The sequence below is a fragment of the Urocitellus parryii genome, chromosome 11 (assembly GCF_045843805.1).
Source record: "Urocitellus parryii isolate mUroPar1 chromosome 11, mUroPar1.hap1, whole genome shotgun sequence".
NCBI lineage: Eukaryota > Metazoa > Chordata > Mammalia > Rodentia > Sciuridae > Urocitellus > Urocitellus parryii.
In genome coordinates, this window is record NC_135541.1 from 117333910 (window position 1) to 117405998 (window position 72089).

General features: G+C 36.0%; 4 protein-coding genes across 4 annotated transcripts; 2 read left to right on the forward strand and 2 right to left on the reverse strand.

Moving 5' to 3' along the window:
- Positions 1-14117: 14117 nt before the first annotated feature.
- On the reverse strand, positions 14118-15059 carry LOC113176362 (olfactory receptor 10K1). The gene has a single exon (XM_026380828.2). The coding sequence runs from the start codon at positions 15057-15059 to the stop codon at positions 14118-14120; it is 942 nt and encodes a 313-aa protein (XP_026236613.2).
- A 16485-nt stretch (positions 15060-31544) lies between these two features.
- On the reverse strand, positions 31545-32486 carry LOC144249230 (olfactory receptor 10K1). Its single transcript, XM_077791497.1, has one exon. The coding sequence runs from the start codon at positions 32484-32486 to the stop codon at positions 31545-31547; it is 942 nt and encodes a 313-aa protein (XP_077647623.1).
- Positions 32487-45774: 13288 nt separating this feature from the next.
- Positions 45775-46719, forward strand: LOC113176351 (olfactory receptor 10T2-like). The gene has a single exon (XM_026380819.2). The coding sequence runs from the start codon at positions 45775-45777 to the stop codon at positions 46717-46719; it is 945 nt and encodes a 314-aa protein (XP_026236604.2).
- A 16387-nt stretch (positions 46720-63106) lies between these two features.
- LOC113176364 (olfactory receptor 10K2-like) lies at positions 63107-64481 on the forward strand. The gene is made up of 2 exons (XM_026380831.2): positions 63107-63803; positions 64420-64481. The coding sequence occupies exons 1-2, from the start codon at positions 63107-63109 to the stop codon at positions 64479-64481; spliced, it is 759 nt and encodes a 252-aa protein (XP_026236616.2).
- The last annotated feature ends 7608 nt before the right edge of the window (positions 64482-72089 follow it).

The following is a 72089-nucleotide window of genomic DNA, read 5'->3' on the forward strand; positions in this document are numbered from 1 at the left end:
CTACATGAATCTAGGAATGCATCAGAAAGAATAATACTTCTTTTTTCTAATTATGATGCACAAATTTAAATAACTAAATATACAAACAAACAAACAAACAATGAATCAAACAGTAGGGTAAGCCGTGGATTAGAACAGGAAGGATTCAAAGAAAGGTAATGGGAAGTACTTGTGACTGAAAGGGAACAAATTATATAGGATTTTTGAATATGTTGATATGTTCATTACAATTACCTTAACATAGTCTATAAAACAATAAGAAAAAAGAAATTAGCTTTACTTACAACAGACTGACTAATAAGAAGCCAATTGGAAACACTGCTTGAGGTTCCAGAAACTAGTACATCAAATCAAAGGTGGTGCAGAAGATAGCATTAAAGACAATATATTCAGGAAAGATAAGTCACCAGGCAGTAGAGAGACTAACTTGGTGACTTTTTTTTGCACATGTCAGATGTTCCATTCTGTGTTTCCACAGAGAAACTTATAGAAGTAGAGCTTTTCAGAAATGGCTCACATATTGCCACAGAATACGAAAGAGAGTAGGAAAATTGCCAATTTTCACATTCTTCATTCCTGCTTGAAACCATCAGTTCTTATGTACTGGCAGGCCTGTAAGAATGCTTTGGAATGTTTTGCCACTAAAATTAGTTTGCAAAGTTCCAAGAAGAATTATTTCTAAAATAATTTTCAGGCTTTAAATGAGATAATTTTTCCATGTGTACATTTTCCAACTGTTTGACCTAATAATAAGAAATTTTTCTTTGATAGAAAAATCATCCACTATATATTAGCTAGATACAGTCTTCATTTATTTTCATAGGAAGCTTTTAAATAATTTCATGCTGAGAAATTTTTCTCATTTTCTATCAGAATTTTTTTGCATCTTTTAAACCAAATACTTCGATTTCTAGATCCTAAGTTAAATCATGAAGATTTCTGAAACTCATTGCATCTATACCTAGAATTTAGAGTCAATATATTTTTTTCCTTACTAAAAACTGGCCCTAAACATGATCTCTGACCTCTAGAAGATATAACTAAAACTTATTAGTTACTGTCATCATTTACCATACCTTTCCACTATTAACACCTATCACTATTATTCCACTATTATCCACTATTTATAAGTAATACATATAAATATAAAAAGGTCTATGGCATTTATAACTTCAATATATGTATAAGAGAGACAGTGAATGAGTATGTGTTTGTAAGTGCGTAGTAGTCACGTCTTTTCTATACCAAGAAAATCAAAAGACCCCCCACATAACACCCACCTCTTAGAACAATGAATTTCTGTCCATTTCAAATCACTGAGGAAAACTTATGATCCTTGCTTATTTTGACTCACTGCTGTCCCAGAAGACTTTCATCTGGTCTGCTAAGCACTCATACACTTCTCATGCCCACTATAGCCTGTGATGAATATGATGGAAATAAGTAGAGCACAGAAGCTGACATTCTCTGATTCTGAAAGAGTACCTGTATCTACCAAAGAAAATCAAGTTTGATTATTTGTCACTGAGGCTCAAACAGTCAGCCGATCTCAGTGATGAGGATTTTTACATAGTTATTCATACAGCCCCCAAGCTTGAATGAATTGTGTAAATGATTTATTGCCACTTTTCCTGATATATAGAGACCTAGCATCACAGTTCATCTGAGAAGTCAGCCCCATCTGCTCAAGAGGACATCAGGGACCACGCATAATATTTTATCATCAATACTATGAAAGAATGAAAATTAGAATCGTCTTTCAGCCAAAGAGCTATAGGTTATAACATAAATATGAAAAAAATCCTTCAATATAGAGTAAGAATGTCTAGATTTTTAGATTTGCTTTAGTGTGACTCAGGAAGAAGGACTTAACATAGATATTCAATCTTCTTATGTTAAAGTTAAAGTGAACAAAAAAAGCAAGAACTGAAATAAAATGTTAGATTCATGGAAGGTCCAAAGCAGAGGGTCCATGAATACTAGTTTGCAGAAATGTTTTGACATAGGGTAGTAGGTAAGTATATGAAGTCCTTGAGATTTTTTGATTCAGATAGTCTAAAGTTCTCTGTTTAGATGCTTAAAATTTCCCTTATTATGATATTCTAGAGTGCATGTATAGAATTCAGGTTGTGATCCTTGCAGATGATAGTTCCCTATTTTTGTTCCCAAATCTCAGATGTTCCACGGGGTTATATGTAATCTGAATTTAAATAAAAGCTCAATACATAAGTGAGCTGGATGTACTCAAAAAAGGAGCAATCTACTGAGCTTTCATATGTGAAAATTTTGAGAAATTCTAATATTTATCTTAACAAAACTATCAACTAATTAGTAGAAGAAATTATGACATAGCCTCAGAGTGAATGAGGTGGAATTTTTGTCTTTTAAAATACACATGAAAAAAAATTAATTTCTCCAAATTGCCTAATTAAAATTGAATTTAAGTATCATATTTCAATTATAGTGAAAAATATACATTCTTGAGAAGACAACAGAGAGCAGTAAAAAGGAGAGAGGTGGGGCACCTGTTCCATTTAATCTATGAGTCAACCCTTGATAGGGGGCGGGGGAAGGAAAGGAAAGAAGAGGGAAAGCAAGGAAAAAAATCTAGTTGGGAGCCAAAATGATCCAGTGTAATCGTCTAGAAAAAAAAAAAAAAAAAACTCTGAGAAATGCACAGCCCATTCCCAAACATTCTTGGTACCTAGGATGAAAAGTGGGCACTGATTTTCCTTTTCATCCCTGTCACTTACCAGAAATTTCTTTAAGGGTCAGAGGACCAGTGTTCTCATGTCCAACCCATCACTTGTGTCCGTCTAATGTCCCCACTGCTCGCAAAGTCCCTCTAATGTCCCCACTGCTCAGCAGGGACCTATAACGCTATCCTTTGTCCAATTCAAAGACAAGCAGCTTTTCAATATCAGGGATTCTTTGGAAAATAAAACTTAAGCCACAGATCAGGGCCTGAGAGAAGAGCAGAACAAAGAGAATCTGCCCTAGGACAGAGGCTCTCAAATGCCTCAAAGGAGTGAGGCTCCTCCATCCATCGGGACTCTCCTCCGGATGAGTCTCTATCTTCAGAGCTGTTGACCAGCATACTTCGTGGTTATTAGAGGTGTGTACTGTGATCATTGGACTCCCGAGGCTAGTTCCACTGCCCTGGAGACATTGTCTTGGGGTTAATTAGAAATCAGGCTTATTTGGGGAAAATAATGTCACCAGTTTCTCAAAAGTGGCCTTAGTTGAAGAGCCTGGGGACAAGGAGCCATGAGTATAATTAAGAAAGTTGAGTCCATCTGTCGGGGATTCTAAACCACAGTTAAGACTCTAGAGCTGCTGACCAAGTAGAAAATGCTCATTGAATTTTAAGCCAGAGACTGGTACATTGGTACATGGCTCTGAACTTTAGGTTTTGCAAAAATTCAAAATATGTTCTATCACAATTTTATCATTTTACTCCCAGAAATTCTCATTGGATTGGATTTATTCTTCAAAAAACCTAAATCTTTATCAAATATCTAAAATCTGGTGGTGATATATCATTAAATGCTTGTTTTTGTATGAATACATTTGCTCAGATAACAATATACAGTATAGTTGTGGCTACCATCCAAACTAATCTGTAAAGTCAGTATAATTCTATTAAAATACCAAAATAAATTGTGAAGTCAAACAACAATTGTTTTTCTAAATTTACATTTAAGGAAAATACCATTTAGATAAAAGGACAAGTGATAAATACAAGGTACTCCTTTTCCTGGTAGTGATATGTCTCAATAATGCAAAGAGCAGGAAACTAGTGCAGGAAAGTGTCAATAGTATAATTGTCAATAGTATAATTGGCCCTTTAATCTACTTTTTCTACAGACAGAGTTGATTTCACCAGCCAGAGTCATGGCTATAGTGCGAGGGCAGAGAAGAGTCTACCTGAAATGTCGATATTTTAGAGAATTTCTTGTTACTTTTTCTGCAAAAGCAAAACTTAATGCAAAATGAACATAGCCTAATATGGACAAAATCACTAATGTCTCAGACCTTTGAGAATGTGGAGCCCTGGCTGAGTTCAAGGAATACTGAAAAGGTGGAAGACAAAAATCCACAAATATCAATTATATTCATATAATTACTTACAGAAATGAGATTGGCAGCAACTGTATTTTATTTTCTTGCCTTTGTTATCCTTTATATATTTGTATGTGTTAACCATATCCCTGTTTTGTCTTAATCACTAGTATGAATAAAGTGTGCTTTTGATTGATAATAAGCATTATAATTCCCTCTTTAAAGAAAAACCTTGTGAAGAATAACCAGTTCACTGGTGGAACTCTGTGACATCCTTGGTTTGGAGATGGATGGGGGCACTTCATTGTAAGAGGCATATTTATATTTTATTCATTATTATTATTTAGGAATTAAACATGAACAAAGGTGTATGTGAGTGCTGAGTATCCAAAAAGGAAAACTCTGATCTCTCTCTCTATATATATATATATATATTTATTTTTCACGTCATATTGATATTTTTAAATTCTTTTTGGCACTCCTCTGGCGGGATAAAGATCCTAGTCATCCATGGATCTTTCCTTGTTTGTTTACTTCTCCAGACTCCCTTGCCAGGAGAGTTTCACAACTGAGGGCATACATGAGCCATTTGTATGATCGAAGAATAAGAAAACCAGAGTTTTCTGGCTGACACTTGTCCCATGGCAGATGCAACTTTTGCCCTCGATGTGAAAATCCCCTGAGAATCTCCCATCAGTGCTGCAATATCCAAGACCATCTTTGGGAGCTTCCTATGATTCCGAAAATTCTGAATGTCTAGCACATCCTTCTTGACATTGATGATGCTAGCATTCCAACACATAGGCAAGTCTAATTCTTCCCTGAAACCTCCTATGACTATACATACCTAGAGAGGTTTCCGATTTACTCCCAGAAAGCAATTCTATTTAATCCTACCTCAAACTTTGCAATAGATCAGAAACTTTCTATTGTATTGTCCATATGTGCAACAATGTTATAAATCCCATTTTATTAGATACCCCAGAGTTTTAGTATTGTAAACAACAAAATACAATTGTTCTTTGATCAAAAATTCATCACTCACAAAACATTTCAAATTATTACATGCATTATATTGGCAAACAGTTTCCTCAAAGGCAAGACAAATTTGAACTCTCAGTAATTTTATGTGAAGATGCTGATTTTTTTTGTGTGGCATATAAATGCTATTTTTAATTGTCTATGTTCTAGTCCAAGAAAAATGATAAAAATTGACTTCTTTTCCATTTCTTTGTTAGTGAGAGAATATTTTACATAAATTTAACAGACACCTATCCTTTGGTAATGTTCTATTTATATCATTTTTTTCCCTTTTCTTCATTGTGTATTCATATACAAACAAAGGAAAGTCGTGTCTAATTCATTCTGCAGTCTTTCCCATTCTCTTTCCTCCCCCCTTTCCTTCATTCCTCTTTGTCTAATTCAATGAATTTCTATTATTCCCTACCCAACTCCCATGTGTGTTAGCATCCACATGCCACAAAGAACGTCAGGACTTTGGTTTTTTGGGGGACTGGCTTATTTCACTTAGCATAATAGTCTCCAGTTCTGTCCATTTATCAGCAAATGCCATAATTTCATTTTTATGGCTGATATTTCATTGTGTATGTATGCCACATTTTCTTTATCCATTTATCTGTTGAAAGGCACCTAGGTTGGTTCCATAGCATAGCTATTGTTAACCGAGCTGCTATAATCATTAATTTGGCTATGTCAATGTAGTAGGCTGATTTTAAGTTCTTTGGGTATAAACCAAGAGTCTTATTGAAGAAGCTGGCTCCTGATCTGACATGATGAAGACTTTGGTCTACTTTTTCTTCTAGTAGGCATAGGGTCTCTGGTTTAATGCTTAGATCCTTGATCCACTTTGAGTTGAGTTTTGTGCAGGGTGAGAGATAGGGGTTCAATTTAGACCTACTACATATGGATTTCCAGTTTTCCCAGCATCCTTTGTTGAAGGGGCTATCTTCATCAATTCATGTTCATGTCACCTTTTTCTAGCATTTGAAAACTGTATTTATGTGGGTTTGTCTCTGTGTCTTCTATTCTGTTCCATTGGTCATCATGTCTCTTTGGTGCCAATACCATGTTTTGTTTGTTACTATAGCTCTGTAGTATACTTTAGACCTGGAATTGTGATGCCTCCTGCTTTATTTTTCTTGCTAAGGATTGCTTTGTCTATTCTGGGACTCTTAGTTTTCCAAATTAATTTCATGACTCCTTTTTATATTTTTATGAAGAATGTCATTGGAATTTTAATAGGAATTGCATTGAATCTGTATAGTGCTTTTGGCAGAATGAACATTTTGACAATATTAATTCTTCCTATCCAAGAACATGGGAGGTCTTTTCACCTTCTAAGGTCTTCCTCAATTTCTTCTTTTAATGTTCTGTAGTTTTCATTGTAGAGGTCCTTTACTTGCTTGATTAACTTGATTCCCAAGTATTTTACTTTTATTGAGGCTATTGTGAATGGGATACTTTTTCTAATTTTTCTTTCTGTGGATTCATCATTCCTGTCTAGAAACACAATTGATTTATGGGTGTTAATTGTATATCCTTCTACTTTGCTGAATTTGTTTAAGATTTCAACAAGCTTTTTGGTGGAATTTTAGGGTCTTATAAATATAGAATCATGTTGTCAGTAAATAGGGATAGTTTGAGTTTTTCCTTTTCCTACCTGTATTTCTTTAATTTCTTTCCTTTGTCTAATTGTTCTGACTAGGTTTTCAATGACTATGTTGAATAGAAGTGGTGAAAGAGGTCATTCCTATCTTGTTCCAGTTTTTAGAGGAAATGTTTTTAATTTTTCTTCATTTAGAATGCTGTTGGCCTTGGGTTTAGTATAAACAGCTTTTATAAATTTGAGAGATGTTCCTACTCTCTCTTTAGTTTTCTAGTATTTTGAACATGAATGGATGCAGAGTTTTGTCAAATTCTACTCTGCATCTATTGATAGAATCAAGTGATTCTTGTGTTTAAGTCTATTGATGTGGTGAGTTACATTTATTGATTTCCATATGTTGAACCAGTTTGCATTACCAGGTGGAACCCCACTTGATCATGTATGCTATCTTTTTAACCTGTTTTTGTATGTGATTTGCCAGAATTTTATTGAGAATTTTTGTATCTATGTTTATAAGGGATATTGGCTTGAATTTTTATTTCCTTGATGTTTCTTTTTCTGGTTTTAGAATTATGGTAATGCTAGCATCACAGAATGAATTTGGAAAGGTTTCCTTCTTTTTTAATGTATTTTTCATATGCACATCTGATATTAAATGTTGAAAGCAAAGTATTTTTATCTCTAAAATACCTTGGCTGTGTTTTGAGACTCAATTGACCACACCTACATAGACACACACACATACACACACACACACACACACATTTTTGATTAGCTAAATTTTTGTACATATGTTCACTTTAAACTATAGATGGAGACGATTGGTGCATTACTATTCATTTAAAAGTTGCCCCAGTTGTCTTTGTCTAGGAACATTTCTGGAAAAAAAAAATCACAGATCTTCAGAAATTATTTTTAAAATAACTAAGTTTTTAATTATTTGATTTTCAGTCTGATAACATTTATCATAATAGTGATGCCTACTAATATACCTAATCCCTATTAAAGTAGCCATAAATACTTTCAAAGAAAAGGTCACATCCCTGAACAGAGAATGATGGAAAAGAGTCACTTTGGGAAATCTGATAGGTCCTATTAAATTCCATGCAAATGGATTTAATTATACTGTGAATCATAACTTGTTCAATTTCCACCCCCCTTGAACAGTGAAATTCATAAACATTCAAGAAAAATCAGCAAAATAATTTTTGACTGATTTTCGATATTTATGTGCAGAATAACTATTTTCTGAAGTGTTTGAAATGGTCCTGTCTCTTTCTCCTTCACTTGCTTCACCCATCCATCATCTCACACCTCTAACTACAGATGCACTGGGACTTCACCACAGCTAGAGCAAAACAGGATCTATCCGTTCTAGAGTCACTGATTTTTGTTTAACAAATTGAATCTAGAAGAAAAAAAAAATGGTAAATGGGTCATTAGGGTATGAAAAGAAATTGAAACTGAGTTTGGGGACTTGACACAATATTTTCTGTAGAAAAAGGGCAGGGAAATACAAATTAGTTTTCATTTTCTAGCATAAGGAAATAAAGATGATAATTAGCACAGAATAATTTTAGCCACTTAGAATTCCAATGAGTAAAATCACCTTATAACAATTTTGGTAAGAATAAAGGATGAAGGAAAAAAATAAAACAAAGGATTCAGAAAACTTGAACAACAGAATCAGTAATGCATATCTTCTAGTTATGTGTGGAAACTTAACTTTTTTTTTTTACAGAAAGAGTATGTACTCTGTTCACAAGCAACATGAAATATCTGTGACTGTTGACTCTTGCAACAGAAACTTCAACCATGTCACAAATCGGAAAAGGTAGATACGATTTTCTAATTGAATAGGATAGACATGATAATACTGGACAATAATATAAGAAGGTCTTGCTACCAGAGACCTGTAAAATGCTTATTGAGACAAACGGAAAATAATATGTAAAATGAAATGAGTTGTAGAAAATAATGTCAATTATACTCCACAATTTATAATATACAGTAAATTTAAAGAAGTGATTAAAGAATATTTATACCTTAATTTTTACATGAGCAAAACATTTAGTGACAGTTTTCAAAATATATCATCTCAGTGCCATCTAAACTATTTCAGACATTCTTTAGTAACTCATTTTTAATAAATATTTAAAAATCAAATGTTCAAATCCAGAATGTTAAAAACTATTTTATGTTATTAAAATATAAAAAATTCAAAGGATTTGAAAAAGTATCACTGATAGAAAATTTAAAAAATGAAACTTAAATGTGATGAAATATTTGACTATATAAAATAGGACATGTATTTACAACAAAAGTACAATCTGCACGCTTAGAAAGAAAACAACCAATGGAAAATCACCAAAAAATATTGTTATAATGTTAATAACGAATATATTACAAAATGATGGAGAAGATCACTAAGGATCTAAAACTAAAACTAGTTGTAAGCACATAGCTGATAAAATATAACCAACATAAAAATTCATTTCACTTCCTTTAAAATCAAATTGAGATCATGTGCAGTCATCAAACTAGAAGCAGTGATTTGGGTTAAATGACCACCAAAAAATATTCACGAACAAGATTTAAATTAGTTGTAAATTTGCACAAAGAAATTCAGCAAACTGGATTAGAAACGCACACCTGTAATCTCAGCTGCTTGGGAGGCTGAGGCAGAAGGATCACAAGTTTGAGGCTATCTGGACAACTTAGCAAAAATCTTTCTCAAAAAAAAATATCTATATCTATCTATCTATCTATCTATATATATATATATATATATATATATATATATCCCCCATACCAAAAAATGGGGAAAATCTTTTGAAAATATATTGTGCTCCTTGAGTATATTCATCCACCTTATCCCAGTAATTTCACTGTATGAAATTACCTCACTATAACCGATTTACACACAAACATGTACTTATAAAAAGATAATTTGTAAGTCATAACACAAGATGAAAATATGGGGCTTAAGAGAGGTGGTAGTACTTGTACTATGAAGACTATGAACCAGTGGCAGGTGACTTTCATTTCGGTACTTATTCTTCTATTGGGTGACTGTGTGACCTGGGAGCAGTATTAACCTCTCTGATACAATTTTCCCATCTAGAAGGTGGGCTTTCATGAGCATAAATGTAAAAGCACAGGTAAAGTGCAGAGAACAGCACCAGTTATACTCGAACCACTATGTTAGTAATAAATTATACTAGTATTTACTTCAAGAGCATCTTTCTGTGTTTGTGTATGTAGATGTGCACATAAACGCTAGATTGCAATTAGTATTTATTTATTACTTTGACTTGCAAATGGAGCTATGGATCTGGAATATACAAATCAATGGGCTGAACAACTGAGTCAGCCTCATCTTAATGGATGATGAACTTTCTTTACCTCTTCTGGCTCCCTGATTCCCATATCTAGTGTTTTTGTCATAAATGATTCTTCTCTAGAGGCAGAACTATAGAATCTGAAGAAGATCAGTGTTTCTGAAAAGAAAAATAAATGTTTCATGACACTCTTTATTTACAGTTTTATTTTCTTGTTAATCATCAAGACTGAAGGGAGAAATTAGAAGAGAAAAATTAAGGCAGGAAATTACAGATATATTTAAAATTTCCTCTGCTGTTCCTGGGAAGAGCAATTGGAGATTATTATCCAGAGTAAATTGGGCAGCATGGATACAAGAAGGTATGGTGTTGAGGACAAGGAACAGCTGAGAATTGGTTTATAAACAATTTAGCTGATAGGTGGCAGTCCTGGGGACATTAAAATGTACATTTAACCAAGTAACTTCTTACTCGAATCCTATAATGATCCCTGGAAAATTGTAAGTTTCACATTTCATAGCAAAAAAAGAAAAGAAATTTAGCGTGGCAATCCACAGTCTTCTTTCCTTCTGCCAGATTGGATCCGCATGTTTTAATCAATGGAATTTCATGTAGTTCACTGAGCCCTCAGTGAGCCATGTCATGACAGCCATGTCTTGCCTAGGCAGTTCCTCTGATGGTTCAAGTCATTTTCTCCCAAATCAGGTTCCCAAGAATTCTTTAGAGTTAACAGATTCAATGGGCACACATTAAGTTTTATCTACTCCGTGAGGTGTTCAGAACACATCAAGAAATAAAACAGAAACTCTACTCCTATGAAGCACATATTCTACAAACTCACACCTTTTACATTATTCTAGACACTGACTTTCTTGCTCAATGCTATTTGAGCTTTTATGAAGCAAAACCAGGTTGCTATTCATTTGACAATAGTTTATGTGCAAGTACCACATATGAATCTCACTCAGTATCTATAAGGAGGCCCTTTGTCTCCCTCATTAGATTAATTCCAAAGTACTTTTTTGATATTATTATGAATGGGATGTTTTCATATTATTATTTTTTTACAGATTAATTATTGGAGTATAGGAAGGTGATTGATTTATTTATGTTGATCTTGGATCCTGCTACTTTACTAAATTTGTTTATAAGCTCTAGAAGTCTGGTAGAGTTTTGGGGGTCTTCTAAATATAAGATCATGTCATCACCAAACAGAGATAATTTGACCTCTTCTTTTCCTATTTTTATCCCTTTAATTTTCTTCTCTTCCTAATTACTCTGGCTAGAGTTTCAAGGACTATGTTGAATAGGAGTGGTGGAAATGACATCTTTGTCTTCTTCCTGTTTTTACAGGAAATGCTTTCAGTTTTTTTCTGTTCAATATGATGTTGGTTTGGTTTTACTATATATATTCATACTATTGAGTATATATCCAATGTATATGAAATCAGTATGTTGAAGAGATATCTGTACTGCTATGTTTATCATAGAACTCTTCACAATAGCTAAACTATGTATTTAATCTATTTGTCCATCAGTAGATTCATAGGTAAAGAAATGGGGTGCATATACAGACAATACAAAACTATTCACCTGAAAAAAAGATGGAAATTTTGTCATTTCTGACAACACGAATCAACCCAGGAAGAACTATTGTAAGTGAAATAAGCCAAGTACAGAAAGACAAATTCCACATGATCTAACATCTATATTGAATTTTAAAAGTCAAACAATAGATGAGAAAAAAAATGATGATTACCAGAGTGCTGTGGGTACAGAGAGGAGGAGGAGGGATATTGGTCAAAGGGTACAAAATATTTACTAATGGGAGAAAAATGCTAAAGAGATCTTTTATACATCACAGTGGCTACAACTAATAACAGCATATCACATACTTGAAAACTGCTAAGAGACGATTTGAGATTTGTTCATCACGAGCAAAAAATAAGTATGAGGTAATGCATATGCTAATTGTATTCATTGAGCAATCATATAATGTATACTTAGATTAAAACATCATGTTACATACAACAAAAATATTTTTATCAATTTGTTAGTTAAAGATATTTACTTGTTGAGCTGGGGATGTGGCTCAAGCGGTAGTGCGCTCTCCTGGCATGCATGTGGCCCAGGTTCGATCCTCAGCACCACATACAAACAAAGATGTTGTGTCCGCTGAAAACTAAAAAATAAATAATAAAAAATTCTCTCTCTCTCTCTCTTTAAAAAAAAAATATTTACTTGCCTCTAAATAACTCAGATATTTCTTATTTCAGGGCATATGATTATGTTTCTCCTGTCTAAAGGGATTTCCCCCAATAATCCCTTTTATTGGACATTCTTATTTATACTTCAGGGTATAGGTGAAATGCCCTTCTACTGGGACAGAGTAGAGCCAAGCAAGGGCATCAGGGGGGAGTGAGAGGGAAGGGTAAGGGGGTCACTAGAGATTGAAATTGACCAAATGATGTTATGTGTATGCACAAATATGTCACAATGAATCCCACTATTACAAATAAATGTGATGCACCAAAAATTCTCTAAATGTCAATTGCTCTGGTATAACAGCCCTATATTATTTAATCTAAATTAGATTTCTTTAGTCTTCCCTCTGTTGAATCATGTATGCATTCTCTTTTATTAACCAAACTTACAATGATTCTCAAGTGTTTTCCTGACTTTATCTGATTAGTGGGATTGTTTTGAAAAAGAACATAATATTTATGATGTCAAAGATACCATATATTTTCTCTCCTCATACCAGGCAGGAGCTAAGGTAGTATCAGGTGTATATTAAGAACATAATGTAAATTGTTGAAATGATAAGAAATACAAAAAAGTACATCCTTCATGCCATGAAAACATAAAGAAGGGGGATCCTAATCCTATCACTGGGTTGCCACAGGTAAAAGGGAAAGTTTGGAAAGAGAGGGATGGCTGAGATTGCCTTGAAACATAAGATGGCATGTCCAAGTTATACAAAGAGGAGCTTCTGCAAAGTGAAGCAGCAGTACTTGAGAATACGTAGTCATGACAATATGGGGCCCAGCAAAGTTTTGTTGAGTTTCAGAAGGCAAAATTAGGCACTTAAAGGAAATGAATAGTGATAAATACAAAAATAATAATGTTGGAGAGCAGGCAAGACTACAGGATAAATTCATGCTCACAAAGGATCCCATTTGACCAGAGATGTTATTGGAGGTGTTTTCCGTGGATTTTCTGGCCATTCTAGGACTTCCGATCTTTTCTGCATTAATAGTAACTCAAAGCCTTTGCTTAGAATTATTTGAGACATTTTAGAAATTGATACAAAAGTTGATACAAAGGTACTAGTGTCTTTATATAGAATAAATTAGTATATGATTCAGGAAATTATGGGGGAGCTGACAAGGTAACAACAGAAAGGATATACATATGAACAGAAGGTGAATCCTATCAGGATGCTCCAGTCTCAAGGGAAGGACATAACAGTTTAATGTGTAATTTAAAGTGGTGAACGAGGGCACAAAAAGAGTCACTAAGGTTTGTTGCAGAATTGAAGGAGCCAAGGTTGTGCATTTTCTTCGGGAAAGGGAGGGGTCAGCTAGATAACCTGCTGTTCTATGGAGTTGACAGTTTAGATACCATCTTTGCTCTGATCAATTGCTCTTATCAGCTTGTACCTTTTGTCTCAAATTAGTCTTTGAATGACCAGTATGTAGTACGTTCACATGCAATTAAATTTTTCCTGGAACTGTAAAATACCTTTCCATATCCTCTTAAACTTGTTCAAGAAGCACTAATAGGAGAATGTTTCGCTTCATTGAGAAAAGTGTAAATTGTTCTTATGTTATAGAGTATTAGCATAATTAAATGAGAAATTAGGTAAAAGCACACATTTTGCCTAGCAAATAAAAGCCATGAAGAGTTTAAAATTAATTCTTTTTTTTTAAGTGAGAGAGAGGGGGAGAGAAAGAGAGAGAGAGGATTTTTTTAATATGTATTTTTTTAGTTATCGGCGGACACAACATCTTTGTTTTGTATGTGGTGCTGAGGATCGAACCCGGGCCGCGCATGCCAGGTGAGCACGCTACCCTAAAATTGATTCTTTAGTTAAGAGGAAACCAAGTCTTGCTCATTGTTCTTTGGAGGGCTGATTTGAATTCCTTGTTTCTCAGACTATAGATCATTGGATTGAACAATGGGGTGAGGATGGTATAAGACACAGATATCAGGGTGTCTTGGCTGGAAGAGTAGTTGGACTTGGGCCTCAAGTAGATGAAGGAGGCACAGCCATAGTGGACAGTCACCACAATGAGATGGGAGGCACAGGTGGAGAAGGCTTTGTATCTCCCAACAGAGGATGGGATCTTTAGAATGGAAGAGATGATGCGGACATAGGACACCAGGATGAGTAGCAGTGGGATGACCAAGACCAAGACACCCAGCATGAAGATGACCAACTGACTGAGGCGGGAGTGGTGAGATGCCAGTTTGAGGACAGGGGAGATGTCACAGAAGAAGTGATGCAGTTGGTTGGAGGAGTGGAAGGGCAGGTGAAAAACCAGGGAGGTAGCGACCAAAGAGACAGTGAAGCCACAGGCACAGGCAGCAGCCACTAATCCCAAGCACACCCCGTGGCCCATGAGCACTGTGTAGCGTAGCGGGTTGCAGATGGCCACGTAGCGATCATAGCCCATGGCTGCCAGCAGGAAGGAGTGAGAGCAGCCCAGGAAGAGGAAGGTGAACATCTGGATGGCACAGCCCAGGAACGAGATGGTCTTCTTCTGAGCCAGCAGATCCACCAGCATCTTGGGCACAATGACAAAGGTGTAGCTGGTCTCAGAGCAGGAGAGGACTGAGAGGAAGAAGTACATGGGGGTATGAAGGGCTCTGTCCAGCACAATGGTGGACATGATGATGGCATTGGTGCCCAGTGTGAAGAGGTAGACGAGCAGGAAGACCATGAACAGCAGCCTCTGGAGGCTGGCCAGAGCTGAGAAGACCAGGAAGACAAACTCTCTCACCACGGTGTCATTGGTCCACTCCATAGACAGCAGTTCTATACAGGAGTGCCAGGGACAGAGGTGGAGGCCAGGTCCCAGGAAGAAGAGCAGAAAAGTACAGGATCCTCAGTGTGAAGCTGGCATGTGACTGGTATTTCTGGATATTTTGGTAGAATTCCTTTATTTTCTCTTTAAAACATCTGCTAAAAGAAGAATTGATGCTAATATACCATAGAAAATTTAGTGGCTCCAGTTGGAGGCTATTTGTAAGTGAAAGACAGTTTGTATTTTTAGCCCAGGATTATGCTGGTGCCTAACAGATTACCCTTTTATCTTTTATCTGCCTTATTATTTTTTTTTGCTCAATGTAAACTGAAGGAAACTAACTCTCTAGAAATGAAAAATGTTAACTTCATCTATCTGAACCTGATCAGAATGTAGAATGAAGGATAAAATTCACCAAATTATGCTATGTGAGTGTATGAATAGATCTTAATGAATTCTATTTTTTAAATAAAGAACCAGTTAGAAAAGCCAATAAATAATCAGAAGGAAGATCATAGAATAAAGCAATAATAAGGAAAGGAAGGCTATATGACATGTAAGGGATTAAAATGGAGCAAATTATGTTATTGCATTTATGACTCAATGAAAATGAACCTACTACTGTGAATACTATTCAGACACAAACATGAAACTCAGTTTACCTAACCACACAATGGGAAGTGAGAGGAAGAATTACATGACCTCCAAGTGAAAGCAGGAGTGGATTTGTGTTGAGAACTTTCTTTTTTAAATTTTTTTGTGTTGAGAACTTTCATGCAGAGATATGTGGTAAGCATCTTGCATGCCTTGTCTCAATCATCAGTGAGGATGATCTTATGTTAGTACACAAATCAATAAAAAATTCAGATTCATTTCTGACAGACTGACCAAGAAGACAATTAGGAGCACTACTGGAGGATCCACAAACCAGTGCAAAACTCAGAGATGGGGCAGAAGATAACATTAAAGAAAATACATATTTTTCTTATTCAGGAAGAGAACAGTCACCAGGTGGTAGAGAGAGACTCTAACTTGGTGACATTTTTATGCACATGGCAGTTTTTCCAGTCTGAGTTTCCACATGGAATCCCAGAGTAATAGAGCTTTCCAGCAGTGGCTCACATCTTGCCTGAGAATGACAAAGAGAGTAGGACAATGGACATTGGAGAGGTTCCTCGTCCCTGCCAGAAAGCTCCACCTTTGTTGTAGTGGTAGGTCAATAAGGAAACTTTTGCAATTTTTGATGCTTGAACCAGTTTGTAAAGTGGTAGAAAGAATTATTTCTAAAGTGATTGTTAGGCCTTTGATGATATTATTTTTTCCATGCTGCGTTTTCCCACTGCCTGATCTGATAATAATAAGGTTTTCCCTGAATCGTTCACTACATATTAGCTATGTATAGTCTTCATTTATTTGTGTCTGAGGCTTTAACATCATTTCATGCTGAGGAATTATTGTCATATTCTACCATATATTAATTTTATTTTTACATATTTTTAGCCCATAGTAACACACATCTTTTTTCTAGACACTAAGTTGGATTATGAACATTTCTGGAATTGCATCTATACCTTGACTTTGGAGATAATACCTTTTTTCTTTCTTACTTTCTAAAAATGAGTCCTAAACACAGTTTATGAGCTCTATCTATATCACTACAACCTATTATTATTTACTATTGCTATTAACACCTATCATTATTAATACTTTATCACTATTACATATAAAAAAGGACATTTATAACTCCGTATTAAGCATGTGCATGTCTGTGTGTGCTTGTAAGTGTGTGTGTGTGTGGGGGGGTGTACATACTAGTTATGTCTTTTCTATACCAAGAAAGCCAAGTTTCTGAACATAAAACCTACCTCCTAGGATGCCTCTGTCCATTTCAAAACACTGAGGGAAAATTAAATTTATGATCATTGCTTATTCTTGGCTCATCATTGTCCCAGAGACTTTCATCTGGTTTCCTGAGAACTAATTCACTTCTGATGCTCACTCTATCTTGTGTTGTAAAAATGTAGAACACAGAAACTGAAATTCGCTCCTTCTGAAGGAGTCCTTCTATCTATCAATACTAAGGAAAATTAAGTTTAATTTTTGTCACTCCGTCTTACACAATCAGCTGATTCCACTGACATGGATTTTTACATGTAAATCCATGGCTTGGATGAATTGTGTAATTGATCATGGTCCTTTTATGTGATGTGTAGAAACCTAGCATCAGAGTTCATCTGAGAATTCAGCCCCATCTGCTGATGAGCACATCAAAGACCACACATAGTATGTTATCTGCAGTCCTATGACAGAAAGATATAGAAGAATGAAAATTAGAATTTTCTTGCAGCCAAATGTCTACAGTTATAAAGTGAATATGAAAGATCTCTCACTTAGGAGTGACGCTATCTAAATCTTTAGGTTTCTAGTTGTGCTTTTCAGGGAGAAGCACTTATTATAGATATATGGTCTCTCTAGTCTAAAGTGAATGGTGTGAACAAGAAGTGTAATAAGCTGTTATATACATGGAAGGTACTGAAGCAGAGGGTCTTTGAGTAACATTTTGCAGAAGAAGTTTTTACCTAAGAAAATAGTTTAATACAATGGTCCTTAGGAGTTTCTAACCCAGAGAATCAAGGATTCTCTAGCTAGTGCATGTCAAAAGTTCCCTTATGATATTCCAGAATCCATGAATAGAATTCAGGTCATGATCCTTGCAGATGATAGTTCCTTGTCTTGTATTTCTATATTCTCAAAAGTTTCATTGTGATTTCATATAATCTGGATTTAAATGAATACTCAATAGTTGAGGAAACTGAATATACTCAAAAAGAGAGAAATCTACTGAGCTCTTACATATGAAAATTTTGAGAAATTCTAACATTTATCTTTGGAAAAGAATTCAGTAATGAGCTAAGAGAAATTACACAGATAGCCTCTGAGAGTAATGAAGTAGAAAATTTATCTTTTTAGATATCCACAAAAATGTTTAATTTCTCCAAACAGCCTAATTAACATGGAGTGTAAGTACCATATTTCAATTATACCTAAAAACTTATTCCATGAGTAGACAGCAAGAGATGTAGAGCAGTGGGACACCTATTTCATCTAATCCATGAGTCAACCAGTTGGGGAAAATAAGAGGAGAGAATAGAGGAGGTGAGGGAAGGGAAAAGAAGGGAAGAAAGGAGTCTAGCTGAGTGTTACAGTACCATCATGTAGAGAAATTCAGAGAACTATGTAGAGCATTCCTAATCATTTTTAGTACCTGTGATGACAAGTAGCCCCCAATTCTCCTTTTATCCCTGTCACTTACCAGAAATGGCATCAGTAATCTCCATGAGGGGTGGAGGAAGAGTGTTCCCAACCACTACCTATCTCTCAGGTCCAGATCCTGCAAAGTCCCAGACTAGAGCACTGTTCCCACTGCCCAGCAGGGACCTACATTGCTTTCCCCTTTCCAATTAAGAGACAAGCAGCTGTTTGGTATCAGGGATTCTCTGACAAGTAGGATTTGGCCATATATCAGAACCTGAGAGAACAGCAGAACAGAAAGAATCTGCCTTAGGACGGAATCTCATATGCATCAAGGGAGTGAGTCTCCTCCATCCATCAGGACGTTCAGCTTCTCCAGATAAGTCACCTTCTTTAGAGGTAGGGACCAACACAGGTCATGGTTATTAGAGGCAAGTCCTGTGATCACCAGACTCCTGAGACTAGCTCTACTGCCCAGGAGACATTGTCTTGGGTTTTTTGGAAAACAAGTTTCTCAAAGGTGGCCTTAGATGAAGAGCCTTGGGAAAGGAGCCATTAAAATATAATCAGCCTGTGTATGCAAAGGAAGTTGAGTCCATCGGTCAGGGATTCTAAAGGACAGCCTAAAGGACAGTTCACCACAGTTCAGACTGTAAAGCAACTGACCAAGTAGAAAATCCTCATTGAACGTTAAGCCAAGATACTAGTACATTTGTACAGGGGCTCTCAACTTTAGTGTTTGTAAAAATTCAAAAGATATTTCATTATGAAATTCATTTTTCAGGCTTCTGCCCCCAGAATTTCTAATTGTAATTGATATATTTTGTAAAAACCTAAATCTTTATCAAATATCTCAAATCTGGTTGAGGCCTATCATTAAATTGTTTCTTGTTGTATGATTATATTTGTTTAAAAAAACCTATGGGGGGTGGGGATGTGGCTCCAGCGGTAACGCACTTGCCTGGCATGCGCGCCAGGGGCGCTGGGTTCGATCCTCAGCACCACATAAAAATAAAATAAAAGATGTTGTGTCCACCGAAAACTGAAAAATAAATATTTAAAAAAATTTCTCTCTCTCTCTCTCTCCCTTTAAAAAAACAAAACAAAAAACAACAACAAAAAAACCCTATGCACTATACAGTTGTCACTACCATCCAAACTAATCTGTAAAGTCAATATAATTGTACTAAAATTCCCAAATAAACTGTGAAGTCAACTTAACAATTGTTTTTCTAAATTTGCACGTAAGTACAACACCATTTAAAAAGGACAAGTGATGCAGGGACTCCTTGTCTTGGTAGTGAGATACCTCAGTAATAAAAAAGGCCATGAACCTGGTGCTGGAAAAGTTAAATAGTGTATAAGAGGCAAATAGAAGAACTCAGAAATTCTTTCATATATACATGCAAATTGATCATGCATGAAAGTGACCTCACAAGTCAGATTAATGAGAAAATCATGATTATTTCCTAAATAATGCTGGGAAACTTGATTCCCTTTATGGGCCCCTTTGCTCAGAAGGGTAGTCTGGTAGAATGATAAAACACCTTATTTAATGAACAGCACCAGTTCTGCAGCAGTGCCTGAAGGAGCCCTGTTTGCTACCCAAAGTAGTATATTCTCTGAAACATCACCCAATATACTGCTGCACAATTTTTGAACCATGTAATCTTGCAAATCAATAAATTAAAAAACGTGAAACAAAAAGAAAAAAATGATATAACATTGCCAAAGAATGTCCAATAAATTTATATAAAATGTTCTCCTACTAATAATCAAAATGTAAAAGTATTCAATATACAATTTTTGTCATTTTTCTTGGCTAGAAATTAAAATATTTAAAACAGTACATGTCATGGAGAAATCATCATTACATGTCATGGAGAAATCATCACTAATTATATGATGATTTCTCCATGACATGTGCAGCTCTTAAAATTAAAAAAAAAATTTCTAATTTGTCTGTTGTTTTTGCTAGAATACTTTTACATTTAAAAATGGATATTTGAATTACAAATCAGCCAATGCTCACAATTTAAATGTACAGTTTGGTAAATTTGACATAAGTTCAAATGACACCCTTCCCAATCAAGTTACAGATTATTGTTCTAAACCATGAAGGTTGCCTCCTCTCCCTTTGTGGTTATTCCTACCCAGCCTGGGTCCCAGAAAAAAAAACTCTTGTTGTATGATTATATTTGTTTAAAAAATTATGCACTCTTCAGTTGTCACTACCATCCAAACTAATCTGTAAAGTTAGCTGTAAAGCAGCTGTAAAGCAGCTGATCAAGTAGAAAATCCTCATTGACTTTGTCACAAACAACAACAAAAACCATCAGCTACACTGATCAACATTAATTAGATGAAATTAAACAACATATAGAAATATATTTAAAGGATTTGAAGCTGATAGATACAGATGAGACACAAAGCATATCCTACATGTGCATTATTTTTATTTTTTTATTTTTTTTGGTACTGGGAATTGAACTCAGGGGCACTGGACCTCTGAGTTGCATCCCCAGTCCTATTTCATATTTTATTTAGGGATGGAGTCTCAGTGAGTTGGGTAACACCTTGCTTTTGATGAGGCTGGCTTTGGCTCCTGCCTCAGCCTCCTGAGCTACTGGGATCACAGGCCTATGCCACAGCTCCAGGCCTACATGTACACTATTATCATCCTTAAAAAACAAAGTCAAGGCCAGGCCTGGTGGTGCACACCTGTAATCCCAGCGGCTCAGGAGGCTGAAGCAGGAGGATTGTGAGTTCAAAGCCAGCCTCAGAAAGGCAAGGCACTAAGCAAGACAGTAAAACCCTGTCTCTAAATAAAATATGGCTGGGGATGTGGTTCAGGGGTTGAGTGCCCCTGAGTTCAATCTCCGGTACAAAAGAAAAAAAAAAAGCCAATATTTAAAACTATTGAAGGAGCACTCACCCACTGAAATAAAAGCAAACCTGAGTCTCTTTTATTATTCTTTCATTTTATTCATGTTTGTGACTATTTAAATACTAATGAACTTTGACCAAAAACAGTCAAGTTAAAAGGATGTTACAGTCAAACCATTTAATACATACATGTTGGCACCATTTTATACATGTATATTGGCACCAGGAATTGAACCCAGGAGTGCTTAACAACTGAGCCACGTTCCCAGCCCTTTTAATATTTTATTTAGAAACAGGTCTTGCTGAATTTCTTAGGGCCTTGCTAAGTTGCTGAGTTTGTCTTTGAACTTGTGACCCTTTTGCCTCAGCTTCCAGAGCCACTGAGATTACAGGCATGTGCCACCAAGCCCAGCACAAAACATTATATTTTAACATAAGAAAAATTATGTATAACTGTGAGCAAAAATTCTGATCACTAGCAATAAAAAGAAAATATTATTTCTTGTCATGGGGGTGTCAAGATCTTCAAGAAATTCAAGGAAGAAAAGTTCAACAAGGAATTGACTACATGTACATACTGTTCTCAGATACCAAAGATACAGGAAAAAAACTTTTAAACATGCTAACACTCCAGGAATATTAAAAACTTCTAGCTTTTCTTTCTGAATTCCTTAGATTAAATGTTGTATTCAGAGATATGTGTGCTGAATCATTCCATGAAAAGACAAATTTGTGGTAGATTCATTTTTGAAGGAATATATATAATTGAATAAATAGACCTACCTGTAGATTCAAGACTCAAATAAGCGGGAATAAGAGTGAAATCATAGAACCTAAGTGTTATGTTTTTGACAAAGTAATACATTGAAACAAGGCAAGTAAGGAGAGAAGTGACAAAGGTAAGTAAAACTTTCTTATTGCTGCATAAATGATCAGTTGGATTCAGTGGATGTCACTTAAAACCAATGAATAAATAGCAAATGCATTAAAAAAAGAATACATGATTTGCTGTCAAAACAGAGCATGATTCTATGCATTACATAGACATTACATGCCTACAACAAAATGACTCAGAAAGGCTAAAAAATAAAGAAGGAGACAATTTACCAATTATAGACAACCTAAGAAAAGAACAAGTTGTGTTCTTAATATTTGGCAATTTATAATTCACACCAGGAGCATTGAGTGAACAACCAAACATACTTTCAATGCAGAGAGTTACAATTCACAAGTAAGTTGATATCTCTACGTCCCCACAATATAGATGCAACCCTCATAAGAAAGATATCATACAAAAGGTAAAAAAATAATGGGCAATACCAATACACCACTTTTCAAGAAGATCTGGAGGAAAAATATAACAAAGGATTAAGGAAATCTGAAGAGCAAAATCAGTAAAGCAAAACTTTTAGGTATGTATTTAACTTTGTATTTTTTTCTTAAAGAGTATATACTTTGTTTTCAAAGGACACAAAACATTTGTGATTGTGGACTATTAACTCACAACAAAACTTTCAACCACATCACAAAGGAGAAAGGATACAAACAAACTCCCTAATCTTAATATAATAGATTAATATGGGATAATAATATAAGAAGGTTCTGCCACTTAGAGAATTGTAGAATGCCTGTTGGGTCAAAGGGGTAATGATAAGTAAAATAAATTGAGTTGTAGAAAAAAATGCAATTATATTCCATTAATTTATCAGATATAGCTAAGTTTAAAGGAACGATTAGAATAAAGTTTATACCTTAATTTTTATGTAAGAAAAATATTTAGTAAATTTTTCAAAATATAAATCATCTCAATGCCATCTCAACTGTTTCTGACATATAATAACTCATTTTAATAAAAATTATAAATCAAATGTTCAACACACATAATGTCAAAATTATTTTGCTATTAAAATTCAAAGGATTTGAGAAAGTATCACTGAATAAGAAACCTGAAAGTCTAAATTTAAATATGATAAAATATCTGAGTAGTAAATAAGCAAAAATTAGACAATATTAAGTAGAACATTTATTTGCAACAAAAGCACAATCTGAAAGTTTGAAAGTAAACAACAAATTGGAAATTACTAAAAACATTGTTATAATGTTAATAAAATACATTACAAACTGATGGATAAGATAACTAAAGCTCTAAAACTAAAACTGTATGCAAGCACATAGCTTATAAAATATGACCATAGTAACCACAATGCACCCAAAATAAAATTTATTTCACTTATTTTAATATCAAACCAAGATCATATACACTCATCAGATTAGCAGTAGTGATCTGTATTAAATAAAGAGCAACAAAAATATTAACAAACAAGATTGTAAATTATTTTAAACTTTTGCACAAAGAAGTTCAGCCAGCTGTATGTAGAGACACACACCCATAATCTCAGCAGCTTGGGATGCTGAGGCAGGAGGATCACAAATTTGGGGCTGTCTGGACAATTTAGCAAGAACCTGTCTCAAAAAAATATATATATATATATAGATAGATAGATAGATAGATAGATATAGATAGATAGATAGATAGATAGATAGATAGATAGATAGATAAATAGATATGGCTGGCAGTTTAGTTCAATGATAGAGTGCTTCTGGGTTCAATCCCCAATCCCCCCAAAATGGGGAATATGTCATCAAAATATATTTTGCTCCTTGAGTATATTCATCAAACTTATCCCAATAATTTCACTCTATAAAATTACCCCACTATAACAAATTTACACACAAACATCTACTTACAACAAGATAATCTGTAAGTCATAACACAAACTTAAAGTATTGGGTTTAAGAAACACACACACACACATACACACACACACACAGACACTGAATGAGGACTATGGAACCAGAGGCAGGTAACTTGCATTTGGGTCCTGGTTCTTCTGTTGGGTGACTGTGTGATCCTGCAACACAGTCATAACCTCTCTTATACATTTTTTTTTCATCTAGAACGTGGGCTTTCATGAGCACTGAATGCATGAGCACTGGTAGGCAGTGCAGATAGCAGCGCCAGCTCTGCAGAAGCCACGCTGCTGGTGATACGACTTGCTATACTACTCTTTCTCTTGCAGGTCTCTTCTATCTAGACAAGTCTTCATTCCAAGACAGTGATGGCTAAGCTTTATGGTCATCCCATCATGGGGTCAGTGCATCAACTTAATGACCAACATTAACCGTTTAAAATCTAAATAGAGAGGTGGGAGAGGAAGCCACAGAGGAGGTCAAGGAAAGTACCTCTGACCTGACTAGTCTCTATTTAAAGAGAATCTTTCTTTCCCTCCTGTGGCTCCCTGGCTCCCATCAGTGGTATTTTTGTCATGAGTGATTCTTCTCTAGAGACAGAACTGTAGAATGTGAAAAGAATTGGTGTTTCTGAAAAGAAGAATAAATAGTTCATGACACACTTTATTTTCAATATTTTTTGCCTTTCCTCTTCAATCGTCAGGGCTGATGGGAGTAAATTAGAAGAGAAAATTAAGGCAGGAAATGAACAATATTTTAAAACCTCTTCTTAGGTTGACCTGGGAAGGGCAATTGGAGATTATTTTCCAGAGTTATTTGGGCAGCTGGTACACAGAAGGAAGGGTATTGTGGGCAAAGAACAGCTGAGAAGATGGCAGAGATAGAATAAATAGCAAAGTGGGTGTTGAAAAGTTTCAGGAGAAAAGTTGTTGAACCCCCATGCAAAGAAAAGACCACCCACTCCAATTTTAAATCAAATTAAAGCAAGCTTGTATTTGTGTACACAAAGAGAGCTAATCAGTGGCCATCTCCCCAATGCGGGCTAGAGACCAGCATCCCAGCTCTTCAAGAATGAGATTTTATAGCACAAAAGGTTGCAAAGGCGGGGGTGAATTGAGAACTTACAGATAACAGGTTTTTGACAAGCATAATACAAAGGCAGATAGTAGGTTAATGATCTAAATGGCTTAATATTTCAGGGTAGGAAGTAAATTCAGATCCAAATATCAGAATTTATGAGGTGCGTTGAGGTTTCAGAGAGGTTTGCTATCTGGTCAGGGGGAGCCAGGATTTATGAGGTGCCACTAAGGTTTTAGAGAAAAGCAAAGGCTTCCGCACCCTTCTCTTCCAGCTGCCATATTGGATCCCTGTCTTTTGATGGATGGAACTTCATGTAGTTCACTGAGCCCTCAGTGAGCCATGTCATGACAGCAATGTCTCTGTCTAGGCAGAGCCTCTGATGGGTCAAATCATTTTTCTCCAAATCAGGTTCCCAAGAATTCTTTCAAGTGAACAAAGATTCATTGGGCACACATTAAGCTCTATCTACTCCATTTAATGTTCAGAACACGTCAAGAAAGAAAACGGAAACTCTTGTCCTCATGAAGATATTGTTGAATATCTATAAACTCCCACATTTTTACATTATTCTAGATAATATTGCAAATCTAATGATTTCTCACATAGGTGGTAAAGTTACTTCCCATGATTGGTGAAAATATAAAGATGTATAATCTAAAGGAATCACTAGATTGCAGGAAAAAGACATAAATTCACATTTTTATATCAGAATTTTATTTGAGCAAATAATTTAATCTTCCTGGCTCTTAGTTTTCTGTCCTAAAATTTGAGGTATTATAAGGATTAAGGGACAACATAATTTAAAAATTTTATCCCAGAATGATACATGAGAGGCCCTAATTAAATATTGCTTTTTTTTTCCTTTTTTTTTTCTGTTTTCACTGTAATATGGATAACAGGGAAGCTCCTGCAGCATCTCCAATCTTGTTTATTTTCCCTAACCTGAACACCTCTTCCTGGGCACTGTCCTTCTATTCTTCTGGTAACCACCTGGCAGCCCTTCACTCTCATGTGGTTGTGGGCCCCGGGTGTAAGAAGACCTCAAGAATTTCCAAATTGACCATAAGTTAAAGGTGTAGCTGGCTATCACCTTTGAGACAGCATCAATGCCCTAATCCATAATTTTACTACCCAACCCCCTAGGGAGCCATTATCACATGGCTTCTGACACAAATTCCATCTCCCTGAAATTAGCCGTTGTGAACCCAGGGGAAATAGACCTGACATCAAGTTTGCCAAGTGATAAAATCTGGAGTTTATTGAGGGAATTAGTTGATTTCCTCTTTGGGACCCTCTGGAGTGGTAACTTAGTCTCTAGTGAGACTCTGGGCACGGTCAACAGAAAAGTCCTGGTAATCCTCTCCCTGGCCTTCCTCCTATGGTTACTGATTTTTATCCTTTGGCTGGAGGCATGGTGTTCTGGCTTTTGTACTTCTGAATTCCATCCTGTATTTCAAGGGGGAGAAGTGGGTTTGAGAAAAGAGAGATCAATGGCCCATAGGTGCCTGTGAGATCCACAGTGAGCGCAGCAAAGAGCAAGTCTGGGAGATGCAACATCACATTGGAACACTCAACTCTGCGACCCAGAACCACTTTATTTATCTTTCAATTTCAAAGGCAATATCGAGTGCCAGTTTCTCTTATGAATTGTATTTCCAGGATTGAGGAAATTAAGAAATTTAAACCATCTTGAGAAATTTAACCTCTGATGGACAAGGAAAGAGAAGGCACCGGACTGCAGAATAACCTGTGAGGGTTATAAGAGTGAGAAATGCATCCCGACATGATGAGAGCAAATGGAAAATAATTATGAATTAGATTATTGAGGTTAATAACTTCTTAGAGGAAGTCGTGCTTGCATGAAGCTTTGAAGTCTGAATATTGTGCAGACAAAATATAAGAAAAAAAAATTCAGGAGAATGTGTGTAAAGATTATGTGGCCGTGCTAGGGATGTGGCTCAAGCGGTAGCGCGCTCGCCTGGCATGCGTGCACCCTGGGTTTGATCCTCAGCACCACATACAAACAAAGATATTGTGTCCACCAAAAACTAAAAAATAAATATATATTAAAATTCTCTCTCTCTCTCTCTCTCTCTCTCTCTCTCTCTCTCTCTCTCATCTCTTTCTCTCTTAAAAAAAAAGATTATGTGGCATGAAACAATGTGCTATCATTTGGAATAGCAAGCACTTTGGTGGGAATTGTGATGATAAAAGTTAAAATTTACCTTCATATCTGATAGGAGCTATTGAAGAGTTTATAATCTGGGAAATTATCTGATGATATTTTTAGTTTAGAAAGATGATGATGGTAACATGAAACACTTAAATAGTGCTTGGTATATGAAGACACTGTTCTAAGTGCTCATCATGTTTTATCTAAGTCAGTCTTCATGACAACCTTAATGCCCCCTTGGTCTCAGTGAGAAGCCTAGCTTGGTGGTAAACCGGCTCATTGTTGCTGTAATGCAAAGGATACAGGATGATTCTGTAGAAAAGGGATGTGTTTAAAGAAATTTTCACCCATAGAATCATCAGTAATTAATGGCTAATTTAATCTGTGCTATAAGAATTAAAAAAAATAGTGAAGATAACTTTCACCTCTGTGGCTTGGCTGTGTGTGGATGGAGTTAACTTTCACCAAGATTGGGCATTAAGGTAGCAGAGGAAGCTCAAAGTTGGATTGGAAGGTCATTAATATGAGCAGAATCTCTCTCATAGCAGAAATTACACAAGAACCTGGATTATAACAAGGTTAATATCCAAACAGGAGTAAAATCAAATTTATTGTAGTAAAAATTAAGAAAAAACGCAAGTATTTGCCCAACACACAAGTAACAAAAGAAGATATAGATATATGCGATTATAAAAAATTAAAAACCTTTCTACATAGTAAAGTTAGTAATTATCAAATGGAGAGAAAATCTATGAAACAGAAGATATATGCTAACCATATAGCCAATAAAATTTATTATTAAAAATATATAAAGACTCACTGGGCATGGTGGTACATGCCTGTAATCCCAGTGGCTCTGAAGGCTGAGATGGGAGGATGCTGGGTACAAAGTCAACCTCAGCAAAAGTGAGGCACTAAGCAACTCAGTGAGACCCTGTCTCTAGCTAAATAAAATACAAAATAGGGCTGGGGATGTGGCTCAGTGGTTGAGTGTCCCTAGGTTTAATCCCTGGTACCAAATATATATATATATATATATATATATATATATATATATATATATAGAGAGAGAGAGAGAGAGAGAGAGAGAGAGAGAGAGAGAGGGACTCAAAGAGCTCAATAGTAAGGAAACAAGCATATTAAAAATGAGAAAATGACCTGAAAAGATACTTCTCAAAAGATGACATAAAATTGGCAAACATGTATATTTAAATAAATAAATACATACATAACAGCAATCATTGGGAAAATTCAGGTGTGAATCTCATACCTTTTAGAAAGACTATTATAAAGAATGAAAGACATGTGTTGAGGAGTGCTATAGTTGAGATATGGTTTGAGCATCCTCCAAAGGTTCATCTTGAGCTTGGTCCTCAGGATGCTGGTAATAGGAGGTGCTGTGGATCCTCTAAGAGGAGGGGCCTAGTGAGACATACTTAGGTGATTTGAGGGAGTGCTCTCAGAGGGGGTCTTGGGATCCCACTTTCCCTCTGCTTCCTGTTTGTAGATGTTATTTCTTCCTCCCAGAGGTGTAGCTATCATTGTCATTGCCATGATCCCAGGCAACCAGGAAGCTTCTCTTCAAAGCTGAGCTGATGGCAGTACCATGCCCTTGAACTTCTAAAGCAATATTTTCATTATCCAGTTAGCCTGCCTGAATTACTTTGGTGTAACAATAGAAAATAGACTAATACAGAGAGATTGTGGAGAACAGGAAATAATTACTTATTATTGATGGGAATATGAATTAATATAATTAATATGGAAAGCAGTATGGATGTTCTTAAGTAAAAAATAAAACTATCAAAGGATCCAGCAATTATTCTTTTGAGTATGTATCCAAAAGATATGACTTCAGTATGTTAAAGAGATAGCTGTAGTTTCATATTCAATGCAACACTTTTCACAATAGCTAAGTGGTGAAATCAATTTTTATGTCCATCAATGGATTAATAGATTAAATAGGATATATATACACATAATACAATACTATTCATCTGTTATAAAAGAAGGAAATCCTGCTATTTATGGCAACACGGATGGACCCAGAGAACACTATATTAAGCAAAATAAGCCAGGTTCAGAAAAAAAAAATTCACATGATCTAACATATGTATGTAGAATTTTTAAAAATTAAATTATTACAAATAATAGTAATGGTTACTGGAGGGCTGTGGGTAGGGATAGAGTTTGGGTGATTTGCAGAGAAGTTGGTCAAAATGTAGAAAATTTTTGTTAGATGGCAATAATATGTTAAAGAAAATGATTTTGCATCATGGTGACTACAGTTAATAACACCATACTGCTTACTTGTAAATTGCTATGTGTAGATTTCAGGTGTTTTTATCACATGTAAAAAAAATATATGAGTTACTACATATGCTAATTGTATGAATTTATCCATTACATACTTAGATTAAAACTTCACATCATACACAAATGAATACACATATCTTTTAAAATTTTCAATTGAAAAAAAAAATTTTAAAGTTATATTCTTTGCCTACCTCTAAATCATCCATATCATTCTTTTTTAGGGCTTATGTTTATGTGGTCCCCTCTGAAGTGATCTCCCAAAATGATCCCCTTTACTGGTGACTCCCACTTACATTTCAGGAAGTAGGTGAAATGTCAGCTCTTACAGGACAGCAATAGAGCAGAGCAAGGGTATCAGGGGAGTGAGGGGGAAGGAAAAGAGGGGCACTGGGCACTGAAATAGACCAAATTATGTTATGTGCATCTATTAACATGTCACAATGAATCCCAATATTATGTATAATATTAAAGCATCAATAAAAATTTAAAGGTCTATACCTCTTGTAAACCCATCCCATATTCAATGTAAATTAGATTTCTTATAGTCTTCCCTCTTCCAGATCCTGCATGCACTCTCCTTTATAAATTTTATAGAATTACACTGCTTCTCAACAGTTTTTCCTGACTTTATCTGCTTACTGGGACTGGTTTGAAACAGAGCATAAGGTTTATAATGGCAGACATCCATATGTTGTTTTCATCATACGTTTCCCATAGCTAAGATACCATCTGGTGTATATTAAGGAAGTAATATGTAAGTTATTGAAAAGATGAGAACTACAACAAAATAGGTCCTGTATGTCATAAAATCATAAAAAAAGCGGAGCCTAATCAAATGGTTGGGGTGCCGGGTGCGGCAGGTAAAAGAGAAGATTTAGAAAGAAAGGGATGGTGGAGATTGTTTTGAAATGTAAGATTTTATGTATAAGTTAAACAAAGAAGAAGAGCTTTTCTGAAGAGAGACAACAGCACTTGAGAATACACAGCTATGTCAGTTTGGGGCCCAGCAAGTTTTGGTTGGCTTCAGAATGTGCAACTAGGCACTTATGGAAATGGATAATGATAACTTCAGAAATAATAATATTAAAGAAGTAGGGAGAAACTACATAATAAATTCAGGCTCATGAAGAACGCTTGGTTTCATCTTATCTGATGAGGGAAATTATTGGAAGTGTTTTCCATGGATTTTCTGGCTATTCGGGGACCCTGATCTTTTTCTGCACTAACATTAATTCAAGCCATTGCTTGGAATTACTTGACAAATTTTAGCAACTGATGCAATGTTAGTAGCTCCTTTGGAGAGAAAAAAGTATGTTTGTTTTATATGGAATTTATGTGGGGGTTGACAAGGAAAGCCAGGAAGGATATATATATATATATATATATATATATATATATATATATATATATATATATATATATATATATATATATCACAGTAAGGGTCTCATTCATATATATTTATATATATAAATGTATATATGAATAGAAGGGGGATTCCATCAGGATATTCCAGCCCCAAAGGAAAGATAATGCACAGATAAAGACAGGTCAATGTGTAGTTTGAGGTGGTAAATGCAAGCGCAAAAGAGTCACTAAGGTTTGTTGCAGAATTGATGGGGCCAAGGTTGTGCATTGTCTTCAAGAAAGGGAGGACTCAGCTAGACAGCCTCTTCAGTGGAGTGAGACACTTTAACATACATCTTTTCTGTGCTCACTACTCTCATTTGCTTGAATGTACATTTGCTCTGAAGTCAGTTTCGAATGATCAATATGTTGTGCAGTTACATGTGATTAACTTTTTTCTTGTAACTGAGTAAACTCTTTTCATGTATTATTAAACTTTTAAAGAAGAATTAATGGGAGAAAACCAGAATGTCTTAGCTTTATTAAATAAAGTGTAAATTTTCTTTTCACATGAAAAATATTCTTATGTTATAGTGTGTTCGGGTAATTGAATGAGAAAATAAATGCAAGCACACATTTTCCTGGCAGTAAATAACCAGGAAGAGTTTAAAATTGATTCTTTAGCTAAGAGAAAACCAAGTCTTGCTCATTGTTCTTTGAAGGGCTGATTTGAATTCCTTGTTTCTCAGACTATAGATCATTGGATTGAACAATGGGGTGAGGATGGTATAAGACACAGATATCAGGGTGTCTTGGCTGGAAGAGTAGTTGGACTTGGGCCTCAAGTAGATGAAGGAGGCACAGCCATAGTGGACAGTCACCACAATGAGATGGGAGGCACAGGTGGAGAAGGCTTTGTATCTCCCAACAGAGGATGGGATCTTTAGAATGGCAGAGATGATGCGGACATAGGACACCAGGATGAGTAGCAGTGGGATGACCAAGACCAAGACACCCAGCATGAAGATGACCAACTGACTGAGGCGGGAGTGGTGAGATGCCAGTTTGAGGACAGGGGAGATGTCACAGAAGAAGTGATGCAGTTGGTTGGAGGAGTGGAAGGGCAGGTGAAAAACCAGGGAGGTAGCGACCAAAGAGACAGTGAAGCCACAGGCACAGGCAGCAGCCACTAATCCCAAGCACACCCCGTGGCCCATGAGCACTGTGTAGCGTAGCGGGTTGCAGATGGCCACGTAGCGATCATAGCCCATGGCTGCCAGCAGGAAGGAGTGAGAGCAGCCCAGGAAGAGGAAGGTGAACATCTGGATGGCACAGCCCAGGAAGGAGATGGTCTTCTTCTGAGCCAGCAGGTCCACCAGCATCTTGGGCACAATGACAAAGGTGTAGCAGGTCTCAGAGCAGGAGAGGACTGAGAGGAAGAAGTACATGGGGGTATGAAGGGCTCTGTCCAGCACAATGGTGGACATGATGATGGCATTGGTGCCCAGTGTGAAGAGGTAGACGAGCAGGAAGACCATGAACAGCAGCCTCTGGAGGCTGGCCAGAGCAGAGAAGCCCAGGAAGACAAACTCTCTCACCCAGGTCTCATTGACCCACTCCATAGACAGCAGTTCTATACAGGAGCACCAGGGACAGAGGTGGAGGCCCGGACCCAGGAAGAAGAGCAGAAAAGTATAGGATCCTCAACGTGAAGCTGGCATGTGACTGGTATTTCTGGATATTTGGTAGAATTCTTTCATTTTCTCTTTAAAACGTCTGCTAAAAAAGAATCGATGCTAAATATTCCAAAGAATAAGTGACTCCATTTGGGAGGCTATTTATAAGTAAAAGACAGATCATCTTTTTAGCCCGGGATGATGAAAATGTCTAAAAGATTTCCCTTTTTTCTTTCATGTGTACTATTTTATTTTTCTTGCTCATTGTAAACCCATAGAAAGCAGCTCTCTGTCAATAAGAAAACATTGTTAACTTGAGTAATCTGGTCCCAATCAGAATGTAGAATGAAAGAATTATGAAGCTGATCAGATAATGCTACATTAATTATGCCATGAATATTTCAGAAGGAAACTTATTTTTGTCTAAGTATAATGCACACATTTAACTGACTTAATAATTAATTAGAAAAAAAGAAACAGAAGAAACATCAGAGGAGTAGAGCAGGACTGAGGAAGAGAAGAATGTGGGAAATGCCAGGGATTGAAAGAGAACAAATTGTTACATGAGGTTCTGAATATGCTACAATGTATGGTAAGGATATAATATATTTTATCTCATATTTACTACCATTATCTTTGTACAGTCCATAAAATAATAAAAGGAAAGAAATTAGCTTTATTTCCAATAGACTGACTAATAAGGAACACTGCTGGAATTTCCAGAAGCTCATACATCAAATCAAAGAAAACATTAAAGGGGCAGAAGATAACATTAAAGGCAATTGTTTTTCTTATCCAGGATACATAAGTCATCAGGTCGTGGAGAGAGACTCTACGTTTGTGAGATGTTTCTGCACATGGTAGTTTTTCCATTCTGAGTTTCCACAGAGAAACTTATAGAAATAGAGCTTTTCAGAAGCGGCTCCAGTTCTTGCTGCAGAATGTCAAAAGAAGCTATGATCATTGCCATTTGACAGGTCCTGCGTCAACAGGTCCTGGGGTAGGCCACCACAATTCCTTTTGAACATTTTGCTATGAAAACCAGTTTGCAAAGTGCTAGGCAAAATTATTTCTAAAGTAATTTTTAGACCTTAGATGAGATATTTTTTCCAACTGCCTGACCTAATAATAGGAAAGTTTTCTCTAAAATTTTAAAATCATCCACTATATATTAGCTGGATGCAATCTTCTTTTATTTCCCTCCGAGGCCTTTACATCATTTGGAGCTGAGGAGTTTTTGTCAATTTCTTTCAGAATTTTTTGTTTGAACTAATAGCAATACTTTCCTTTCTAGACCCTAAGTTAAATTATGAACACTTCTGAAACTTGTTGCATCTCTTCCTAGAATTTAGAGATAATATATTTTTCTTTCTTACTACAACCTGGTTCTAAACATAGTTATGAACTCTATGAAGAATTGATGCTAAATATACCATAGAATAAGTGGCTCCAGTTGGGAGGCTATTTGTAAGGAAAAGACAGATCATCATAATAGTAATTTATCAGTTACTATTATAATTTACTATTTCCCATCTACTACTATTAGTATTAACACCTATCATTGTTAGTATTATATATTAATATAAAAAGGTCTTAAAAGGTCTATAAAATTTATAACTCCAACATAAGCATGTTTATGAGAGAAAAAGAGTCAGGGAGTGAGTGAGATGAGTGTGTGTTTTTGTGTGTGCATACTAGTTACATATTTTCTACACCAAGAAAACCAAAAGGTTCCCCATATAACACTCACCCCCTAGGTCAATGGATTTCTGTTCAATGGATTTCCTCAAAACATTGAGGAAAACTTACACTTAGGATCCTTTCTATTCTTGGCTCACTGCTGTCCCAGAAGACTTTTCTCTGATCTCCTTAGCACTAATTCGCTTCTAATGCCCACTGTATTCTTTGTTGAATATGATGTAAATAAGTAGAGTGCAAGAGTTGAAATTCTCTGGTTCTGAAAGAGTACCTGTATCTACCAATACCAAAGAAAATCAGGTTTGATTATTTTGTCACTCAGGCTCATACAGTCAGCAGGTCCCAGCAATGTGGAGTTTTACCTATTTATTAATACAGCCCCCTAGCTTGAATGAATTGTGTAACTGATTTATTGTCCCATTTCGTGATGCATAGATCCCTGTCATCACAGTTCATCTGAGAAGTCAGCCCCATTCACTCAAAGTGACCTCAGGGACCACACATAGTATTTTATCATCAGTACTATGATAGAAAGATAGAATAACAAGAATAAAAGTTAGAGTTCTCTTCCAGCCACACACCAACAGGTTATACACTCAATATGAAAAAAAATTCCTCAATGTAGAATTTGAATATCCAGATTTTTAGATTTCTTTTTGTGAAACTCAGGAAGAAGCACTTAATGTAGATATTTAATCTCTCTTATTTTAAAGCTAAAGTGAACAAGAGAAGCAAGAACTGAAATAAAATGTTAGATTAATGGAAGGTACAAAGCAGAAGGTCCATGAATAAGAGTTTGTAGATATATTTTGACATAGGGTAGTAGGTAAGTAGACCCTTGAGATTTTTTGACTCAGACTTTCTAAGATTCTCTGTTTATATGCTCTTAAAATTCCCCTTATTATGATGTTCTAGAACACATGTATAGAATTCAGACTTCCATCCTTGTAGATGCTAATTCCATGTCTGTATTTCCTACTCCTCAGATGTTCCATTGTGATTCTATATAATCTGGATTTAAATAAAAACTGAATACCTAAGGGTGTTGTGTGTCTTCAAAAAAGGAGTGATCTACAGAGCTTTCACATGTGGAAAATTTGAGAAATTCTAACATTTATGTTAGGGAAACCACCAAGTAATTAACCAAAAGGAATTATTCAGATAGCCTCAAGGAGTAATGAAATACAATTTTTGTCTTTTAAAATTCACATGAGAAATTTTAATTTCTCCAAATTGCTTAATTAAAATGGAGTTGAAGTATCATATTTAAATTATAGCTGAACACATACATCCGTGAGTAGACAGCAGAGAAAAGTGAAAGAGAGAGAGAGAGAGTCAGGGCATTTGTTCCCTTTAATCCATGATTCAACTCATTGAAGAGAAAAAAGAAAGGATAGAAGAGGAAAGGGATGAAGGAAATCTAGTTGGGAGCAAAATGGTCCAGTACAATCATCTAGAAAAAAAAATCACAGAAATGCACAGCCCAATCCAATCATTCTTGGTACCTAGGATGAAAAGTGGGCACGGATTTTCCTTTTCATCCCCGTCACTCACCACAAATTCCTTTAAGGGGCAGAGGACGAGTGTTGTCATGTCCAACCCATCACTCCTGTCCAGGCCTCACAAAGTCCCTCCAGTGTTCCGACTCCCCGGCAGGGATCCACATTGCTCTTTTTCTTCTGAATTCAAAGACATGCCACTATTCAGCATCAGGGATTCTCTGGAAAGTAAAATTTAGGTCACAGAATACAGCCTGAGAGAAGAGCAGAAGAGAGAGAATTTGCCCTAGGACCGAGGCTCTCAGGTGCATCTCGGGGGTGAGGCTCCTCCATCCATCAGGACTCTCGGCTCCTCCAGATAAGTCACTATCTTCAGAGCTGTTGACCAGCAAGTGTCATTAGAGGCATGTACTGTGATCACTGGGCTCCTGAGGCTAGTTCCACTGCCCTGGAGACATTGTCTTGGGGTTAATTAGAAGTCAGGCTTATTTTGGAAAAATAATGTCACCAGTTTCTCAAAGGTGGTGGGTTTAGGTGAAGAGCGTGGGGACAAGGAGCCATGAGTATCATTAGTCCATACATGCAAAGGAAGTCGAGTCCATCTGTCAGGGATTTTGAGGACAGTCCACCACAGGAAGGCTGTAAAGTAGCTGACCAAGTAGAAAATACTCATTGAATTTTAAGCCAGGAGACTGGAACATTGGCACAGTGGCTCTCAACTTTAGGGTTTGCAAAAATTCAAAATATGCTTGATCACAAATTTATCTTTTTGCCCTCAGAAATTCTCATTGGATTTGTCTTTTCTTGTTTTCCATTTTTCTTTATAGACTTGCAAGATTAATTAGTTCTAATGCTGTATTTGGTCTTGGATTTTAAAAGGTATAAATTATGTCTTTTGTTTCTATTAAAAGATTCGTTTGCATTTAAAATGATATTTTATGATTTAAATGAATATTTAAATTACACACTGTACAACATTCACAATTGAAATGTACAGCTGGCCAGTTTTGACAAATTCTCACATCCAAGCAACACCTACACTAACTGAGTCACATAACGTTGCTGAATGTATTCCTATTCTTTTCTCCAACCTCCCCATCTCTGACCCCAGAAAAACCCTAATAGGTTTTATGTAAATAATTCTTGAATTTTTTCAGACTTTTATATACATAGATTCATATAGCATACTCACTTTTGTTTTATTATATCTTTGATATTTACTCATGTTGTGACATTTATATGTTCATTTATTACAACAATTCATTTTATTCTGTTTTATAGATATGTTAACATTTATTTTTCTGTCAAGCTATTGAAGAACATTTGGATCATTTCCAATTGAAAGCTAGGAATAATAAAACCGTTATGAACATTAGTTTCTAAATCACTGTGTAAGCTGCATGTTATCTTTGTAAACACCTAAGGACAGAAGGGCTGTGCTAAGATTTAAATTTAGCTATACAAGAACACTAAACTTTTGAAAAGAAGTCATATCAAACATCATTCTCAAGAATAATGCTATGAGAATTTCACTGGTTTCAAATCCTAACCAACTCTTTCAGGAATCAGTCTTTTTGAATAATTATATGTGCCACTAGATTTCATTATAGATTTATCATGTATTTCCTTGAAGACAAAGTTATGTTCAGCATTATTTCATATTCGTATTAGCTATATGTATACATCTTGAATTGTGCAGTGTGTTCAAATTTTTAACCTTGTTTTAATTAAGTGGTTTACCTTTATTTTTGTAGTAGGTATTTTTATATTTTGGATACAAATCCCTTATCAGAAATATATTTTGCAAATATGTTCTCATTGTGCAGATTACATTTTCATCTGATTAACCATCCTTTTATGATTGTTTTATTGATTTATAATTTGCATGTCATAACATATACACTTTAGAAATGCATAGTTTTGTGTTGTTGCTGTTTTCATGTAATTTTTTTTAGTATATAGTTACGTAATTATCTATCAACATTGCCTAATTTTAGCAGAAGTTTTTCATTGTTCAACCATTCAATTTGCCTAATATTCTTTTTTTCTGGTCTGTGTTTTCTATGTCCTGCCTAATATATTTTTGTCTATTCCAAGTTGCAAAGATTTTTCTCTTATGTTTTCCTTAAAATTTGTATATTTTGACCATTTTAAATCATGTGTGTATACAATGTATAATTGTGTATATGGTGAAATCTGAGTCAAGATTTATATATTTTTTCTTTTGTTTAATTGTTTTTTAGATAAACATAACATCAAAGTATATTATCACATATTATACATGCATGGAATATAACTTATTCTAATTGGCATCCCAGTTTTGTGGTTGTCCATGATGTGGAGTTTCACTGGTTGTGTATTCATATAGGAACATAGGAAAGTTATGTCTGATTCATTCTGTTATCCTTCCTATTCCCATGCCACTCTTCTTTCCCTTCATTTCACTTTGTGTAATCCAGTGAACTTCTATTCTTCCCTCCATGACCCTTATTGTGTGTTAGTATCCACGTGTTAGAACATTTGTTTTTTTGGGACTGGCTTATTTCATTTAGCATGATATTCTCCAATGGCATCCATTTACCAGCAAATACCATATTTTCACTCTTCTTTATGGCTGAGCAATATTCCACTGTCTATAGATACAATATTGTCTTTATCCAATCATCTATTGAAGGATACCTAAGTTGTTTTCATAGCATAGATATTGAAAATTGAGCTGCTATAAACATTGATGTAGCTGTGCCACTATAGTATGCTGTCTTTAAGTTCTTTGGGTATATACCAAGGAGTTGGATAATTGGGTTGAATTGTGGCTCCATTCCACGTTTTCTGAGGAATCACCATACTATTTTCCAGAATGGAAATTTGCAGTCCCAACAGCAATGTGTGAGTGTACCCTTTTTTCTGACAATCTTACCAGTATTTGTTATTTGTTGTATTTTGATAATTGTCATTCTGACTGGAGTGAGGTGGAATTCCACTGTCCTTTGATTTGCATTTCTCTAATTGCTAGAGAAGGGGACCATTTTTTTTCATATATTTGTTGACCGTTTGTATTTCTTCTTCTGTGAAGTGTCTGTTCAGGTTTTTTTTGCCCATTTATTTATTGGGTTGTTTTTTAATGTTGATGAGTTCTTTATATATCCTGGAGATTAGCCCAAGTGACAAAGATTTCCTCTCATTCTTCACGTTCTTGATTGTTTCACGTCCTGTGAAGAAGGTTTTTAGTGGTTTGATGCCATCCCACTTACTGATTCTTGATGTTACTTCTTGGGCCTTAGGGGTTTTGTTGAGGCAGTTGTTTCCTAAGCCAACATGATGGAGAGTGTGGTCTACCTTTTCTTCTAGTGGGCACAGGGTCTCTGGTCTAATGCCTAGGTCCTTGATCCACTTTGAGTTTTTTGCAGGGTGAGAGATAGGAATTCAATTTCATTCTGCTGCATATAGATTTCCAGTTTCCCCAGTACCCCTGAAGAGGCTGTCTTTTCTCCAATGTGTGTTCATGGTACCTTTGTCTAGTATGAGATAACTATATTCATGTGGGTTTTTCTCTGTGTCTTCTGTTCCATTGGTCTTCATGTCTGATTTTGCTCCATGTCATGCTGTTTTTGTTATGATAGCTCTGTGGTATAATTTAAGTTATGGTATTAGGATGACTTCTGCTTCACTTTACTTGCTCCGGGCCTCTTGTTTTTCCAAATGAACTTCATGACAGTTTCTTCTATTTCTATAAAGAATGTCATCTGAATTTTACTAGGAATTGAATTAAATCTGCATCTCACTTTTAGTAGGATGTCTGTTTTGACAGTATCTAATCTGCCTATCTAAGTGCATGGGAGATTTCTCCATCTTCTAAGGTCTTCATCAATTTATTTTTTTAGTGTTCTGCAGTTTTCATTGTACAAGATTTCACCTGTTATGTGAGATGGATTCCCAAGTATTTTTTTCTTTTTGAGGCTATTGGGATGGCAGAGTTTTCCTATTTTCTCTTTCACTGGATTCATTATTGGTGCATTGGAACACAATTGATTTATGGACGTTAATTTTATATCCTGCTACATTTTCTAATTTGTTCAGGAACTCTAGAAGCTTTCTGTGGAGTTTTTGAGATCTTCTAAATACAGAAGCATATCACCAGCAAAGAGAGGTAGCTCTTCTTTTCCTATTTATGTCCCTTTAATTTCTTTCTTTTGTCTCATTGCTCTGGCCTTAGCGGGAGGACTTCAAGGACTATGTTGAATGGCAGTTTTGAAAGAGGGCATCTATGTCTTGTTTCAGTTTTTAGAACAAATCCTTTTAATTTTTCTCCATTTAGAATGATGTTGGCCATAGGTTTAACATATATATATATAACTTTTACAATGTTAAGGTATGTTCCTACCATCCCTAGTTTCTCTAGTGTTTGGAACATGAATGGACGATGAATTTTGTCAAATGCTTTTTCTATATCTATTAACATAATGATGTGATTCTTGTCTTTAAGTCTATTAATGTGGTGAGCTGCATTTATTGATTTCCATATGTTAAATCAACCTTGCATTCATGGAATGAAACCCACTTGATCACAGTGCAGAATCTTTTTAGTATGTTTTTGTATGTGATTTACTAGTATTTTATTAATAATTTTTGTTTCTATGTTCATCAAGGTTATTCGTCTGAAGTTTTATTTCCTTGTTGTGTTTTTGTCAGGTTTTACAATTATGGTGACACTAACTTTACAGAATGAGTTTGGAATGGTTCCCTTCTTTTTTATTTACATTTTTTTCATATGTGTATCTAATGTTAGGAGCACTATATATTAAAAGAATAGAACTGTATTTTTCTCACTAAAATACCTTGGCTGCCTTTGGAAAACAATTAACCACACATACAGGGTTCTGTTTTTTATTGCATAGGTTCATTGGTCACATGTCTTTCTTCATGCAAATGTCACGAAGTCAACATCATTCAACAGTATGTCTTGAAATCTGTCATACTAATGTATTTTGAAAGTTTTCATCTGTTTCTAAATTGTTTTCTTTATTCTATGAGCTTTGAAAGTCTATTCAAATTTTACAGTCAATTTGTCAATTTCTAGAGAAAAACATGCTGGGATTTGTATTTTAATGTGTTTAATAATAAACATATTAATAATTTTGTGTCTTTTAGTCAGTAAACATAGCATACTTCCTCATATATTTTGGCTTACCTTAGTTTTTTACTTTTTTTTTTCTTTCTTCAGCAGAGTAATGGTTTTGAAGGTGTTGTATAAAGTTTTTGAAGTTTCAAAGCTAGTATTTATTTTTTAAAAGCATTATGATTGAAAAATATCTTCATGATAATCAAATATGTTAGTTATTATCAAAATGTTTACCATTTCCAGAATTTTGTGTCACTTCAAGGAGATTTTTACCTCCAATTATTTTATTACACTTAAATAACTAATCATAGTGAATTATGATTAGCAAAAATTTTCTCAGCTTTTATGTGTCTGAAAGAGATCTTATAACCCCTGAAATTTATACCTTTATTTTTGAGCGATGGTGTCACTAAATATCAAATTCTAAACATTTTTCTTGGCAAAGAAAACTTTCTCTTTTTTCCTGAAATGTCTAGGATATTTGTTAACTGTTTTCCTCTGCCTATAAGATGTATATAAATGGAATAATATAGTACCTATAATTTCTTATCTAAATTCTTTCACTCAGCATGTGATATTTTACTTTATTTTTTTGGTACAGCAGCAGTTTTATTTTTGCAGGAAGACTGGAGCTCTTAAACTTTGTTAGGGCAGTTTAAGAATGGCTTTTCGGAGCCCTCGAGAATCTGTATTACTTAGGTGTGAATTTTTGAGATCTCTACTGACTGTCTCGGGTGTTCTGTGACATTTTTCCTTCCTAGCTACTTGAAACTCAGACATCTCCCTTTGCTGTGAGAGTTCTAGGATCGGGGCTATGAAGCGCCTCCTAGTAGTTCTCTCCAGTCTCCCTGAGTACTGTCTTGTACCTAGACATCTTAACACTCAGTGGATCATGTAAAAGCATCTTCATGAATGTTTCTTTGAGTCTAAGTCAGCTCTCCTCTCTGGCATTTTACTCAGTAAATTATTGTTGCTTCAGCCCCCTCAAACCTCTGATTTCAATCTCCTCTGCTACGCAGGACTACTGTACTCTCCTTGATTTCCATGAATAACACTGACCTGATAAGGTCATCAGGGGACAAGAGGATATGAGCTAAAGGATGGATTATGATGGCTGCTGCATCAGTGTTCTACAAGCTGCTATTAATATTAAAGCTGTGACATCAAAAGTGGGTAGAAAGGACAGCTTGCTGTTACAGTCCTTCAGTCCTCTGCTTTCTAAAATGACTCATTGAGTTAAAGGATTCTTACTCCTAAATGTCTGTCTCTTCCTCTTCAGAAATCAAATTAACACTGGATTGATGAGACCATGCTAGGTCGTGACATCAGGCATCTCTCAGTTAAGAACCTTTTAGTTCTCAGAAAGGGGCAGTTCTATGGGGAATTTGAGGGGGTGACTCTCCTGTCTTAATGCTGATTAGGGGAACTGTGCTCCTTCCTGGTGACACTGTTGTGACCTGTGCCTGGGCCTACCTTAGCCTTCTTCGCATTTTGTAATTTTCCAACTATTTCTCTCTCTAAACATCAGAAAAGTAGATGAATATAGGAAACATTAGTGAATGCAAGCATGACTTAAATATATAAAATACATAAAACAGGAAAGTTAAAGAAAAAAAATATCCAAATGAACTAAAACCTAGGTAATTTGACAAGGATGTCATTTATTTAATCCCTCAAAATATTCCATCTATATGCAGGATCTATAGCTAATGTTTTTTTTTCTTTCTTTCTAATAATTGAGGAAGTAATATAGTTCATTTTAGCTAGAATAACCTTGATTTAAAATTAATAATCCATGCCAAAAAATTGTAACATTCATAGTTATCTATCTTACACAGATCAAATAAACAGATAATTCATGTTTTTTTTTAATTTCAATGGGGTTGAATAGATATTTTTTAGTTCCTAGACTTCAAAGAAGTATCTCCTTCCAAAGCCTCAATCCCCTGAGTGCCCCAGCTATTATAAAGCTGAGGGATTTTGCCAGAATGTATGCCACAGGGACATAGCTGCTAAGAAAAGGGGTGTCCAGTTAGTCACATCCCAGCAACTAGGCAGAGTTATCTTTCATCTTCTAAGGCTCAAGTGCCTGAACTTTCTCCAATATCACCTGAGAAAATTATTACTTTGTAATTTTGCTTATTTCTCCCTCCTCTCTAGATTTTGATTGTATTCAGAAGAAAAGAACCTGGGATTGAGCTAAGACTGCCTGTGAACGTAAGGTGTCTCCTTTGTGTTAAAGTTACGTAATCGCTCTTTCTTGTTAGTAACATCATCTATTGGTCCTCTCTAAAGACACTTTGGATACCAAAGAGAGATTCAGAGGCAGAAGCACTGGCAGAAACCATGCAAGTTAAGGTGGGTCATAGCATCCGGATCTAGAGTAAAAACTAGGGGCAGAGAACACGTGGCAAGAGCCCAGGGGGAAGAAAAACTGACCATGTAAGGATGAGAAAGAAAGAAAAGTTGGAAAAGGATTGAGAGATTGTAAAACAGCAAAATCCCTTAAAACAGATCTAATCTAGGAGAACTACCTGAATAGAAGAACAGCTATGTAGCTTAGGAAGAAAAATGTATAATGAATTAAAGGTGGAAGAATAGGAAATAGGAGTCAACAGAAGGAAGGAGCAGGGAGCCTTCAAGACGTTCACACTGAGGAAAGAGAACACTGATGTGCTCCCTAAATTGCTGGTGAACATAATAAAGTGCAAAGGAAATATTAAAAATGAAACCTGGGTCATTCAAACCACCAAGTCCTGAAAGGGAGACTTTAGGACATTTGGGATATAGATTCACCTCTGCTATTAAGTAAATTAAGTAACCTAAATCTTCATGGTTCACTAGTCTGGGTTTCAGTTTCCTCATATGTAACACATGAGGGGTTTAGACGGGATACTAACCTTTCACACTTATTGAATGCTTACTACCATTCAGGAACTTCATGGTGGGTATGTGTGTTTGGTACTCAGAAAGCTTTTCAGTTTATGTTATTATTTACTGCCCTTTCAGAGATGAAATGAGGCACAAACTCAGGACTTGAATTCCCTAAGATCATAAAGAAGCAAAGCCATAGTCACAACCTAGGCAGTCTGACTCCAGGGTCTGCATCCTCCCTAACCTCCCCATGCTGCCAATCAAACAAAAGATCCCAGAACCAACCCATAGCCAAGAAAAGGAAACAGGAATAAAAGTAATTTAGGGGCTACTCAAGAAGCCAAGAGCGAAGTAGCAAGCTGGGGTTTTGTAGGAGAGATGACCATTAATTGTGAGAGATAAAGAAGAGTGGGAAGATAATTCTAATGCTATGTATAGAAGGAGAGCAGTAGAAGTTACTTGCATGGCTTGTCTACAACTGAGGGACAGTTGCATGACCCACACTCAGGACTACAACACCTAAGGTGGTGTCCAAGATAGAGAAGTTTCCAGAAATGATGCCTTGGCTAATATTTGAAATAACTAATAACATTAGGAGGAAAATATGACCCATCCAGGGATATGATGATTCACTGCAACAATTAAAGAGCTGTCATTGATAGAAAGGAGTTACTTCTTGTGAGCATATGCAGAGGACAAATCAAGGACAATGAGTGGAGATTCCAGGGAGGGGTAAGGAGGTTTCAGAATGCATCTCAGAGTAGGGAGGTTCTAGCTAAGTGAGCATCCTATTTGGTAAAGTAATGAGTTTCTTATTACTTGAATATGACTATGGAGACTCAACAATCCTTTCTAGATTGCTGTAAAAAAGTTTCCCAGAATTGGATGAAAGTTTAGGTTGGAGATTCCTGATCTTTTTCTTTTTTTCCATGTAAAATATAGTCTGATTACCTAACCCTAGTAATTTCATTTACTTATTTATTTTTATATTTGTATTGGGGATTGAACCAAGGGGCACTTTACCACCGAGCCCCATCATGTCTGGCTTAACCCTGGTAATTTTAGCATTATGTGATCTTCAGACCAAGCTATGGATCTCCCCAGAAATAATGGTAAGGATCATTCTGAGAACATTATGAGAGTATTGAAGTTGAGAGGGAGGCCAGCAAAGTAGAGGTCTCAGCGCAATCCTCAAAATATTCTGAAGGTAAACTGATATTTAAGCAGATATATTTTATAGTTAATGCTCTTTTCCATATTTTTATTGATACATTACAGTTATACATAATAGTGGGATTCATTGATACATATTTGTATGTGCTCAAAATCCAACACTGTAATTTAATCAATATTGTTTTTTTTAAGTTGGTTCTTAGTACCAGGTCCCCATGCACTCATGATGAGAGAAATCCTAATTAATGCCTGAGCCATTTCAGAGACTTCACAATTGACCAGGTGTAAAAAGAACTGAACACTTTTGAATAAATGAAAGTAATTAATCCTACCTAAATAATGAAGTTTCAGTCAAGCATATGAGGTAGAGTTTGTGTCGATTTTCACTTGCTTTGCTTTAGTTTTCTGAATCAAATTTTAATAAGAAGACTTTGGAGAGAAACGATGTCGAACCACTGCTACATTAAAGTGGGTTAAGCAAGTCTTTAATCTCTTTGAGCCTCAATTTATTGTTCTATAAAATGTCAGAATTGAATCAGATGAGCTCTAAACCATTTCTTGGTTTAACAATGTGGACAATTTTAATGGTATGAACCTTCCTTGGACCTATGAACATAAATAACGGAAGCGATATAAAAATTTTTTAAAAAAAGATCTCTTCAGGTGTTCAAATATTGGGGTGTTACATGTGTTGCTACCCACGTCTCCTGATCCTTCCCACCATGTTTTCAATGTGATTAACTCATTATTTCAGATTCATATTATCAGCCTGATACAGACATGCAGACCTGGTTTCTTTGAGGGCATTTCACTTTTGTCAAATTCTCTCTGTCCTTAATGTCAGGGGTCTGAATCTGATCTCCATTGACCGATGAAGAGACAGAACCACAGCGTGATCACGGAGTTCATCCTGATCGGCTTCTCCAACCTGGGGGACCTGCAGATCCTGCTTTTCTTTATCTTCTTAATAGTCTACCTGAGCACGCTGATGGCCAATGCCACCATCATGACCGTCATTCGCCTGGACAGGACTTTGCACACTGCCATGTACTTCTTCCTCTTTGTCCTTTCCTGCTCTGAAACCTGCTACACCTTGGTCATCGTACCTAAAATGCTAAGCAACCTGCTGGCCACCGTTCCCAGTATTTCCTTCGTGGGCTGTGCCGCCCAGCTCTATTTCTTTGTGGGCTTGGCTTGCACCAACTGTTTCCTCATTGCCGTGATGGGCTACGACCGCTACGTCGCCATCTGCAACCCTCTCAACTACACCCTCACCATGAGCAGGGCCACCTGCGTCCACCTGGTGCTGGCCTCCAGCCTTTGCGGCTTCCTGATCTCGGTGGTGGTCAACCTCCTCGTGTTCAGCGTGCCCTTCTGTGCCTCCAATCGGATCGACCACTTCTTCTGTGACATCTTCCCCGTCCTAAAACTGGGCTGCACAGACACCAACCTGAAGGAGATGGCCATCTTCTTCCTCAGCATCCTGGTGCTGCTGGTCCCCTTCGTCTTGATCTTCGTCTCCTACGTCTTCATCGTCTCCACCATCCTCAGGATCTCCTCGGTGGAGGGGCAGCGCAAAGCTTTCGCCACCTGCGCCTCTCATCTCACCGTGGTGGTCATCCACTACGGCTGTGCGTCCTTTATCTACCTGAGGCCCACCTCCCTGTACTCCTCAGACAAGGACTCTCTGGTGGCAGTGACTTACACCGTCATCACCCCACTGCTCAACCCTGTCGTCTACACACTGAGAAATAAGGAAGTGAAGACAGCCCTGAGAAAGGTCCTGAGCAGATACTCATTTCCCAAAGCTGTGTGAAGGGGCTGATGCGTCAGGAAACTATGTCCACCCAAGTGTCCTGGGGATACCTGTCCTTTTGTTGTTGTTGTTGTTCTAGGACTCTTTGTCCCAAAAGGGGAAATATAAGGACTCAGATCATCTTGATTCTTTTTTATTGGAGATTTCTTCTTCCTGGTTAACTGTCCCTGGTGTGGATGTTATACCAATCAGTCTCCAGATGTCATGTGAACATGGGAACTCTCAAAAGAGAGGCTATTTCCAAGCACTGAAATGTCAGTTTTCTAGGATCAACACTGCCAATGCTTCACTGTTTTAGTGAGTGTTCCCAATGATGAGACCAAAACAAACAACAGAGAATAGACAACATTGTCTAAGTCTTTGGATTACTTACAATAAATTATTTCTAAACAAAAAAAAAGAACATCAATTCGCTTTGGGAAAAAAAAAAGAGGTGGGGATATTAAAATTTTAAGAGGTTAAAGGTAGAGTAAAAAACAGACTTCAAAGTTGCAAGAGGTGGGTTTGACTAAAATGGTGAAGGGAGACATTTATATCACCACTGAATATTTTTATTTTGAGGCAGAGAAATCCCATAAGTAAGATTATGTCTAGCTGTGTTTATTATTTACCTTGTTAATCAATAAAAAGTATCTGAATGATTTAAGCCTATTAACTGAGCACCCAGTTGAATTTTTCTCCTTCTTAACTCTACTGCAATGTCAGGGGGTGAGTGTGTAACATGCTCATGATCTTTTAGTCAATACTATTCTTTGAACATGAACTACAGTTGGGCACTGTGGGAGATTCAAAAGAAAGAGAAAACATGTTGGCTGATGTCAAAGTTTCTGAACTAATGGGTGAAATTTGTGAAGAACAACAAATAACACAAGATAATGTACAATTAAAGTATAAACTTTAAAAAAAAAAGAGAGGAAGAGCTGGGTTTGACTGTTGATTCAGAACAGTTCCTAGTTAAGTGCTTTGGGCAAGATTTAAGCACTCTTATTTTCAGTTATGTTTTATGGAACATGGACTTTTAACACCTCCTCATGGGTCATTACAAGAACTACATAGATTAATGGATATAAAGCAATTTCATGCAGCTGCTAGGAGTTATTTTCACACAGAGACATGAAGGGACTTCTCTCTTCACTATTCTCTCTGTACTTACTTTAATAATTTGCATAATAGTTGATTCATAAATAATTCAGGACAGTTACCTATTCAAGTGCATCATATGCTTTTGCCTGAATATATGGTGGCTTTTGTTAAAATGTGTTTCGATAAATCAGAAATAGATGGCACTAATATAAGTATTTACTCCTCAGTCTTTTACTTTAGTGACAAGCAGTTCAATTAATCTTCTTCAGGAGAATTATAACCTTACATCAACACCAGTAAGTTTTCTCACATACTTGCTGTGTAAGCATAAACCAACAGCTTAAACACCATAAATTGGAAGTGATTAAAACGTGTTTGTTTTAATGATTAAATGAGAAAACACCTAAAAGTATCTAGCACCTTGTTTTGAAACATGATGAGCATTGGACAAATTTAAAGATAGATCCTGATAGGCTTCTCAAACCTAGAGGACCTGCAGATAATATTATTGTTATATGTTATAATATGCTATAATACCGAGAGAAGAGATGAAAAGAGAAAGAAAAACTGTGATTAGAAGAATAGGAACTCCTCCCCCACACCCCCCCCCAAAAAAAGTGACAGAAAGCTGAGTCGAATTTGCTTTCTGCCAACAGTGATTTTCTTTTAATATGTGGAGTTCTATTTTTTAAAGTTTATACCCAATGGTTTGCCAACAAGTGTCACTAGGATAAAGTTAGGTTGCTAACATATTCATCAGAATAGTGTCCAGAACACCCTCAAAACATATTTCATTAAGGTGCTGAATGAGTCATGTACATATATTTTAAATGTTATTTTGTTCCAGGTTTAAGCTATATTTGGTGAGACAAAGTGGACACCACCTACAGGTGAGAGGTGTTTGGGTGTTAGAGGTCACCTTCAGTTTCATTCTCTGTGGTCTCAGAATCTCCAGAACACCACCTTCCCCAACTCCATCTACTCAACACATACATTTACATCTATGGAAGGGATTTCCCTCTGAGTTGTATATGGACACACATCTCTACTTGCTGCAGATTAGAAAGGGTCCACTGGATTTCTACTCTTTTAACAGACTGGCATGGACTTGCACTGAATTGACACTTTGGAATGACCGTGATGGAGACGGCAATAGCAGCAAAGACTAGACCTTGCATATATTTGGGTTTCAATATTTTTTTTAGAATTACAAATGATGATGATATTTGGACCATCTGAAGTCTTCTAATTTATTTTAGTTATAAATGACCACAAAAGTTTTTCTTCTGGATCTCCAGGGGTCCCGTTAATATTCATTTAACTAAATGTTGATTAAAGGTATTTTATATTATCAATCCAGAATGTGTTTTTGACTTTAATGCATTTACCTACCAGATAATTATTTAGCATTTGTCACTCACTGGGCACAGAGAGAGGTGAAATGCAGTGTAGAAAAGACAATTACAATATAGTATGATAAACAGTTAATTGAGAGACATTGGAGATATTTGTATCTATCTATCTATATATAGATATAGATGATATAGGTATAGATATAGATATAGATAGATATAGATATAGATAAATTAATGTCCTAACCAAATTTTGGAGAAATCAAGAAATATTTCCTAGAGTAAATAATGTTTACATGAAATCTGGAAAGATAAGTAAAATTAAGAAGGAAAAGAGTAGCAAAAAGTGTCTTGGAAAAATGCATAGGCTTAGAGAAATAAGAATAAATTTCATGTATGCCAAAACACACACCACTGTCATGGATATCCAGAAAGAACACACACACACACACACACACACACACACACACACACAAGAATACACAGCTTCAGTGACTAAATTGTGTCCTATGTGCCTAAAAATAGACCTACAGGGTGACAGAAAAAAAATTGATAAAGACAAGGCAGAAAGCATAATCTCATTAAGGACTTTGTAGATTAAATAAATCAGAATTAATCCCACGCTATGAGCAAGTGGGGTTTAGTCAATTGTGGTTTGGCTTAACATATTTGAACTGATTTTTCCCTTAGTATATTAAACTTATACATACCATTGGGGTTTATTAATTTATTGGGGGGGGGTACCAGGGATTGAATTCAGGGCAGAGAGCCACATTCTCAGCTGTATTTAGAGAAAGGATCTCACTAAGTTGCTTAGTGACTAGTTTTTGCTGAGGATGGCTTTGAACTTGTGATGCTCCTGATTTAGCTTCTGGAGCTGCTGGGATTACAGGTGCTCACTAGGGATCGTGGATGTTGGGGTTTATTTTGACATAATAATACAAACAACATTTTTTTTAATTTCAAAACTATTGTTTCTGACAAAAAGAGAGAGAGATACATAGAAAAAATATTGGCTGGATCTAGACCATAAACTATACACACACACTCACACATGAAAGTTGAAGAAAAAATACGTATTTTTAACATGCAAATATCATTTTTAAAAATAAAAATAAAATAGTTTATTCATTCATTTAAAAAGCTAGGAAACGGTGAAGGAAGCAATAGGGAAAGTGAAAAACATTCAGAATCGAAAAAATCTTTGCTAGCTACTCTCTTTAAAGACGATTATTAGTATCTAGAATATATAAAGAACTCAAAAATTTTTACACCAAATATTCAAATAACCCAATTAATAAATGAGCAAATTAACTAAACATATACTTCTTAAAAGAATAAATACAAATGATCACGAATACATAAAAATGTTCAATACCATTAGCATTTAGGAAATACAAAGCAAAACTACACTGATTTCATCTCACATCTGTCACAATGGCAGTCATAAAGAATACAAGTAATAATAAATGCTGGAGAGAATGTGAAGAAAAAGGAACACTTTTACACTATTGATAGGATTGTAAATTAGTACAACCATTAAGGAAATTTGAGGCACCCCAAAAAACTATGCATGGAACCACCAAATGACCCAGTGATTCCACTTCTTGGTTATTTATCCTGAAGAATTAAAGTCGTCATACTTCAGTGACACATGCATACCCTTTTATGTACCCTTATGGCAGAACAACTCACAATAGCCACATTATGGAGCCAGCCTAGGTGTCCATCAATGGATGAATAAAGAAAATGTGGTATATATACACAATGGAGTTTAATTTGGCCATAAAAAAATAAAATTATGTCATTTTTAGGAAAATGGATCAAACTAGAGATCACCATTTTAAGTGAAATAAATCAAACTCAGGAGGTCAAGGGTCCTATAATGTTTTCTCTCATATGTGGAAGTTAGAAAAAAAGAAAAGAAAGGAGGGGTAAATTTCATGAAAATCAAAGTGTGATCAGAAGAGGAAATGGACTAAGGCACCTCCTAGGAGGCAGGGAGGGAGGAAGAAAGGCTAGGGAGTGATGTTAGCCAAATTATATTTTTATATTGTGTGAATATATGAATATATAACAACAAATCCCACTATTGTGTAGAACTATAATACACAACTAAAAATATAAAAAAATAAAATAAAAAGAGAGCTAAGATAAATAAATAAATAACAGAAATATGCAAAATAGGAATTACATTAGAATCTACAGATAAATATAAGAAATAAAAAGTGAAATATATTTATAAGGTTGACTGATACAAAGTTAATAATACCAAATGAATTTATATCAGCAGAAAAACCAATAAAAGGCTGATATCTAGAATATGAATGATACTTGTGAATCAATAAGTGAAAGAGGAATCAATAAGAAAACAAGATTTGTAGTAGACAAATTATTGAACAAGATTTGCAAAACAAGAAACCCATTACAGTTATAAAAAAGGTGCTCAATCTCAAAAGGCAAATACTATTATAGATACAAACACGAATGTCTCAAGTGAAAGTGAGCTACAGAGTTAAATGTTGCCCTAGATGTTCAGTAACTGTAACTCCCAAATGCTGTTGGGAGGAGTGTAAATTGGTAAAATCTCTTTGCAAAGCTCTTTGTCAGAATCTAGTAGAATAGAACACATGCAGAGTTTCATCTAACCTTCCCTGGGCACTAAGCCACCTCAAAGCATGGTGGTTAAAAATCTTTATTTGCCTTGTTTTGTGACTGACTTATTTCTCTTAGGAAAAGGAAAGCTATTTAAAGGTTACAGACTTTCAGATTTGCAAGATGAAAACCTGAAGATTTGTTTCCTAGCATTTTGCATACGTTTCATATTTCTGAACTTTAAAAATTATTGTTGATAAATTTTACATTATGTAGTTTTTGCCAAACAAAAATTCTTGCTTGCATGTCGGCACATGGACTAGGGTTAGCTGTTCAAATTAGGCTTAGAATGATAGCTGTGCTTCAGGCTGCTTCTCTTCTTTTTGGTAGACTGTGGTCAGATCCATGTATATTCATTCTAGAGCCCTGGTCACAGGAACAAAAGTTACCTGGGGAAAACTCTTCTGATAGTGATGACAGAAAATCTATAGTTCTTCTTTTGGTTGAGGCTTGGAATGATAGTGAATTCCAAGTGAATTGGCCTGCATTTCCTTGGTTGATGTAAATCCTAATACCAAACCCAAAGTGCAGGGTTTTATCAGACAAAGGATGTAGAGAGGGAGAAAGAGCTATGGCGAAAACTCCAACTAGTATGTTGTGACCCAGCAATTCCACCACTAATGTAGCCCAGATAAGGAGAATCCTGTTACCAAATGCACATATGTTTGTTCTTCCAGTACTTTTCATTATAGCCAAAACCTGGAAATAATCTCTATTATCCATTCACAGCAGAACAAGTAAATTAACACGCATTCACACAGTCTCATGTTATAAAGCAGTAAAATGTACTAGTACATTTGATAACAAGGGTAAATAACAAGGGTAATAATAACAAAGGTAAATCTCACAAACCTAATTTAAGGAAAAGAAGCCCCAACCATATTTACTCTGCAATTCCATGCATAAATTTTGAGATGTGCAAAATCAACATGTGGGCATAGAAGCCAGAAAGATGGCTCCTCAGATAAGGGGTTGTTGAATGTTTTACTTCTAAATCTGGTAATAGACATGCATACATCCCTTTGTGAATTTGACTTATATACTTTTATTATGCTTTAATAAAATATGCTTAAAATTTAGGAAAGAAACAGGTTGGAATTCTAACTTGAAAGGATAGTCTCAAAGGAATAATGAATGACTTATTATATATCACTTTAAGTTCTTTATGAGTGTAATGTACAAGATATTATGGTTTTCCAGTTGTTTCAAACTTCATAAATACATTACAATTCCATGAGGCAAGGTGTATGGTTTCATTCATCTTTATAACCCCAGAATATTAGAATAGTGAAATTCACAGTGATTCAGAAAATATATATTTAGCAAAAATTTTAATGTTTTATAGCAAAATTGTCTATAGTGTGTTCAATGGGTAAATAAATATATTTCTACAATAATTTTGTTTCAATTAACATAAGAATTGTACATCTTTAGATTTCCATCATCTCAAAGATTTATCATTTCTTTGTGATGAGAACAAACACCTCTCTTCTAGCTATTTTTGACTATGTGATATAATCGTGTAACGACAATCAACCTCTGTGTGATAGAATACCAACATGTGTTCCTCCTCTCTGGCCATGACTGAGCACGTTAGGCAAGCTGTCCCCATTCTCCTTTCTCCCCGACCCTCCCCAGCCTCTGGTAACCACTCTTCTGCCCACTAGTTCTATGAGTTCAGATCTTTCAGATTCCTCATCTTAGTCAAATCCTGTGATATGTGTTTTCTGTGTCTGGCTTATTCACTTAACCTTATGATCTCCACTTCATCCACGTTGCTACAAAGGACAGGACTTTGTCCTTTTGTGACTGGAGAGTATTCCATTATGCATAATACATCTTCTTTATCTGTCTATCAGTGGACACCTTGGTTGATTGCATATGTTGTTTTTGGTAACCAGTGCCTTAAAAATTGGGAGTGTAGGCATCTGGTATTTTTATTGTATTCCTTAGGGTAAATTCCTGATAATGGAATTGCTGAGTCATGTAGTAGTTTTATTTCTTGTATTTATGAACTTTACTATTTTCCATAGTGGCTATCCTAATTTACACTCCTGTCAATAGTTTACAACAATTACCCTTTCTCCACATCCTTACCAGCATTGGTCGGTCATTTTTTCTCACTTTGATTATGTCATTATAATTTATAATTGAGGGAAAATGTTATTTTATTCTGGTTCTCATTTGCAATTTTTTTCCCTTCCATAGACTGTCTCTTCATGTAGTTACGCAGAAGCCTTGTAATGCAATGTGATCTTTTTTGTCTACTTTTTTTTTTCTATTTTTGCTGGTGCATTTACTTTCTTGTCAAGAAAGTCCTCATTTAGATGAATGTCATAGAGTGTTTTCTTCTAGTAATTTTATAATTTTGGGTTTAACTTTGAAGTGTTTTGTTTGTTTTGCATGGGAATTGAATACAAGGGGGTTTTTACCACTGAACTACATTCCTCATCCTTTTATTTATTTATTTATTTTTTATATTTTGAGACAGTGTCTTGCTAAGTTGTTGAGGCTGACCCCAAACTTACAAACCTCCTGCCTCAGCCTCCCACATTGCTGGTATTACAGGAGTGCATAACTCTATCTAACTACATTTATATTTAAATTTTCAATCCATTTTGAGTTGATGCTTTTTATTATGGTGAGAGATAGGAGTCTAGTTTAATTCAAGTGGACATTCAGGTTTCCTAGGAACATTTATTAAAAGGAATGTCCTTGCCCACATGTGTGTTCTTGGCTCCTTTCTAAAAATCATTTGGCTAAAAGTGTGTGGGTTTATTTCTGCTCTATTGATCTATATATTTTTTCTTATACCATCACCATGCTGTTTTGGTTACTGAAGCTTTGTAGTATATTGTGAATTCAGGTCAGCATGGTGCCTCTAGCTTTGTTCCTCACGCTCAAGATGACTTTGGCCATTCAGAGTCTTTTGTTCTTCCATACAAATTTTATGATTTTTTTTAATTTAAATATAAAATATAATAGCATCCACCTGAGGCTGAGACAAAAGGATTGCAAGTTTGAGGCCAGCCTTAGCAACTGATGTATGATATTAGCATTTTTGTAAGGATTATAATAAATATGTAGGTTACTTTGTGTAGTATAGGCATTTTAGCAATGAATCCTTCCAATCAATAAACACTGTATGTCTTTCCATTGATCTCTGTCCTCTTCAATTTCTTTCATCAACATTTAATAATTTTCATTGAACAGAACTTTTACCTTCTTAGTTAAATGCATTCCTAGGTATTTTTGCAGTTACTATAGACACCGTGGTGGAAGAGTGTGGCAGAGGGAACCAGCTCACATGCTGATCAGGAGAGAGAGAGAGAGAGAGAGAGAGAGAGAGAGAGGTCTTCACTTACCAGATACAAATATATAGCCCAAAGCTATGCCCCCAATTCCTGCCTCCTCTAGCCATACACCACTGCCTCCAGTCACCACCCAGTTCATTCCATCAGGGATTACTTCATTGATTAGGTTAAGACTTATCACCCAATCATTTCTCCTCCAAACCTTCTTGCATTGTCTCACATGTGAGCTTTTGGGAGACACCACATCTAAACCATAAAAATTACTGACGATGGTTTGTTTTTTGTAACCTGTTTCCATGTACCAGTTATTTCCCGGTTTAAGAAGCTAATTTATATCAATATCCAGGTGTGTGTTGTTTGTAGGCAGTTTTTCCTTGTTATTTTCACTGTCTGCCACCTAAAACCGCCCTGTGGTTCTGGCTCTAGGCCACCTTGGCTGCACACGTCAGAGGCAGCATAGGACTTAGGAGGTCTGACACTGAGAACCAACTACCATGCCCACTTCCCTCTCTCCCTTCCTTTAAACGGTAGACGGAGGTTTGTTCTACGGAACACACAGGAGAAAGAATCTGGAGGATGGGGAAGGAGGACAGCTCACTACAAGGGGGCACAGTTGGCCTGTCCTTTCAGTTCCTCTTAGGAGATGCCTGGAGACCTAGGAAGTGAGATGCACATCTAAAACTCAGACCTTGAGAGGGAGGAAGCTGCAAAGAGGTGGAGGAATAGTGAGAGAAAGCTAAAAGAGGGAACTATGGGAAAGACAAGGGAGAGGTAAGGCGGGTGGTGTGGCAACAGCAGGTGATTTTGAAATGTTCTTTGAAACTGAAGTAAAATATCCAGGACTTTGAAGCTACCCTTTTGGTGTCTATTGTATGGGATGGAGAAGAAATCTAAGTCAGTGGTCTGGATGCTTAAGGAAGGGGCCATGGCAACCTCTCATGGCCTGTTGTGTGTCATCTCCAATTCCTGAAGCCCCGAAAATGTTGTAGAGAGGAAATTTTATTGGAGGACAGTCTGAACAATCTTAATCCAGTGTAGTCGCCATATAAACCAGGGAGCTGGGTGGGTTAAGCATAGATAAATAAACCTACACACTTCTCTTAGGCTGTAAGTCTGATGTTCTAAGGAATGACACAGTCACATTGTTTTAGAGACACTTTGTCCAGATAACCAACAATTACTTAGAGATGCATTAATATAATTAGCACTTCTATACCAGGAATCACATCACAAGTATTATTTTATATCTGTAAACAATATGACTCGTAATTATCTATGTTGGCTCTTTAAATAGTGAATGTGAACTTTGGTGCTTAACTTTTAGCCCAAATTTAATAAATATATTGGGCCTCATAGAATATATTTCTATATCATGATTCCTCCTGAATTTATCTTGATAATATAAAATTACTTTACCTTTCCTCTAATTCCTTAATATATTGAAATAATATGTTTACACTTGCCTTAACAGGATATCTTGTTAAATCATCTCAGATCCATCCTTGAGTGAGATAGGATCTTATCATTTAGAATTCCTTGGTCTGTAAATAACAGATGATTCAACTCAAACTGACACTAGCAAAAATCAAATCTATTGACCTATGTAAGCTGAAAAGTCTAGGGATAAAATGGCTTCAGGTACAGGTTGACCCAGAGTTCAAACAGTTACCTGCAGGCATCTCATATTTCTGCTATTTCTGCCTTTGTTTCATTTTTAAAAATTTTCTTAAATTGTAAATTGACACAATATCTTTATTTTATTTATTTTTATGTGGTACTGAGGATTGAACCCAGTACTTCACAGGTTCTAGGCAAGTGCTCTACCACTGAGCCATAACCCCAGTTCCCTTTGTTCCATTTTTAGTCTAAACATGATAGTCTCTGACACCTTCAGCTCACCGAGTCCAGTCCAGAAGAAGAACAAATTCATTCTGAAGGGAAATCAAATGTCACGAGACAAATTTGAATTTTACTTCATTATCCAGAGTTGGATCATTTGCCCTTCTGGAACCAAACATTAGAGCCAGAGAAAATGCAGCATGCTCACAGCTTTGGTGCATAGCACCCACTCCATCCTGGAACTTGGGGGTGAGTGATTGGGTGAGATTAGTGGGAAAATAAAACCAAGTAAAATTGGAGTACTCAATGGGAGCAAGAGCTGGGCATAACCACTAACATGTTCAACATATGGACTCAAATATGTTAAATTCCACGTCTCTGGTTTCTTACTTCTTCAGGGGCATCATGTCTTGTTTCCAGTAGCTCTTTTGTTCTCAGTGTCATTATTTCTTCATTAATTCGTTACTTGATGAGTTCTTAGTAGGGCATCAAGTCACTGTCAGAGGTCTTAAACATCCATTGACGTAGGGATAGGAAGTGATGTTGACAACACCCTGTGGGGTTCTGGACAATGGAGTCGAGCAAGAAAAATTAACTTGGGATGGTGAGATGGGTGAGCTCATTATCCTGACCAGAACCTTCACGGTAAAAAGCCACTGCTCAATCTACCCTCTCAGCCTGACAACAACCCACCACCCAGTTGTAAGCAGAAAAACAGATTTAAGGCTAAACAATTTTGCAGTGTACCAGCTAAAATGAATTAATTATCTGTGTAAATGTTCATTTTTGTCCTTCTAATAATATAATAAATTGAGAACCTAAAGTTAATACAGTTTTCTAAAATTGCTGCATCTGAGAGTGGCTAAGAGCATTATGCTCCCTAAGCCCTAATGTTGGGCCCAATTTTCAGCAATTGGATGTTTGGTGACTTGCCTCTATTTTCCACAATCAACTCACCTGTTAATTAAACCCAGTGTGACATCTCTATGATAATGGCTTTGGCATCAAGAGACCCACGGAAGAACTCTATTCTCCCAATAAATAAAATGAAAGTGCCAATGGCTTTATCACCATCATTAGCAGTGGCTTGTGTAGTCTTTGGTCAATTGTCACAAAATGGCAGGGAGAGACTGATGACAGTTGCTTTGGTCTGGGTCTGAGACTCCAGACCATCATTCCATCTCCTCCCCTGAGTAGGTATCAGCAGCCCCGACCCATTTCAGTACTTCTACTGTTTCCTGTCTGGTAGCCTCTGCCCCTGGCTTCTCTCAGGAAGAGGAAAATGGGAGCCTGTTCATGAATAGCGGACAAGCGTCTCGGACTAGCACCTCCTACACTGTGAAACGGGACAATGGACAGAGTATAACTGCAAACACCCAGCAGGACTTAGGCCTTCACATCTCAGGTAAGAAGGAGAGAAGGAGACGGGCCCATGCTGGTGCAGAACCAATAACAAGAAAGGCCACAGTTAAAGATCTGGAATCCAAGCAAGTATCAGTTAACTTTTAATGTGAACTTCCACAAAATGGTCCATATAAACTTTATACATATTATAAATTAAATAACTCATTGCTTCTCCTAAACTTACATAGATGCTTTTGGTTCTGACTTAACAGGGCATTCAATGATATTTTAATTACAAAATCTTAAATAATGACCTTTTTTTAGAAAGAGCTTTATTAGTACAAAGTAGACAAAGTTGTACTACCTAATACAGGGCTGATTGTGATTGCTTTGCAAATACAGTTGATGGATACAAAGACACAAAGAAACCCTGCCTTGTGGGAACACAAAATCAGAATCTGGCAAAACCACTAGCAAAAGCAGACAGAAAGCAGGTAGGTACAGGGGGAAACACAGGTGTGAGTGCTATGCAAAAAGGGAAAGTTGTTTTTTCAGGCAGCATCATGTCATGGAACCACATTCATCTGAAAGACAAGAAATCTCTTTTTTTTTTTTTTTTTTTTTTTTAACTAAACATCCATTCAGTTGCTTTCTGGTCTTGGATCTTTCTAGCATTCTCTGTGCCCAAGTTTTTCATCTGTCAATGTAGACTACTAGGCTAGATCTTTAAGATCATCTACAGCTGTAACATTTGCCACACTGGTTTTCACAGGCCTCTGTGAAGTGATGCTTTTCCTTTATAAATGTGCACATGCAGTAAAACAGTGGGATATTTTTTATTTTCAATTCCAAAGAGCCAATCAATATTAATAAAAAAATTAATCAATTCAGTCAAATTGTCTACATCCGTGATGTCATTTAGACTCAGTCTATATTTTTGTCAAAATGCTCACATGTAGTATTAAGATATCACTTGTTGTTCAAAGCCTTCCCTGAAGTTTTCTGGGTTTTTTTTCCTCAAGAATTCCAGGACATTTTGTTGGCTTTGAACCATATTAAATAAGATCCATGATAGTTTTCTTATACTCTGCACAGCCATTTGCTTCTGTTTTCCCTGAAAAATGAATAATAATTTTATTTTTATATCTGTAGTTCTTAGAACATAAGAGAAATCATAAAACATGTGAATTACTAGACAATCTGCTCCAGTCTTTGGGAGCTCAATAAACAGTTGAAATTGATGCCTACAAATGTAGATAAAACCAGCTTTGTAGAATATGCATGCTCGATAATTACAAAACATCTGTAAGGGGGAAACTGATGTATGTGACTAAGAATACTTACAATTAGACTTCTGTGGTTTCTCCTATCCTGCCCGCAAAGTAGAAAATGGGAGCCATCCTTTGCCTTTGACCAGAGTCTAAATATCCTACATATAGGACCTTACCTAGAGAACAACCAGGTACCAAAGTATTTGTGTGGTATTTCAAGGTTGGTAACGCTTGCATCTTCCCAGTGCAGAACAGAGCTTCATGGAAAACCAAGTTATTTACACTTAGGGTAAAGAACCTCGGAGAACAAGGATCCCTCCTAAGTTTCCCCTATCTGGGAAAGTACATAAAACATAATAATAAAGTAATGAAAGGGCAGTATTTAGTAAGCACTTCCTAATTATCGAACTGGTCTCTTTCATATAGTTGATCCCAATGAATCCCCTCCAATAGCCCTGGGAAGCAGAAATTCCTCTTCTCATCATACAAGGGAGGAGATGGGCCATGAAGATGTTAGGCCTCACCACTATAATACGCCAGATTCAGATTAAAACCTACATCTGTCTCAACTCAAAACCCATTTGATCCCTGCATTACCCGGCTTCTTAGGGGAAAATTTCAGATCACATATGTAGAAACTCATTAGTAGTATTGATAATTAGGGAATCTAAAATTAGAGAAAGGTAACAGTGTGTCTGTGATAAATCTATGAACCTACTGGGCAATAAAAAGTCTTATGTTAGTTTTTGGCAAATAACCACAGGAACAACATGGAGCAAGAAGAGTATATTTGTCCCTTTCTCAGAGCTGGGGAAGTTTAAATACTATTATGGAAATAGAAACACCAGAGATCAGGCAGCACTCCTTTAGCAGAAGCAATGGTGCTTGCCTATATTGGTGCTTGTATCTGAATTTAAATTCCCAGAAACTCAATAGTACCATTCTCATGATATTGTGCCAAGCATTATTTAGTTCATCCTGTCCGTAACAGATGTAAAGAAACCTAGGAATAAGTTTTAAAAATTCTTTATCCATTCATCTATTGATGGGCACCTGGGCTGGTTCCATAATAACTTGGCTATTGTGAATTGCACTGTGATATATATTGATGTGTCTGTATCACATATAAAATGCTGATTTTTGTTCTTTTTCTAAATGTTGAAGAGTGGGATAGCTTTTTGAATAATCTCCATACTGTTTTCCAAAGTGGTTGTACTAATTTGCAGTATATGATTGTATCTTTTCCCTCATACCATCACCAGTGTTTATTAGTATTTTTGTTCTTGATGATTGTTATTCTAATTTGAGTGAGATGAAATCTCAATACAATTGATTTACATTCTCTGATTGCTGGGGATAGAAATAGTGAACATTTTTTCTTATATTTATGGGGCATTTTATTTCTTCTTTTGAGAAATATCTGAATAGGTCAAAATGAACATTGCTATTCTGTATAGCTATAAAGAATTAATAAAAATATTAAAAATTATTTTCTATGGATATATACAAGAGTTGTCTTAGTAGTACTCTTATAATTCCAAATGAATATCAATCATGTAAAACACTATGTTTTAAATAATAATCTCTTCTGAATATGTCTGATTCTTGAACCAAAGTCAACATGAAGCCTTGGGCTGGGACTTATTTATATGAGTATCATTATCACATACAGCTCCTCACACATGATTATAATCATACTGCTTAATATTCATTGTGTACTGTCTGGTATTCTTGAGTCAATTGTTCTGTGTTAAGGTTGAACACATTGCCAAAGTTTTTGTTATTACTATCAGTTAAGGTAATAATTAGTGATATTTTTAAATGGGATGAATAAAGTGTTATTTCTATAATGTCTATATTCCAATATACTTTAGAGAGCTGCAAATGTACTAGAAATTGGGAATAATATTAAGTGTATGGAGTTCCAATGACCAGCTATCCTATTCAGAACTATTTTCTTATTTTAAACCAAAAATATTTTTTTTAGGTTTGAATGAATGATCACTAGGACATGTGGTACATAAATCCTTAAAAATTCTTGATATTGAGCAATCTTCATTCCCAGGGTAACACTCAGGATTCTCTTACTTCATGAATTTGATGCCATCAATGAGATCAGTAATAGCTTAACAAGTTACTTTTTTTTTATTTATCTAGTAATTATTTATTGAGAGGTTATTAAATACTGGTGACTAAATAGAAATCAGGTGAAGACACATGAAATTCCCATCTTTCCATCAACAGTACAAAATCTAGTGGAGAAGAGAGAGATGAGAACAATTCAATCTAATACTTTAAAATTAAGTGAATGTCTTATTAAATTATCTTTTGATGTTTTATGTGAGTTCTGAAGAAGAAAGAACTTCTCTTACCAGGACCATGGAAGCTTCCAGAAAGTGTGGACTAGCTGTGACTTCAGAACAGCTATATAATATCTACAAGTATAAATGGGTAATAAACAATTTTGAGCAAGGAATAAAGACAAAGAAGGCCCAAACTTCTTTTCCTAATACTAACACATAATGGTACAGAAGAACATTAGAAATATAGTTTGGTTCCCTAGATGAAAGACTTTGAAAAACTGGAGGGTTTGAACTTTATTCAACAGGCATGAGTAAAATTTTTGAGGACTGGAGAACTGTCATGAAATTTATGTATCAGAAGGTTTATCTGGCTTCAGGGGAAAGATAAATCAAAGAGATGTGAGTAGTAGTGGGCAGGAGAGCCACAACATAATTTCTGTAGTGGTTAAGGGGAATGATGGACATGCACAAAAGTCCTGAAAAAAGATTGCGGTTCTGCTGTGGTAGAAAAGGCTCTCAGACTTGCACTGGAGGGTGTGTGGCCTGCTCCATCTTGGGCTAGAGGCACTTAAATAAGAAGTGAATGTTTCCAGCTGTTGGAGCCGAATAAGAATACAGAGGTAATAGTCAGCATAAAGAGAATATGAGAAAATAGAAATAATGATTCCTGCCAAGAAGTAAAGCAAGGAGTGTGGAAGAGAATATAGTTTGAGCTATGGAGAGATTAAATTTAAGAGTTTAAAAGTATAAGTTTTGATATAAGGAAATACAAACAAAAAGAATATGAAGATATATATATCTATATATCTATATATAGATATAAATTTCAGATGGTCTACTTTCTTTGCAACTGTGGGAAATCTTTCCCTAAAATAGTGTGGATGCAAGAAAACCAAATGAACAAGTGTCAAATGAACAAGTGGAAAACTTGAAATGTCAGCCACCTTGTGGGGATGGAGACATGGTTGAATCTGAAATGGCAAGAACTTCTTGGCTGTGGTGTTAGAATGACCAAGGAGACCTAAAAGCTAATGTAAACTGACTCAATTTTAGGTATTTCATTTACTGAAAAATTAGAAGGGAGAAGGAATGATGTATTTTGAACCCCAAATATGAGAATGCCTGCTCTGCCATGACTAATCTCCAGTGATTCTCATAATTTTCAGGGAGCCTTTTGCCACTCTCTCTTCCTCTCTCCTGGACTGTTTTCTGAGGATGTACCCTCCATGGAGTGGACCAATGACACCGTGGTGAGAGAGTTTGTCTTCCTGGGCTTCTCTGCTCTGGCTGGGCTGCAGCAGCTGCTCTTCGTGGTCTTCCTGCTCCTCTACCTCTTCACACTGGGCACCAATGCCATCATCATGTCCACCATTGTGCTGGACAGAGCCCTTCATACCCCCATGTACTTCTTCCTCTCAGTCCTCTCCTGCTCTGAGACCTGCTACACCTTTGTCATTGTGCCCAAGATGCTGGTGGACCTGCTGGCTCAGAAGAAGACCATCTCCTTCCTGGGCTGTGCCATCCAGATGTTCACCTTCCTCTTCCTGGGCTGCTCTCACTCCTTCCTGCTGGCAGCCATGGGCTATGATCGCTACGTGGCCATCTGCAACCCGCTACGCTACACAGTGCTCATGGGCCATGGGGTGTGCTTGGGATTAGTGGCTGCTGCCTGCGCCTGTGGCTTCACTGTGGCTCAGATCATCACATCTTTGGTTTTTCACCTGCCCTTCCACTCCTCCAACCAACTGCATCACTTCTTCTGTGACATCTCTCCTGTCCTCAAACTGGCATCCTACCATACCCACTTCAGTCAGATTATCATCTTCATGCTCTGTGCATTGGTCTTGGTTGCTCCTCTGTTGTTAATCTTGGTGTCCTACATTCGTATCATCTCAGCCATAGTCCAGTTTCCTTCCACCCTGGGCAGGTACAAAGCTTTCTCCACCTGTGCTTCACACCTTATGATTGTCATTGTCCACTATGGCTGTGCCTCTTTTATCTACCTAAGGCCTAAGTCCAACTACTCATCGAGCCAGGATGCTCTGATATCAGTATCCTACACTATCCTAACTCCATTATTCAACCCAATGATTTACAGCTTAAGAAATAAAGAGTTCAAATCAGCGCTTCGTAGAGTTGTGGGAAGAACAATTTCTCTGCCACATTAATGTGGATCCTTCCTTTCTAAGCAGTGAAGCACAAGGTTAGAATTAAGGTGGACCTCTCATTCAGGGGGGAATAATCCCCAAAGTGAAATTGATCAAGCAATTGAGCAACATGTTCAGGGACAGAGAATATTACTCCCCTGTTTCCAAATACAAAGTTCTAAAAAAACGTAACATCTTGACTTGATCACATGAATTATTTCCAATGTCAAGTTTTTCTTCTCAATTGAATGAAAAATAATAGATGGAAACTATAAGAAAACATACATTCATTCAGAATTCTAGGCCTGGCAAACACTATCACAATCTCAACCAAACTAGAAACCAACCCTGGAAAATATAAGTAGATACCTAACTCTGTTCCAGGAACCCAGGAAATCCCTGCCTCTCCCTTGCACTCTTTCTGAATATTTTCTGCGTCTCAGTCTTTAAATGACATAATATTTTTCTAATGCATGTTACAAAGTTTGGTGCATAAGATATATTCAATTAATTCTCAAGTAAGAAAATTATACACTTTCTCTGTTGCTAATGGATTAACAGGAGATGATATTTTTCTAATTTTTTTATGCACCAGAACATATCTAAATTTGGTGGGCATACCTTGGAGATATTCCTAGCAGCATATGTTGAAGACAAAAAAAATCTAAAATCACAAAGATTGGCCAAGAAAGGCAAGCTAAACTGAAATCCATTTCTTCAGACATTCACCGAATGGGAAACTGTGTAAAGAGAAACCAGTCTTCTGTTGTTATTCATGCACCTTAGGAGTGTGTGTGTGTGTGTGTGTGTGTGTGTGTGTGTGTGTGTAGAACATTAGTGAGACATTTTAGGAGTCCTCCTACCTGCAGGAGTGAGAGCAAACAGGAAGCTCTGCTAGAGATGCCTCCTCACAACATGTCTTTTCAAGATCCATTTATCAATAAAGGTCTCCTGATTGATTAACTTTGATTCTGGGTGTTTTCCTTTTCTTCCACAAATCTCCTCACCAATGAAGCAAGAAGGAATAAAGCTGGATCTCTCCCTCAGAGGCCCTGTTTTTGGTTGATGACAAGGATGTCTCCCAGTGAGGTTAGTCAACTGCCTTTCTTTTATGAAACTTGAGACTTGCAGAGGATAGGACGTGGAGATAAAGAAAACTAAAGCCAGATCATTTATGTCGTCACCCAATTCTCACTTGTTTTGGCTTCCTTGCTTATTTCAGGCCCCCTAGCCTATCAAATTGTCTCATGAAAGGGAAATTAACTGATAACCTCTAACATGAATCCGTTTAATGTGTTAGTTGTTTACACCTGCACTGTGCTGTTATTTAAAAATGCTATACTTCATTTACACTTGAGAGCAGCCTTGGGAAGCACATATTATGATCCAAATGTGTAAGTGAGAAACTGAAACTCGGAGAATGAAATGACTTTCCTACTGAAAAACAGAACCGATACTGAGCACCCATGAGTTGCTTCCTTAGTTAACGCCTACGATACCCACATATGACCCCTTGCAAAGAGTGTGACTTTGCAAGAGCAGAATATATAAGTATGCATCTTTAATAATGCAAGACTAAGCCATGTGACACCAGTGGAAAAGATGCACTCTTAACATTAGACAAATGGCCTTCAAATCTTGTTTCTTTTTCAGAGTTGTGGATGCTATTATTTTGGGGTCACATGCCAGAGTACTGGCAAGTAGGTGAGATCACTGTGTGTGGAAAGGTCATGAATGTCAGAATGACTCTCCTGGCATTTTATCCTTCCTGTTATTAATGTCATGACTGAAAAACTAAGTTGACCTCAGACACACTCTCCTATTGGTTAAAACTGGACTTCCTACTCACTCCGTTCCTCTTTTCTTACATAAATGCGCACCCACGCACATGCGCGCACACACACACACACACACACCCCACACACACTTTGGTTAATTTCATCTCTCCTCTCTAAATGTAACCTGTAGAAGAGTGATACGATTTGGAGATTTGGAGTTGGCTTTACCAAGGACAGCGAAGTCCTTTAAAGGCCACATAATCCAGCCAAATTCACAGGGAAATCTGCACTTGAGTTTCAGGCATAAACTCAATCAATAATAATAAATTGCTAGTTTGCTTTTCCATTCATCAGATGTATTATGTATTTTGAATGCAGTGTAGTAAAAAAGAAAAGGTTGAACCAAGGCAGGATTATGACCATTCTGTTACCTAGGCCACAAATACTATTAGCCCACCAGATGGACTTTGTATATTAGGACACATTTCCTAGGAAGTTCACCATGAAGCAGACTCATCACAATTGAAGTAAGGGCACAGTGCTCATCAATTGCCTGATGTAAATTAGCAAGTCCGACTTGTACCTGGGAGAAGGAAGCCCACACATTAGCTGTTTCTAGCTCCCTACTTAACCCAGTATCTACACTGTTAAGGTTTGGAGAGCAGGTGCCCCCTAAAAGCTCCTGTGCTGATGCAGGAGTATTCAGAGGCATGTTTGGATTATGACAGCTACAACCCAATCAGCCATCTGTGTTGGAATGGATTTACTTGGTGGTAACTATAGAAAGGTGGGGGTATGCTGTTCTTCCTGTGGCCCCTCCTCCTTGCTCTCTCTGCCTCTTGGCCCACCAAGAGGTGAGCAGCACTCCACCACAAGCCCTTCTGCCATGATGTTCCTGGGCCCAGAGCAATGGAGCTGGCCAACCATGGGCAAAACTCTTCAACTGTGAGGCCAAAATAAACTTGCCCTCCTCTAAATTGTTCTTATCAGGTATTCTGGTCATGGTAGAACAAAGCTGACCGACATATTGACCCTCAATGAAATCATTATTTTTAAAAAAGTCATTTAGGGATGAACTCAACTATTCTAGGTAACTATAATGCTCTAATTTTTTAAAAAGTCATTTTCTAAGAATTAAAGAGATTAAGAATTAAAGTGACATATATCATGGAATATGTCACATTCTACTCCAAATATCACTTTCATGTATCTTTTCCCAAATCTTTCTTCAATTATGGCCAGTCTCCTGTTCCCTCAAACAAACCTACATTTCTCACTCTCAGCCCTGAATCTCTACTGGGTCTTGAGAAAATATCAAATTGCTGTCCCCAGCATCTGCCACCAGCAGGATGTAAGAATTCTGATTTTCCCTCATTCTTGGCAACATATTTTTCCATATTGTTACTCTTCTTAGTAGTAGTAGTATTAACCTTGTAAATGTGTTGTAATATGTTATTGTGGTTGTAAAAGTTTTTTGTATATTCTGAATCCTAGATACTTATCAGATACTTGTTACAAATATGTTCTCCCATTTTGTGGATTGTCTTTTCATTTTTTAATAGTATCTTTTGAAGCACATAGTTTTAACTATTACATTTAATTTATCTATTATATTTTTAGGTTCTTTTTATGAACCTGACTTTTTTTTTTCCTGCAGTACTGAGGATTGAACAGGGGGAACTCTACCCCTGAGTTACATCCCCAGCCTTTTATATTTCATTTTGAAAAAGGATATCACTGAATTGCTTAGGCTAGCGACTATAGAACTTGGGGTCCTTCTAACTCATCCTTCTCAGCTTATCAGTAGCTGGGATTACAGGCAGGTTCCTCCACACTCGGTATGAACTTAATTCTTTAAACCTCTGTATAACACCGATAATGATAATAATAGGAGTAGATAACATATTTTGAGCACTTTTCACAAGATATATCTTTGTCCCCATATTATAACCCTTTTCTCTGGTGTTTCTATTTATTGATAAAGAAATTAAGGAACAGAGCAGTAAATTGCCCATGATTGAATAATAGAAAGAAATAGAGCCAATAATGACATCAAAAGTATATGACTCCAGAGTTGCTAAATAAATATACGAGTTGATCATCTCACTCTTTAAGGGCATTTTGTCAATATAAATATAACAGCAATGAAGAAATTTTTGCATGTATACATTTGCATAATTTTACAAGTGATTTTGTAGAATTAAATACTAGAAGTGGAATTAATAAACATAAGAATAAGATCAAGTTTTAAATAATTTTCAAAATAATTTTTTTAAAGTATCAGTTTTGTCTACTCCCAGTAACATAAACAATAGTATATTTCTCAGTTCTTGCCAAACATAAAAAAAGATTGTTATTTTTTGAACCAATCAAATAAGACACAAATATCTTATTTTAGTTTATATTTCTAGTATACTTTTCATAACTTACACAAATGGTGCATAGTAAAAGAGTATGAGTTCTATAAACTTTCTGCCTGAGTTAAACTTTAATTTAGCGGTGTGACCTTGGGCAGGTTACTTAATTTCTTTGTCTATCACTTACATCATCATTTAAATTGTAATGTAATATTATGTAAATAATGAGTAAAAGTGAGGATTATATTGACCTAATATTTTTACTGTAATTTGTCAGACAATAGTGCCTAGAATATATTTTATGAAAATATGACTAGTGTTACTCTATAAATCTTAGCCATTTGCCCTCAACATCTGTATTATAATCTCTCCTTTCATCAACTAATGTGAAATACAACTTTTACTCAATTCTGTATTGTAATATATGTAGATCTGTCTTCAAGTAAATCTTCTCTATTCTTTCAATAAATTTTGAAATTTTTCCTATAGAGTTCAGATATGTTTTTTTAAATTCATTTCTATTTAAATGCTTTTATAGTAGTATATTTTATATTTTTTTTCAAAATTTTTCTTGTGATATTTAGAAAAACAGCTACTACAAATTTTGTATTTAGTAAAATTACTAAACACTGATTAATTCAAATACATCTTTAAAAATTATTTCAATCGCCTACAAATACAATAACATAAAAAACAAATAGAAATTTGGGATTTGTCTTTTATTTCTCTGGCTATTTTTTCAATCAACTTATGATGTATCCAGGACCTTAAGTAAAATATTGAAAAGAAGGAGTATTAATGAGCTCTTGTTTATATCTCAAAGGAAAAACTTTCAATATTTTGCTTTTAGGTTTAATATTTGTTCCAGCTTCTTTGTAAGCAAATGTCCTTAGATTAATAAAGTAGCTTTCTATTCTTGATTGGTTAAAAATAAATACATATATGAATTATCAAGATTGTCCTTCTTTAATCAGTTAAGGTAAAGAATTACAGTAAAATTTTTATAATGCCAAACAAAGAATCACTTTCATTTGGGGAATTGAACTTAATTTACTCCATTTTCTGTTATCTTTTTGCCATATGTGCTAATATTTGTTATAAGCTAATATTTGTGTGTGTGTTCTCAGTGGAAATGATATGAAATTTTCTTTTCTCTCAGAATTCTTATTAAGATTTGATCTCACTATTTTTTTCAAGAACGAGCTGGGGATTTTCCCTTTCTTTATGGTCTCTGAACAACTTATGAATTATTGAATGTACAGTATTTTTGTTGAAGCTATTGGGACCAGTATATTTCTTTGCTGAATGACATGATGGTAAATTATTAAGTTGCTTAATGTTCATATAAATACTCAATTTCTTTCAGAATGAATCATGTTAAGGTTTATTTTACTTGGCATTTATTGATTATCATCTAAATTTCACATACCTATACAGATATTCTTCCCAGTCTGTCCTTATCAACTGGTTACTCTGTGGCATCAGTAGTTAGAGTAATGGTATAAATTGACTGTGAATGAATTGTTATATCCCCTTTATTATTTTTAATGTTTTGGGGGGTTCTCTCTTTAATCAGTGTCATTGCAAATTAACCAGTTTTATTAGTTTTTTTTTTTTATCCAAGTTTTGACTATGTTGTTAACTGTATTCGAAGTTTCTTACCTATTTGAACTCCTACCTTACTATATACAACCTTTTTTATTTATATTTATGAAGGAATGCTGAGACCAACAGGTCAGAAAAAGACTGCCATTGACAGGTGGTTTATTACTCACAGTTCCCACATGGAGAAGGGAAGCACCCCACACCACACCGCCCAGGAAGCATCAGGGAGAGAAGAGCAGAACAGAGTTTGGTCAAAGGTGGAAAGGATGAAGGGAAATTCAGGAAAGACTGGCTTTCTATGGAATGATCCAGCAAGGCAGAGAAAGCTGGCTAAGCAGATTTAGGGTTGACTCATTGGAATCATTTCAGCGGGCGTCAAGGCCACCCCTAGTGTCTGATGTCAGCTCTGGGGTGATTAGGACAGGGAAATAATGTCTCTCCTTCTAAGAGCCTGACAAAGAAGGCAGTTTGGAACATAGGTTCTGGATTCTCATACATAGGAAAAGAAACTCATTTGTAACCTTTTTGTCAGAATAGTAGCTTAAGTCTCTCATGCTAAAAGAATATTTATCTGAATTTTATGTGTTTCATTTACACATGGAAAGTTTTTTTGCATTGGTTTGCTTTGCAATCTGAGTCTCTCTTCTGATTGTAAATGAGATGCCCTTGTCCAAGTGTAGGCATTAGTTTTCACTTTTTTGAGCTCTCCTTAAATCTCAGAGGTCCCTAGTCCTTAGAATCCCAAAAGGCTATAAATATTCTCCAGTCCAATTATAGGATATGAGTTGGCATATGAACATAGTGTGGGCTATTTTCGGCCTCTTATTTAAAGCGTTAAGGTGTGGACATCTAAGAGTCCAAATGAACCCTTTGAGATGTGTCAGAACGTATTTTTCCAGTCATTTAGTCTTTCAGGACAGATGTCACTGCTTTATTATTGGCTTTCTGCTGCCTCCTTCAACATCCAGAAGTCCTAGGAGACTCAGTCATCGAACTCAAAGTCACATGTCAGCATCCTTGATTTTTTGGACATAAGTAGGTAAGTGTATATTCTTTTTCAGTTACTACCTAACAAAAGAAACATTTTTCATAAATATTTCAAATTTGAAAAAATTTGCACACATAGTTTTTGTTGCTATGAAAAACTATTTTGCACCAAGCTAAAACTTTATCTCCTCTTTTCTTGTAATGAAAGAAGCCTCTATTCTGAGTACCATATACACCTAGAGATACAGACAAATACCCGAAAACCACACCTTAATACATGGAATAGGAAAGCTGAGGATTAAGGAAAAGAAGTAAACAATGGGTGGAAATGTTCTCAAGTGTAGATTTCTCTTTTTAATGAAAGATGGGTTTTGAGAAAAATTGAAAATTTAGGAATGATAAATACTGTAGTAGAAAAGCAGAGAGCACATTATAGATAAAAATCATGGTATGTGAGATAACTCATCAACGCAAGGAAAACTAAGCCATGCCATCATTTAAGTATTAAATTAGAGTCTATTATGTCCCAAAACAGTTGCACAGATCATTACAGTACATTGCATTTGTCCGTATAAAACAGTTTATAACAGATAACAGATGTCTATAGAGATAAATTAATTATACACTAATACAAGGCAACATCCACACTACTCATCATATAAGCATAGCTTTAACATCTCTAAGTGTTATGAAAAGAAGAGCATCTCTGCAGGTTCTAGCAATCAGGGAAGGTTTACTGGAGACATACATATGAAGTGGATTTGAGTGTGGAAATCACATATATGTGAAACAGCTTGAAAAAGGTATAAAAATAATACTGTGATTGTGACCTGAAACAAAGGATACCTTGGATATCACCAAATTCTTGTTTGAGTCACCAAAAGTAAGGTGATGATTATGTTGAATGCTGTTTGATTCATAAAACTGTGGTTGCAATTAAACAATATCCTCTTGGTCTTCCTCACCTTTGAGTGCATTCACCAACCATACAGTTGACTTACCTACTCTCCTACTCTTTTGACCTATTTTCTTATCTCCCTAATTTTAGTATGAAAGAATAAAGCTTATCCATGTATTATAAGATTTGATGATAGCAAAGAAATGTGTCAAGCATATAAGCCAGAAGAGTCAGAAATGGTAAGATTAGTTTTATCTGAACAAACATTATGCAATTACATTTTTGTTCTTTAAAAAAGGTACAGGGCAGATAATGTTCTTTCAAGGTGAATAAACAGTGAAATATCAACCAGGTACAGTGGGAAACACCTGTAATCCCAGCTACTCAGGAGGATGAGGTAGGAGTAGTTTGCATGTTCAAGGCCAGCCTGGGCAACT

Bases quoted from the DNA above. Each gene is read 5' to 3' on its own strand.
- LOC113176351 (XM_026380819.2), top strand. From the start codon at position 45,775: ATGAAGAGACAGAACCACAGCGTGATCACGGAGTTCATCCTGATCGGC.
- LOC113176364 (XM_026380831.2), top strand. From the start codon at position 63,107: ATGGAGTGGACCAATGACACCGTGGTGAGAGAGTTTGTCTTCCTGGGC. The intron at 63,804-64,419 runs GCAGGTACAAAG...CCAGGAACCCAG, and splicing joins CCAGTTTCCTTCCACCCTGG to GAAATCCCTGCCTCTCCCTT.
- LOC144249230 (XM_077791497.1), bottom strand. From the start codon at position 32,486: ATGGAGTGGGTCAATGAGACCTGGGTGAGAGAGTTTGTCTTCCTGGGC.
- LOC113176362 (XM_026380828.2), bottom strand. From the start codon at position 15,059: ATGGAGTGGACCAATGACACCGTGGTGAGAGAGTTTGTCTTCCTGGTC.